The 72,089-nt window shown below is 32.4% G+C and overlaps 2 protein-coding genes across 2 annotated transcripts in view; one reads left to right on the top strand and one right to left on the bottom strand.

The window, feature by feature from the left end:
* The first annotated feature begins 33,716 nt into the window (after positions 1-33,716).
* LOC109537151 lies at positions 33,717-65,599 on the top strand. Its single transcript, XM_019903753.2, has 3 exons — positions 33,717-35,380; positions 56,077-56,160; positions 64,555-65,599. The coding sequence occupies exons 1-3, from the start codon at positions 33,736-33,738 to the stop codon at positions 64,674-64,676; spliced, it is 1,851 nt and encodes a 616-aa protein (XP_019759312.2). The 5' UTR covers positions 33,717-33,735; the 3' UTR covers positions 64,677-65,599.
* Positions 65,600-70,121: 4,522 nt separating this feature from the next.
* Positions 70,122-72,089, bottom strand: part of LOC109536993 (titin) — a 109,665-nt gene continuing 107,697 nt past the window's right edge. The window contains exons 43-45 of the mRNA XM_048666015.1: positions 71,838-71,965; positions 71,595-71,772; positions 70,122-71,053 (exon numbers count right to left, since the gene is read on the bottom strand). Coding sequence (XP_048521972.1) covers positions 70,860-71,053; positions 71,595-71,772; positions 71,838-71,965 — 500 coding nt within the window. The 3' untranslated portion in view covers positions 70,122-70,859. The remainder of the gene's footprint in view (positions 71,054-71,594; positions 71,773-71,837; positions 71,966-72,089) is intronic.

Genomic DNA, 72,089 nt, shown 5'->3' with positions numbered 1-72,089 from the left:
TCACTACAGCATCTATTTGAACCATTGTTTATGAGAGATACCTGTGGCATGAAGATCTTTTTTATTATTAACTTGAACCGGCCCGTTTTCATATCAAAGCTCGTTCTCTTACAAAGGTGAGCAATTTTCCATAGGCCACTATTATGTAACGAACAATGCCGGTTAATTACTAATCCTAAATGTTTGCTGGCTTCATTTTAATCGGCCGCTAATAACCATTTAAACGTCCAAAGAACTAATTCTGTTTGAATCCTAACACTAATGTATCATTATCTTTAATAGTGTATAATTTAAAATGACCATGAGATGATAGAAAATCAGTCTACAAATAGTTGGGAATAAACAGGAAATAAATATATAATATTGATTATACTACATAGGCCATTCAAAACTGCGCAGTGACTATTTATTTCAATTTGTGTAAATTCTCCTGTAACCCTAGACTAGTCGTGGTTTTTTCTGCTGTTAACTTTTCCGAACATAACTATTGCCCTTCAATGAGTTTAACGACTTCAGAAACGTGTAAGTAAGCGCCTTTTTCTTCCGGATGGTGATTCCATGTAGATCTTCATCAAGATTCGCATTGATTTCTTTATGTAACCAAGTAATCGGCAAGTAAACAACGTCGTTCTATGATGTTGCATCTTTTTTAACTGGATTCTTAATAGAACATGTGGTCTCGTTTTGGGCTTTAATAATTACCGCGCTTGTTTCGATTCGCAAATTTCAGACCAGTGATAGTATACTTCATACCGCTTTTCTAATGAATTCATTAAAATTGATCGAATCATTATTAGTGTTTAATATTATTAAAGTCAAATTTGATACGATCGTTTGGAGACTGATGAGATAAGATCTGTAGTCGTTCAAGGTGACGGGACCCAACATCAGATGCGTTTATTAATATAATTTTTTTTTGTAGAAATAAACATGTTCTTCATGGGAAGGTGATTATAACTGGCAAATAAATTACAACCTGTAATTATCCATTTCAAAGAGTTCCATAGAACAGTTACTAATTGATTAGGATTTATTAATTAAAAAAACCATATCCAATCTTCCACTTTTCGACTTTTGTATTTTTCGGTGCCGGCGCAAACATATCGGTATTAAAGTTGCGGGTAAAAGATTTACTAGTATGAAGTGGTTATGAACAGGAAAGCTGTGATGAAAAACCCAGAATAGCATATGAGAATAAATGTGTAATAAAAACACGAGTTTTTGCTTTTCGTTTTTGCGAACGACATCATTAGAATAATTGATGGTCTAGCTTAAAGAAACGAAAGAAATGTTATCTGAAATGGGCTCAATATGTGCATGAGGCAGGTGGTCCATATTGAGAGCAGCTCAGGCTTGAAAGGATTGATGATGGTAATGGGCAACATCACAATATAATAAAATTGAAAATTCTCTTTTTTCTTAAGTACCCACAAAGAAATATTTCTAATAATTAGTAACTCTATTTAAATTAATCACTAGTTTAATGTGGCAATTTGCTAAACCTTTCCGGCCAGTAATCAGCGATAATTTGTTGCAAGTATGTATTCTAATTTATCACCGTACTCTTCGCAACAAACTAAACACATTTGGCTCCATTATGCTGAAGGCATTAAGAAAACGTGAAGCAATTAAGGGTCACAATGAAATCGTCTGACATCGCTACATCTAACCGACATTACTCCTTTATCACCGTTCCTATAATAAACACTCAGAACATATTCTACCATAATTTACGATCTGGGTGTAACCCAGTGCACTTTCATAATTCTATTTAGCATAGTTCTTTGTGTCCACCTTATACAATATACTATTAGATAATGCGATCGTTCCAAGAAAGATTCCTGTCTGAAAGTTAATGTCTTGGAAACTTCTGTGGGTGTTACTATTTTGTATCTCGACTTTCGCAATGTGTCCCAATGTGAATCTGCATTATGCAATTTAATATCAATCGGTTTGTTAATGTGGAACACTGATTGTTGCTCTTATTGCTATTCGCCTTTGTGATCAATTTTTATTCGTCTGAAAACTTGTATAACAGGGTGTCTATCTCACTTGGAATACTGTTCTCATTTGATCTATTAATACAATTCATTGAGGAAATTGATTCTGATAAAAGGCAAAAGATCGCGAAGCAAAATCTTGCAGTCAATATGCGGCTTCAGTTATGGATACCAGATAACAAACGTATTCTTCGCTAACACCAACGCAATAAACCTTTGAGCTTTAATTGATTTAATTTTCAACCAAACCGTACTTTTCGTACTTAAATTAAGTTTCGGTAGTGTCTAGTGGTTTATACACCACTGAGTTCTGCTTTTGCTTTACTAATATTTTATTGATTTGTTTTTTACCATCATGCGATGTAACTTCGATTTTAAAATTTGCAGTTTCTTCTGCCCTTCCATATAATTTTTTTACTGGCTAAAACTCTAGCTAGTTTTAGTTTTTCTGAGCCTTAATTCGTTTTGTCTTTTGAAGCCTTTAGGACTCGGCTTTTTGTACTTCTTTCCTCACAATGCAACAATCTTTCTAACCAAACGCTTTTCAGTTACTCGTTTCTTTCGTTTCCGTTCAGCAATTACTTTGCTTTGCTGATTTATTTATGAAAATTCCAGCTACCTTCTGAAACCTATGAAATTATATTATATTACAGAAATTCTTCAATCTTTTGTATATCGGGATTCTTTGGCTTCGGAGCACTTATCTCATTCAGATGACACACTGCTACTCTCTGAGTACGATTTTTGTTAGTATTATTTTCTCAGTTATATCGGGTCGACTGTCTTCGATTCATGTGTTCTATTAAATTAGAAAGTCTAACAATCTTTTCCTTATCCTTTGCTATATCTTTAACTTTAACATGTTATTATTATCTTCAACTGAATAACCAGAAACTTTTTCAGGATTTTTTTCTAAAAGCAGTTGATGAAGAAGTTTACTTGTTTCCAGTGTACCTCCTACAAGTGGATTTTAAAGTAATAAATTCAATAGTTTGCACTTTGTCCGGTTTTGATTTCGTTTCTTAGGACCATTGACTTTTTTCATGTTTCCTATTATTTTTCTGGTTTCAAATTCGTTTTCTTTTGGTTGCTGACAGTATTTGAAGAACAGTCCTTAACCCTTTTCTCAACGAAATATGGTTTATTAATTTAATTAATGACTGATTTAGAGAAACCATTTCTCTGCAGCCCATATTCTGAACAATTTTCTGACAAGTTCTTTGGGTTTATTTTTACCAGCTACAATAATCTTTCTTTTCCGAAAATTAAATTTTCAATTATTCAGGCCTTATTTATTTTACTGACGGTAATTTTACTTTCCAATGCTATAGGGTCGATTTCCAAAGATTATTAAATAACATGCATTTTCTTCTTTTAGTTTCGCATTTCTTTAATTGTTAAACGTTAACGCTTTTCATTCATCCATCATTCCAGATCTTTAACTTTAACGCACAGTCAGTCACACACAGTTTTTTCAGTCGCATTTGGTGACTGAAACTGTCTTGTTTTTGTCTGCGACTGTGGCTAATAATTTGAGTGCTTTATCCAATATTTTTGAAAACATTTTAGCTTGCAGAGATACCTTTTTATTTCATTAGCTACAAGTTTACACACCATTTTAGACACATTTAACCAGTTTGTATACCTTTATTTGATTAATTTATTTACAAAATTACAGCATTTTTACACTTCTTTTCAATACTTCTTTTTACTGTTCGCCAGAAGGAATCTATTTTTCGATCGAACTTTTTTCTAATTTATTTATTCTCATCTGCATACTTAAATTGCGTGTAATTAGTTGTAAAATATTTTGCCACTCCAATGTCCGAAGCTATTACTGCCTGCTTTTCGGTGTTTCGAATTGATGTTTTGCAAGTTTTTAGGCATAATCACATATTTCTTTTCGCGCTTTTTTGTCTTCATTTCTATTTTTTCAATCTCAACCTCATTTCCAGCATTTGAATTGCAATTGCTCGTCGTTAGCATTTCCATCTTGCTTTCTTCCGCAGAGTAATAAATTGAAAAATGAACCCAAAAACAGATCTAAATGAATGCAACTGCCACCGTTTTACCAACTATCTATAAAGCAAGTCGATAACTCTTATTGCACATATATTTTCAAAGCAAGTAGTCCTAAGACATTTATTGAAACGAATTGCTTGCTCTCATCGGTATAATGTCTCAATAGATCGTAAAAGCGATACAAATAATTAGAGAAGTAATTGAAATCATTAATGTCACAAAGTATTACCAAGAAATTCGAGTACAAGTGGCTTCGTACTAATTGGAGAGCAAATAAGTTTGCGCGTTTGGCATTTCATACTGAAGAGAACATTCGCAGAAGAGGTGTTAACAAAGTCATCGGCAACAGTACAGACATTTTTCTATTTCAATTTTACCATTCTCATTTAAAAGATATATGTGGCAACTGGTTTTCGATCTATTGTAAATATTCATTGATTCGATGGTGCAGCCGTTCAACAACAGATAACAACTTCATTAGACTAATAGAACATGTTAATTTCAATCAGTGTAATATACCTTGTTACTAATAATGCATGTCAATTATGTACGAGTTGTGCCTTGGCGATTTTTGCTTCTTCATATATCTCTTAAGACGTTTTAATATTTCGTAGCACGACGATTATATCTATTATGATCTTAAGAAGTTGTTAAGACCCTCATTATTTTAGCAAACTTTACATGCTGAAGTGATGCTACGGCTATTTATGCCTATTAGGCTATTAATAATTTCCGAAGTTTCTTAGAAGTAGCGGATAAGCACATTCTTCTCATGGTAGTTTACTAATAAATAATTATTAAGGTATGCAATTTTTGCTTACCAAATGGGCGTGTTAGCTAAAGAAATTTTGTTTGAATGCCTTTGATGGCAACCAATCTGTATTTGGTTGAATGAAAATACGGTATTTATTCATAAAGCAAAATTGAATAGATAAACATACGATTTATTATTCCGCACTGTAGAAGATACTGACAAACCCTAATATAAAAATGATGGTTGCCACTTATGAAACAGCGATACCTATTTCCGTGTAACTGTGATTTTTGGTTTCAACAAAATTATATTTTTTAAATACAAATGACAACTTTAAAGAGAAATAATACAATTTTGAGCTTGTGTGCAGTCATTTGGCTTGAAAATAAACAATATCGAAATAACAGATTTTAATTGGCAAATCGGAACTTAAACGTTTCACCCCAAATTTTGGCGTTCGTAGAAATATTCGCGAGGACTTTTGCACAGCCAGTGGATTCATTGAATAAGTCAACAAACTTTTGAATAAACCGTCTATAAATTCTAAAAATTAATGTAATGAGCATTGTCCATAAATTCAGTATCGATTTACTGCATTAAATGGCAGAAATGTTTTTACTTTAAACTACAGCTTGTTTTCCATTTTTTGGAAGCTAGAAAGTCGTTAGAGATTTTAAGAATAAAAAAAATATCAATAACTGGAACCAAAAATAGCTTTGTGAGAGAAATAGTAAGTATTCTAATTTATGTAGCGAAAATATTGCCAATCGAAAGAGTTTCTGAGTTAATGAAATAAAAACCCAATTTTGGAAAGAAACAATATAAAGATGAATACATTTTCCATTTTAAAGAAAAATGTTTTAATTACAAAAAGTTTAAACTTAAAAACTTAAAACCAAATTACTAGAACATTCTGTTCAGAATGTAACAGTAACACAACACGTTCAGAAAATGCTGGCACCTGAGAATTCCGAAAAAATTGAGAAAGGAATTCTTCCAAAACTACTTTTCCGGATTTGTTCTTTATGTGTGGATTATCTGTGGATGGTATATATTTGTTGGCTTGTGAAAGATCTGTTAAAAAACAGTATCCTATGATATTTCACAGGATGTACCATTGGCATTTCCTTCCCCAAACAGTTTTTGCTGCACTTAATTTTCGAGGAAACCCGTTATTTGCTAATTCCTACAATCTTCTTTGTACAGGGACTTCACTCTCTGTTTATCTTCCCACATCTGCGGATATGCAAAAGTCGCGGAACCACTACAATAAACGTACTAATAAGTACTTGCTTTCATAGGCTAACTGGACGCTCAGAACCATGAGGTACATTTTTATGTTCTTTATGCTCCTATTCAAATAGTTCCTTATATCGAGCCACACGTGCTAAACAAAGAGTCTTACAGATTAGCTTTATAACGATCATAAACGGCTTTAGAGTCGTAAAATTGTGTATAATCTTTACGTTTCGCTAAGAGGCACGTTTTGCGTTATGGTACAGACAAAAATACACTGAGGAATTTTGCAATATCGAAGTACGGTTATGGGAGTCTGCAGAAGGGTTTTTAGCAGCCGTTAAATATCTTTAGTTACCGCTCAGATTAAGCTGGTATTAGAATTATAGGAGCATCGAGTCGAGGGCAATAAAATGATTGTACTATTGCTGTGGTACCATCAGCTAGCTGGAATTTCCCATAAAAACTGTATTTTATGAAGCATGATAGATTTTCTATAATAAAATAATGTTGGTATTAAAGATTACTTTTATTTGCATTGCTTCAGGAATGTACACATTTAATGGCGAGTAATTTACCACAAGATGGTTGTACTGTTTAAATTAGTTGGAACATAAATATTCTCATAAACATTTTTCGGCCTTTTGCATATCATCCATATACAGAAGCAAGGGAAAGTCTCAAAAGAACAACTCCAATTTAACGACGCTGTTTTAGAGGCAAGATTATGGAAAAGTCAGACCCAAAACTGAAATTTAAATGTAAAAATTTATGGAACTTGAAGCAAAGAAGAATATAAACAAACTAAACTTTTTGTTGAATTGAACCTAGTACATTTTGAAGAAAAAACTGATATAATACCAGTAAAGAAACCTAACATAATCTTACAGCCTTGAAAAAGAGGAAAAGCCAAGACTTGAAGCAAAAAAGAGCATTTAAAGCAAGTGAGAAATAAATTGACAAGATGACTCAAGAACGGCTTTAGGAGTCATATTTCAAACATTAGTAGTCGTTCCACAGAAAGTTTACTTCAATCGACATAATATAGAGGGTCTATTAAGAAATAAATATAAGCATGAATGTGAATAATTTGGTAGGCTTTGTACTGTTCGTCTGATCATAAAAATCGACTGTTATTACAGAGCTTTTTAAACCTTGTAAATTAGGTTTTTCGTTACCTCCTCCAGGGCTATTAAATTAATGACGAACAACGACTGGAATCCAATTTTTGTGGTGCTTAACAGCTTTCGAAATAATTGAAACTTCAAGTGCTGGTTTTTCTGCACGTCTTTAGCCAGCAATCAAATTGATCATCGCTACTAGGTTGGCAACTGCACCCTCATTAAATCACCAGTGCAGTATCCCGATTCCATTCAACGTCAGTCTGTAAACGCCGAAGAAGAAAAAATTTGCCTATCTGGCCGGTCGGCGAGAATCGACGACGTTTACAGTTGTAATTGGACGCTAATGAAGCCTCGTAAATTGCAACCTCGAAGAACCAATAATCAGATCCAAGCCATTTAAACTATAGGACGAGTAATTTGGTATTGCCTTAAGCTTTCCTCCAGTTCTAATTCAGCGCTTATTCTTCTCTGACTCTGAAGGTTGTAAAGTTTTCCACTCGGATTTTCGAGACCCAAGACAGCAGATTTTATGGATGTCTCTATATTTTTTTTGTCACTTTATGTCTAGCTTAGTAGTTTGTCTGTAAAACTATCTTTTTTACGGAGACTGTATTAGAATTTCTATTTATTTATGGGCGATGTTTTCTTTTCATGTCTTAACTTCCAATTGTTTTAAATAAATATATGTCCGCTGTAATTCCAACGTTTTGCACCTTTTATATCGTTATGACTCTGTATTTTTCTAATAGTTGATGTACATTTAGTGTCTTTACGGCATCACTATTTATCGAAGAGACTTCGTATGAACTACATTTTTTGAACTCAGCGCCCAGAACAAGTGCAATTAGGCATATCTTTCAACCGCAAGGGCAATTGGAATGCATCCCTTGTTCACATTGACTTATTTTTAGCAAATCGTTGATTTCAACCATTGGCCAACGGTTGGCATTTTTCCTTATAAAATTGAATTGTTCTATTCAGAAGATGCTTATATAATGCTCAATTTCGTGCTTTGTAGTCAACAATCTGCTTCAAGCGCGCGTTCCAAGTCATATTTGGCCACACTGTTTCTAACTTACTGATTTCGTTATTGATACTTTGTCGTTAGAAGATACCTATTTTTCTTTTCTATTATTGAGTTTTGTATTAACTGTGTTCAACACTGTAGACTAAAGAAAAACAGCACTCACCATAGAAAGTAGTTTAGGTTGAATGCTGTTGGTTTCTACGAATAATCAAAGAACTAGAGTGATATACTTTAATACCTAATGTGCTTGCAACTTTTCTAATTGCTACATAAGTTGATTAGAATATCGTTTGAGTTTTTCATCCAGCTGGTTGTTAAGGATTGAAGCAAATACATTACTAACATTGCCCAACCAACAACAATTTTACATTTTGTCGATAGAGCGAGATTTATGCGTTGTGTTTAAAAAACAATGAGTATAGTATATTCATGCAGTTTATCTGTGTTACAGGACCACCCTTGGTTCGCCGGTAAACCTGCAGGTTGCAAACTCGGGTTGTTTTCTCGGAACATTCGATTTGATGCACGACCAAACCGACTCAGTCGAATCGCTGCCTCGAGATGACTTATCGGCGACTATTTAGCTAACTTGTGTCGTTTTTACATTGTTGGAGATAAATGAGGTAGCCGTGTTCACATCATTAGACAGTTTAAGGTTTCGCTGGTACCTTGAGGCGATTCCTGCACATTTATCTCCCACATTGAAATCGAGAAGTACATGCATTGAATTTTTAATTGTTTTCAATTTTTGTTCTTCCACCTAGCTGATCAAGGTGAATTCGTGTTGAAAAGCGAAATTCTGAACGTTAGCCGATATTGTCGTCGGGTGTGAGTGAGTTTATGCGAAAAAACCCAAAACGCTCAACTAAACTATTTTCCTCACCAACAAGCACTCACCAAGAAGCAGAAAAATTGAACAAAAATTTTGGTCTTCTTTAGGACGAAATTATCTCTATTATCCCGATCAGGAGGAGTGACTATTAAATTATGTTACTTTTCCAAAAGCAATCCTAATCTGTTTACTATGGTTCAGATCTTCAGATCCCTTCCTATTCCAGTCCACCTATTGCTTCTCAATGGGGTCCCTAAGTTGTGTTTTAGATGTATTTTATATCACATAAGGTTAATTTTACTGGAAGGTGCAGAACAGAAGCCCATGTGGTGACTGCTCATTTCAGCAGATCGATAGTGGGTTTTGATACAGTTTACATCTTTTATACGCTTGAAACAGGAAGGCTTCATTTTCAATATGTCGGTTGAATCCGAATTCAACATAAAAATAATCATATATTTATGCCTTCATCAGCTATGCAATAAATGGTCATATAAACTCATGCCTGGATGGTATATTTCTAAACTTTGTTGCTGCTCAGTTAGTTTATATAAGGCAATGAGTACATGGTAATAAAAAGTAATACATATTTTGTAATAGTCCACCAACAACTTATAAGCGAAAAATACAATCTAGTTATAAATCATTTAACGAAGAAAGGCGCTTCAAGTCGTCAAAATAGTGTTTAAGCACTGAAACGCTCATCTATGAAAGTCTACAAAATGCAATGCTATTTCCAAAAGCGAAAAATCTCGCATTAAAAAAAATATTTCAAAAACTATTTCCTGCATGTAACGTTCGTTCCGATTTTGTATTAAACCCCATATATTGAAAGAAAATCCAGATAAGTAAATAGTTTATCTGAATAACATAAAAAAGATGAAATAAAAATTATATTCTTTCAGACAGTGTTTCAGGGAACTTCCTGTAAGTCCTTTTTTTACATAAAATTAAAACCAACTTATTCTTTTATTTTCATAGTTCGTGACCTTTGGGATCGTTTATTCGTTCGAACATTCAATTGAACTCCAATAAACAATAACGGAACATTATCCACGTCTAAATTGATTTTACGACACCTTGACAAAAGGATCACTATTGTTTCGGCACAAAAATCTGCCAGACTGAGTCGTAAAGCGCAATTTACAACTAGCAAAGAATGGAACTGACGTATGTTGCTTAAACCCAATGAAACCAAAGCACAGGCGTAAATCAAGTGCTTGATTCCTATGGTTATACGACTTTCTAAAATTATTGTAGCTATCAATAAGATTATTTAAAAATTAACATAGAAATACGATTTCCTAATAAAATTTCGCCTGCATTTTAAACTCGGGAATCAATTAAATATACATTTTTGGATCAACTGAAAGTTCCTTTATATGTAATTGTAAAAAGCCGTATTCAAAAAATGTACGTTCAACTGTAAAATGTCTAGAATAGCTTTGCATCCTGTATCCGTTTTCGGACTATTAGCATTTACCAATTACACGATCCATACCCAAATTAGTGCGGCAATATCTCAATAACTCCGAAGACAAAATTACAGTCTTCAGAGCCTACCTAAGGCCGCATTTTTACATTTACCGTCTCACGACGTTTATGATTATCGTTTGCTGTGTATAAATCACGTTCCACCCTGCAAATTTAAATGTTTTATTCTAGAAAAGACTGTCTGCACGATAATTAAAGAGTTTTAAATTCATATTTTAACGCCATAAATAACAATAAAACGTTTTGAGATGCGATTAAAACGAAAGCCCGAAATCTGGTTATTCCAGTGAGGAATATTTAGTGCGTAACTTCGATCTCGTAGGGGTACTATTCACAATTTTTAAACCGGATAGCTTTTAAATGTTTTCATTGAAAAAAATTGGCTAATTCAAGATGACTTTCGTACGATATTTTTTAAATAGCTTAACGGTCCTTTTTATCACGAACTTATAAGTTGGCAGACAATTTATCAAAGACGAGTGATAAGCAGTAAATGGATTAATTTTAATGTCTATAAACATTAAGTTATTAGACAGGGTGTTCCACTAAGAACGACAAGGTAGTTTGTGCATTGCTAGATGCATTCTAACATTATGTGTGCTATCTTTGAGGTTCTAAAATTTTTCATCATCATTTCATTTACTTGTTGCAGCAATTTTTCCTCTAGCCACTTTCTCTCTTAATATTTGGTAGTAATAAACGTGATTATGGGCCCTTTAATTTGGGAATATCGCCCCTTATTCTTCAATTGGGTTATCGGCCTCTTCAACTTGCATTTACTTTTATTTTGAAAGTGGACCCATCGATGTGCATAATTGCCAACGACACACCATCGTATACCAAAGAGGTCAATGAATTGCCTTCTGAAGGAATGCCCCGACATTTTCGGTCGTTGGTTGGCCTTATTTGGACACTTTCGGCCTTTTTTCAGTAAATCAAAGTCGTCCTAAGTTAAATATTGTATCGTTTATTACTTTCACCAATTTAATCTATCGCTTACATGGCGTTTTTCTTCCAATTCCATTCTATTGTTTTAAACAACTTCGACGTGCATAATTGACCATTTGTGCATATGATTGAATTTAATTACCAAAGGAAATTTATCTGTGTCTCGCTTAATTTGGTGTAAAGACTAAATAAATTATGCTGGAGTTAGACATTTTAGGAAGATCATCTGCACTTAATACTTAATAATAGTAAGGCAATTAAGTAGTTTTTCTGCTTCTTCTTCATAAATTGTCTTGTTGTTTCTAAAACATCTCGCTTGTTATTTTCAATAGAAGTGTTAAATTTCTTTCAAAAGTTCTAGACTATTTATGATCTACTAAACTCTACAAGGTAAGTTAAAAAAAGAGTATCAGAAAAAATGCTTCAGCCTTCACCAAGTAATAATTTCCGTCTTTAATTCTATATTATTACACTTTTATCATAATAGTTGAACAGATAATTCACCCGATAAAATTGGCAGAATGCGAAAACTGTTCGTAGCAGATGAACTAAGGCACGATCTGTAGGTATATGGGCAATTTGAGAAAAATGTGCACGTATGGTAAGGATAGGCGCATTCTTTAGTGTACGCCTTAGAAAAACACGTTGTAACACCATATAATTCAATTAAACATAATATAATGGATGAGAATGCGTGCCGGCTAGTAGAAAAATATTTTCCGTTCCGTTGCCGAAGATTCATTATGGGAGGAAAAATAGTCAATGATTAATTGGGAAGTGGGAATTAGTCTCAGGTAATACAAACCTACCGGTTGAATGATATATTACCGAATTGTACCGGGTGGGCTATTTGAGCTGTTAGGAAAACAATGCTCGAAAACTATTATGGGAGTTCATTAATATGCCTGGTTTTAATTGAAGGTTTTGGTCATCACGGAAAGAAAGAACCATTGCGTCCTTTTATATTAAAGTATTAATTATTTAGGCATTTGAGAAATTATCATTAATCTAATATGGAGTGTTCAAAGACTAAATCTAGAAGTTAATTCCTCAAGAAGATTCCACAAGAGATAAACGCTAATTCCTCTGTATCGTGGACATTCATTATATGAATGCTACAAATATGAGTAAGGTAGAGGCAATCGGAAAGTAAGTCATATGATCATCTTCAATAATTCTATTGCTTTCAAAAAGCCAAATTTTTTTGGTTTAGTGCACCCTAAAATTCTGTTAATTTAACTCTGTTATGAAGCCATTGAACTCCTGTTAATATTATTTCTCATTATTATAAGTTTACCTTTGAACATATTGTGCACAGTTTTTATTTCAATCTCAACTTCTCCAGTATCTAATTTAAAAAGGATTTAATAATAAAAAATTTAATGTATTCAATTAGAAAAGTTTCTTGTCATTCTTCTGGAAAACGTTGCGTGTATTTTTCGATACTCAAACTTTTCGAACAATTTTTCAGGTAATACAAAAATTAGGCATTTGGAAAAAGCAATAATGAATCATACTTATCGGGTAAAATAAAGACAATATTAGACTTCTACCTCAATATTATCATAAAAATGCTTGCATGTTTTAAAATTATTATTTAGTATTTGTGGCAAATAGAATTTTATTTGCATTCATCCACCGCAGAGTCAAGAAAATAAAAGGTTTAGTTATTACGATGAACAAAAATTATAGGTATTTTGCGCGATTGTACAAATAGAATTAACTACTTCAATAGTGGGTCCTATCAAGTGAATATTGAAAATTATAAGCGCGCACGAAAAAACGCTGCAATAGCCTTAAAGGCAAAATGTACAAATTAAASTTATTCAAGAATGTTATGCARTGATGAAAATACTAAAGATTATACAGGGTGACCSGCTTTTTTGATCAATCTCTTGCTAAGTCACTTTKTTATTCCGAAAACCCGTACTTGTTTTGTCCATTTTTGGCAMACAAATACAAGTTTGCATGCCTTATCTTCTGCTTGAGCTATGGAATAACTCCTAAATATAACTGCTAATCAAGTTCCACTGCATTATTAGGGTCTMAAACCAGAGAAAAACTAATCGAATATTTTGTTGCTTCCGCCAATCCATTGTTTGCTTCAAGCTACCTATCATACCTTTTTCGTATGCTCGGAGTTAATTTTCCTAGTTGTTCTTTGGTAACATTTCCACATTCCATATTCAAGCGCGCAGTTCTTCTACTCACTGTGGTCTTGATTTACAAACTTTCAGCTTTAATAATGGCCCAAAGGAGAAATTCGAGTGGCGCCAAGTCCGGGGAGCTCGGCGGTCATTCCGTAAAATACTTGTTTGGCTTTAACAATCGATTTTGTGAATTTCGAAAACTGAACCAGTTGTATTAGTATCAAGAATTCATTGACATACATTTATTTTTTGTTTATACTGAGTGTGTGAATTTACTGTCAATTGCTGAGTTTCGGTTTTTGAGATCAAACCGCCGACCCCTGGGTTTACTCTGTTTATTTGTTGGTTTTACGATTTGGTTTTACTTTTAGTCGTCCATTCGATTATAGTATGTTGACAATGGCTCTTTTGCCTTAGGGATAAGCTCTAAAGTGAGTCACACTGTATAAATGAGATTCAACACAAAAAACCTGTTGAATACATTTAGCCTCTGAAACAACCAGTACTTTTTTTCTCATTTCATCACCAATAAGTGTAATGAGTCTAGGATCTCTTTGATTTCCCCATAACATAATTTAATCATCCTCATTCTAGTTATTATCGTCAATGCTGGACAAGATTGCGTGTGTTCACTCACTAATAATTTCAATAATGCAGTACAAAAACTCTCAATAGCCAACCTGTAGTACTTGTTGAAAGGGAAGACCGGGCATTACTCGCTTTTCTGTTCGCGCCCAGCGGGCAGTATGACACATAATTTTCCGAGCCATCGATATAGCCTCATAAATTACGAATAATAATAATCTCGGCATACCCACGGGACAAAGCAGAATCGAATGGATGCTGATCCCTGGGAATATTCTCTATTTTGGAAACCAAACGCTCTTTTCTCGCATAACGATTAAACTGACTGTGGCGACTAATATTTAATACGAGACATTCGTTAATTTATTAAATACAACATCTATAAAATCACAAGACTCGAAAGATTCACTTCATCTACTAGATCAGGAATGGGCAACCTTTGACATGTTGAGGGCCAAACTTTAGCGTGCAAATACGTTCGCGGGCCGCGTTTAACAGTTCTTAGTGCATTTCAAAGTAGTGATAATATTTTTTCCGATAGATATTAGACATGAAATAATACGCCAATGTTATTATAGTACAATTTATTCAAATAACAAAATGAAATTTAAAAAAATGGTACATTATTATTAAATCGTTAAATTTGCAATTGCTACAAACTACGAAAGTTAAATACACCGAAATCAATTAGACACTTGAGCTTGCAATTGGGAAACTAATTCATCGATATTTGGATTAATTCCACTGATACAAAGACGTAGAGAAGTTTCCAAATTATCGCCAGTCAGTCTTGTACGATGTGTTGATTTATTAACTTTTATCAATGAAAATAACTGTTCGCGTTTATAAGTACTGCCAAACGCACAAATCAATCTTCTTGCCAATGTTTTGCCTCACTGCCACTGTGTGTATAAATACCTAATGTAATATTTTTTCAATTGGGTTTTTTCAAAAATGTCTCGCGGGCCGGATCATATCTTACAGCGGGCCGGTTGTTGCCCATACCTGTACAAGATGTTTCATCATTTTCCAGTTTCATCTTATATTTAAGATTTGTGAAGGCAGCGCTGATACTGCAAAAGCTTGAACACTTCTAAGACCTTGCAAGAAATTTTCAAATATGTCTCCTTAGTTTTTGATTGTTATTAATAATTTCATAATTTGAAAGTTTTGCTAGTTGTTTCACACACACACAACCACGTGTAGTAAGATTGTGTACAAAATATTCACATTTGGACATGGAAGTTAGTATTGGTCAAACTGTACCTTTCCTTATGGGCATCGACAATTTCCAATGTTACTTAAATCTGAAACTGATGAGTATTTTGGGATCCTAGTCCGTCGTGAAAAAAATGTGCTTAAAACTCTCCCGTTTCAAGCAATGGCTGCAAAAGCCTAATTCTTTTCCTTGAACGTGTCCAAAAATTATTTGTTGTTCGCAAATTCAACTCAAATATATCAGGTTTAGACCGAGAGTAAATTTGCTAGCAAATCTTAATCCATAAAATCGCCATACCAGAGTAAGAATATAAGTGCCACCAAAGAGGATCGTAAATCAAATGACACTGGAAACAATAATTAAACGTGTAATGGATAATAATAATAATATGCAAGCGTGGGGGTACTGAGCTGATAAATGGTTTCCACGATGGGAAAGAGACATCACGCATGCCACTCCTAAAATATTTATTAAAGGAAGGGTCTGAATTTTTTCCAGTATCATTGACGTAATTTATAAGAAGAAGGAAATGTGTGCGGCACGATGTTAAACAAAACATTGTTGAAATCACGACATGTAATTAGACAGAGCTAATAGAGTGGGAAATAATTGCACTATTATCGAACATTTTACTAGTTGAATAGACAACTATGAAACAATATTTCCATCCTCAATCTTCCATTTACTGCACTGCAAATAATGAACCGACTGCCGAATCGAATTTCATTTGACGTTAAAACCGAAAGAATTAASAAAYTTAAWTATTCTTTCGGTGAAAATCAATTTTCCGCAATTTAAAAGTTGGTCATTGTCAAGGTGCTTATCAAGCACAAACTGTSYATCTGCTAAAAYAATCATCAAAGAAAATCACTCTGTGTGTTCATTCGCATTAGTTCATTCTACATTAGAAATTACACGTAGTTAACTTGAATATACTTTTTATGCTTGAAATTAACTGAGAACTTTTGTAAATCCTTAACTGCCTCATACAAGGGTAGGAGGCAAGTGGTCATAAAAATGTGTAAAAACACTTTACTCAATTACAGGTTTTATAGTTTTCCAAGTGCTATAAACTTTCGTCCTTCAGAAGTTGCCTCTTTTAAAAGACGAAAAAATTTAAGATTTATGTCTGGCTGCAGCGTTTTCTTCTGAAGTAACAATGGCCATTTTCGAGTGCTATAACCTTTAACGATTAGTACTGAATTACTATTGGGCGGTAAAGTTTTTACGTTTGGTTGCGAAGGTCCACAATTAAATATAGTTATTTGCGTGATTAATGGGTCTTCGTAAGGCGGAGGTTGAGAGCAGCAAAATTTTTGCATTTGAAAAGAATAGCACCAAATAATTTACTTGAAACGTAAAAAAGGTAAAAAATGCCGAAACCTGTAAACACTTTGAGAGTCTGGAAATTGGCCCAAAACATACTTCAGTTGTTTTCAATGAAGACGAAACTGTTAAACTCTTACAGGAAATTGAACTGAATGAAATTAAAAATGAACTTATTGCAGAAAAATCCTGAGGATTTTTTCATTCCTCCATCGACATAGCCAACGCGTATTAAGTGTGAGACGACGACAATCAAAAGCTGTATTGGTCTACTTTAAATATTAACGTTTAGTATTAATAAAATAACTTTATTAACTTATATAACCAATAGCAATATTCTATTGAATATTCAATGTTAACTGAAATTTTATCATCGTAATGAAAATAAATCCATCATCGTAATGAAAAATAAAAAAAGCTACAAATAAAAATAATTTTACCCTTTAATTACTTGCTTAAAAGGTTAAACAGTTAATCTCTTAGTTATTCAATATTCAAACAAAAATCAATTGCTCAGCTTAGCATTCCTGAGTTGTTCTAACTGTGACAGCGGACGTTTCGAAAAGAAAACACCGTGAATAGAGGCGAGGTTAAGGTTTAAATAATTCCTTTGAAATTTCTATTGCTCACTTTTGAATAGAGTTTCAAACGGGAAGATCGAATCTTAGAATGTATATTATTTTCATGAAATAAGCAACCAGATACCATCTTAGAAACATCGTGGAAACCAATGTATCTTTTCAAAGGCCAAAAATAGCCGTTATCTTGTCCAAAGAAAATGTACATACATATATGTGAATATTGTACAGAACAATGAATTGTGTTAAATGAATCAACAGCTGATATTTAAATATTATCTGGGTTTTTGGTGTCAAATATTTTTTTGTGTAAAATCGGTTCGTTTTTTTTCAAACACGGCTCTTGCAAAAAAGGTGAACATTTTAAACCTGCAGATTGCAGTTAAACAAGATCAGTTGCAAATTTCGAAGATTCGAATAAATACTGGCTAACAAGCTTCAGACAAGCAAACCAGGATTCCAATGCACATGACAAATGAAAATTTTACTCAAGTAGAAACAATTAAAGTCGGAACCGAAAACGAAAGCTAATGACATGCTTTGTTTATACATGATATTCATGTTCTAATACTTTATTACTCACGCGACGTTCAATTAAAGATAATGAGAAATTTTTGACGAAAAAAAGGAAATTATTGGTATCATTTGGATGAAGTGCAATAACATTTTTTATTGAATTTAATTGAAAGCTCGTTGAAAGCCTTTATAGGTCTAATCCAAATGATGTGCATCTTAAGCTGCAACTAATTTTTAATCAGCTTTATATAATATCTTAAAAGTCGTAGGGCTTAATCCAATTTTAAATATTTAAATTAATATATTTTGAGAATGTTTGATTGTCTGTAATCATAACATGGGCATCCTGTAATACTTTTATGTCTGTTGAAACATTCATTTTATCCGAAACAAAATACGCATTGCAATGTTGAAAAAGTGCGACTTCAGCTTAAAGAAATTTATTCAGAATTTACCTTGCACTTTTCTCAAGAAAATTTATTATCAGTTTAATTAACTTCGCTTGTCCCTTGTACATCATAAAGCAGCGCTTTGCTGATCCTGCCTATATCATTGAATAACTCCAAGACACACACATATAAATAACGCAATATGAAAAGAGCTTAACTAAACAAAATGTACATACGAACCATTTAGCATGTCTGCTTTCAGACATTGAACTTGCCTACTACAAAAGGCCATTATATAAATTATATATTATTGTTTTCCTCGTATTGCACCCGCCATAACTTTGCAATGTTAACAGTGGAGGTTGCATTCTTTGTGCAATGAAGATCAGGAAGTGTACAGTTTTTCTTTGAATACATATACAGCCGCTTACATATAGACACTTGTTGTGTTGTAATTTAAACACTGAAAGTATATTTGCCATATCTTTACAGTTTTCCATTAAGTAATGGAATGCAGTGGTTCAGTTTTTTTTGTTCATGCTATATGGAAAAACCAGTTTTTTTGGTTACTTACAAATTAGCAACTTTTCTTGTTGGCTCGAAAAGCCGTTCATAACAGTGGCTTTTTATAGTTTCAAATAACGAACAGGAATATAAATAAATTGCTTTGTTGAAAAGTAATCTTAAAAAAATTTTTGGCCGCCGATATCTTACACTTCTATCTTAAGGCGGCTTTATGGAGCTGGACTGGAAATTGGCTGCTGGTTTTGAATTGAACCGAATTGAGCCGAATAAGGACGGTTTTAATGAAGAACTTTTTTCTTTACTGATACAAAATCTATACTGAGTGTGACCTATATTGCTCTAGGTTTGACACCCATTGGTTAAACAATACTTAACAAGTGGCTGATTCAATACGGATTACATAACATACAATGAAATATCAAAATATTTTTATATTTTATTATGCACGTTTCTTCAGAAGGCAAAAAATTGTATGTAGAAACGTCCAAAGTTAAAGTAATACATTTTTTAGAAAACTGTTAATTTCTTCATAAATCAAACAATTGAAAGTGTTAAGTTTTATCATGTTAACGCCTCTGTGAGCAACAAATAAACATATCTTGAAGTTTTCTCTAATCCACTTATTTAATTTTTAATTAAAATACTGTGGAAATGAGCGGAGCATTGGCATATTCAATCGTCGCAAATATCGTCGTTTGCATAAATAGAATAATACATTTTAATTGTTTCCTTCGGTAAAATAATTATTTGTCGTTTTAACTGTTTTCCGTGAAACATGCATGCAAATTCAATCTAATACCGTTATCGTAATTCTATTTGAGTTTTTGAAGGTTTGCAGTCATAATTCACATATTTTACTAGCAGATAAATGTCCTATGGGGACAGTTTATTGGTTGTAAATCTTCAGTCATTCGAATTTTTTCCACAAGAAATAATGACATTATTGCTCTTGTGGGCGGTTAAATGGAAATATTTTCCGATGCCGATTTATGCAAACTTTTTTCAATTTGAAGATTGACGCGACTATTTTCGAATGATGCTATCTAAGGATTTATTCATTAGTATTAAAATAATTTTTTAAAGTAATCGCAAAAATTGCTCTTCCAGTCATTGTTTATTTTTGAATGCTGTGTTATTTTTAAGGAAAGTTTACACTGTTTGCCTTTTGGTCGTTCTGCAAAGAAGCAAGTTGATGTGAAAAAATCATGAAAAAAAACTGCTTCAGAAATGTCTAAAATCTGAATCAGGCGCATTTAAAGGGAACGAAGCACAAAGTGATATCCACCAGAAAAAAATATAAAAATAAATATAATGACACATTTGACTATCAACAGACAATAATTGGGGCGATTGATTCCGACGATCTGCTTGATATAGAATAATCTAATGATGAGCAACAACTTTTTAAAAAAAAAACGAAAATATTTTTTTGTAGCAAACCTTTATATCAGTGAAATAACTCGATTATTAAACGTACTTGGAAATGAGTAAGCCTTGTAGAAAAGTGATACTAAAATCTACAAACCAAAGAAAAAACTTGCAGATGAAGTGGCTTGATTACATCGAGAAAACGTAGGTAAAACCTAACATCAAACTTGAGTAGCAAAAAGTTGGGAGGAACTTCAGTCTAGAGACGACCTACCAAGACCCAGAACTAAACGAATTGTTGCGTAACGAAACTAAACTAGTTGAGCGCGATTAAAACGGAAATTGAGAAACACCTGAATATTTGATGAAATCCTAAAATAAAAAATATATAAGAACAAAAACTAGACCACAATCTGACTTAAATGGAGAACATTTGAACATATCCAAGCCTTTAAAGATAATTGAAAATACGCTAATGATGAATGATCAAATGTTATCAAGTCTTTTTATTGCAAATACACCAAAGATAATTTGTAATAAACTGATAAAAAACGGACCGCTGTCAGTTTCATTTGTGCTTTCATATACTATTTTAGTTTGAAACCAGCAGGTACCATACAGCAGCCTGCCTTAAGGTAATTACCTCATCAATATTCAAGTCTTCAGTATTAACAACAATTAAATTTTGAATTGGCTAATGCATTATCTCAAACAATTGATTGCTGAAACATTTCGCATTAGTCAAGATACGGCTTGCAATCACTTCTTTAAGTTTGTTCGTTAATTTGTTTAAAAGCGAGGTGTGTAAAGCAAACATTCCATTTGGATAGTATGTGCCATATTATTTAGGTCAGTTCAGATAGGAAAATGGCATTTTTTGCAACTCAACATGTGCCCCGCTATTGTAAATTCAAATTTGCGTCGAATAGATCAATCTTAGTGTCAGCTTTGTTTCATGCGTATTCAAAAGATAAAGTGTCAAGTAAATTTTAATTGCGAAACTCAATTACAAAATACACTGTTGTGCCTTTGAATAATATTTCAGACAGTAGTGCCAAGTTATGAAACAGCTAATATTGAATTTATTTCGACATCGAATAAACCTAATCATATTATCCAACACTTTACAGTCATTGATAACGTTTTCTAGAGCGAGGAAATCAAATGAGACTTATTAATCTCATATACACTTTCTAAATTTCAAACTTAACACCACATGATTAGATTTTGACTTATGCACAATATGAATTTCTAGTCTTTTCAAGATTCCCGACTTCATTTACCTTGATATCGCCTGTCCTTTTATGGCACGAAAAACTACAAGCTTATAAGCTCCGATTCCTCAGACGGCCTACTTTCGATTTTATGAACAACCTAATAAGCAATTATGTAACATTGTTCTTCAGATCGTTCTCGCTTTCGTTGGGCTTTAAACTCTTTCAAAATTCCGACTATTGTTTGATTATCAAATCTCGCAATCATCTTGATAATCAGACGATTCTTCACTCGCGAATCAAATCATTTATTAAACAGTATGACTATACACAATTTGTAGTTGACTACTGAATGAGATGAATCGTTTGGGTTTGAACTATCGAAAAAAATAACCTTTTCGATCAAAGCTTCAGATAGGATGTATAATGTTATTAAAAAACTGATCATTTTTTTTACATTTAAATAATTTAATCTGGGTTTATAAGGGATATTAATTGTAGATAATAATCGCCGGTTATTTAATATTACATTAAATTTAGCTTACAGGATGTGTTCTTCACATAACATCAAATCTTGTAGGATCCTCTTCAGAAAATTATGATATTCTAATTTGACATTGATGTTAAAAGCCTGCATTAATAGATGTTATGAATTTTTATTCATGGGTTTCGAAATTAATCTAAGAAGTCGGTTCCAAAGTATGTATACGCTTTGTGCCTGTTCAAAATTCTCAAGGCAATAGAACAAAGAATAAATGGCTGCACAATTATCAATAAAAATGCAGAAAAAATTGAAGCAAAGCATTTCTCTGTTGCCAACCAGAAAGATGGAGGCTATTCGAAGCAAATGGTATCTCTCAAACTCTTCATTATCTCGCTGCTTTTTAAGTCTGGTTCTTTTCACTACTCCTTTAAAGACAAATTAAATATGTTTTTTTTCTTGTTCGCAATCTACCAGTCACAGGTTATAAATGTTCACTTAATCTTCAATCGAGTTACTTCTTATTTACTTCAAAAGAATTAAGTGCACAATCTGCAAAAGTTATACAGGGTGTTGTTATGTAAAAATAGAAGTGTTTTATCCATTAATTCTGTTAAAAAAAATGTTGTAAGAAAATGGATTATAGGAGCTGATAACGTTTTATCAAGCCTGTTGAACAAATTTCCCTTTTTTAAGCCAAATGAAGTCTCAATATTTTAAAGCAATTTATTACGAACAAATTTCTGAAGCGACTAAATATCAACATTGAGGATTATTAACGGTACAATATATGCGGAAAATCCTGATTATCTTCGAAGAAGACCTATGGAAGGCCCAGATTTTCGATTAACGAGTTTCGATTATCAAGTGAACTAGTAAAGATTGAGGAAACATTTTAATTTAAAACTGTACATAAAGCAGTATTCCATTCAGACGTTGAGTGAAAAATAGGGTCATCAATTTGATTGCAGGAAATTGCAGGAATGCTATTCAGGAAGATCAATTTATAAATGTGCGATATTCAACGAATTGTTTGGATTTACTGACCCTATTACCCAACGTTATTACCTTGGGAGTTTTTCCAATTTTCTATTAAATATAATTAGTCACAGTACATTTCTAGTAAATTTTTAATGGAATTCTAACTAATCATACTCATATAAGCTGACAATGTATGTTTTTCCAATATAGAACATTTATTTCAATTTGATATGAACAATGAAAACTTTGTTATTTTCTAACAAACGCAAACATTTCTAATGCTTCTACATTCTTCAAATTATTCATAAACTACCTCTGTTAAAGTGAACAGATTGCAGGTTTCTTCAGTGCATTTTAGTAACAATTTTGACTTCAGGATTAGGAAGACACATTGAATTGCCGTAATAAAAAATAGTGGAATAGGAAATTTCAAATTGTTCTTCCATATACATAAGTCGCGTGCAAATTTGTCGAATGCCTGTTGGACTAGAAATACATAAAATGGCCAATTCTGGAGTAAATACGTCGGGAATTTCTCTCACAGAACTACCGCACAATTTACATTTATTAGAGCTTGATCTGAAAGCCCTGCTTATTTAGTTGCGTTGTGATGCCATATGTGAGCTTTAAACAGCACAAAGTTGCTTGCTGATGGTAATGATAATGCTAAAGATTACAGGAAACAAATAGCCTGTCTCATTTTAATTCGCTGAAGTTTTTAACAAGCAGTTTTTTATTCTTTCAGTTATTTCGTTTTTCTGGAAGCACATACATAAGATTCTTGCGTCACATTTCGCTACATAAGGAAACGTGCTGAATGATTAGCATAAAAAAGAGCCTACAAATTGAATTTGGATTATAATAAATTTATCAAGAATTACTAGTGTATTTAAATCTTTAATCAACTCATTCTCTATTGCAGTTTAAACAATGTCTCTAATAAAACAATAATGACCAATGTTCTCGATAAGAAGTTATTTAAATATATTTCAAGTACATTATTTTATAATAGAAATTAATTACACATTTTTTTAATAGAAATTCTGAAAAATAATTATAACGTTCACTGTCATAATCAAAATATATATTTTGCACTACAAATTAATTCGCATTTAAAAACGGTGAGAAAATGTAAAGTTCATGTAACTGTTTTTAAGTAAATATAACTGGATAATTTGAAATGTAAAGTATGTTTTCTATAAATATAGCAGTAAGGTTATTTACGATGTAATAACGATCTTAGTTTCGTTGAGAAATAAAGGAATAATTTGGTCTTATTTTGTAGAAATCACAGGAGTTGCACAAAATTTGTTGATTGCATCGGATATAAATATAATCGACGAATTACTTACTAATTGGCAGCTCGATTTGCATTATTGTATACTAATTTGAGTGCTTTAAAACACGACTTCTTAAGCAATAAAATATGTGAAACTTTACTATTAATTGTGGGAAGACAATTGACTTATGCAATTTACAATTGTTTCTTTAAATTAGCCATTTTGCAATTTTACTGGTGTATTGTTTACCATTTTGTATTCATGGCGTTATACTAATTATTCCATTGTAAACCGCTTTTATGGATGGGAAATAGAATTTCAATAAATAACTAAAAAGTACACAAGAGCCTAGAAAATACTCTTAACGTGGTTCTCATCAATAACACGCCTATGTGGACCTGGAGATACTGAAAAGATATCTCGCAGTAAAAAATCTCATTTCAAGATTTATTTTAGCATTAATTGCCATAAATTCGGAGCTCAAAAGGCGTTTGTTGTACGCGCTTGTTTGTCCAAGAAAAACATTTCCAACATTGCACATCCTGTACGATGCGTCTGCAGATATTTTCGAATTCCAAATGAGATATGACATTACATAATGAAGTTATGAACTCATTGTTCATTGTTTGTCATCGAAGGTTAATAACACTTTGCGTTTAAAGATAATTTTAAATGCAATGTCAACCAACTAAAAGCCATTTGTAATGCCTTTTGGGTTTTTCGCGTGACGGGATGCTTGGGCACGACCATCATCGAAGAAATACCGTAATTTAGGCATACTCAGTATCACTTGTTAATTGAATTGAAAATTATTGTTTTGTCGTAGACAGTCAAATGTGGAATGTGGCCATTTAGCAGTAGGTGTGGATAATGTGGCTGGATCAATCGATCGAATAGTATGTATTAAAATTTGAAAATAATAAAGTGTGAAGGGGTTCCCCATTTGAAGTGTTGCAATACCCGTGCAAGGCACTTAATTAATTATACTTTCATGACGCAGTGGATTTTGCGAAATTGATTATCATAATCTGAAAATTGAAGAACAAAATGTGAGAGGTTTCAATTTTCAGGCTGTCATTGATAGGATCAAACAGAATATCAAATTAAATCATTTATGCATAGTTAGTTAAGGCAAAAGGAGCTAGATGAAGCTAGCTAATTTATCATTGGCAATACTTTTATGAATAAATTACGAATTCCCAAAGAGACAAACTGGTTTGAACAGCCATTGCGCATTAAAAGTAACTCAAAACTTCTCGTTTCCAATGAAAAGCAGTTCAACTCTCGTTTTCCAGTTTGAATGAAAGCACGGCTTTAGTGCCACTAAAATGTATTACTAATGGTTTACTCCGGTGGAAAAATCCCATACGAATGGACACTAATGATCAATTCTTATTCGTTAAATGATCCATCTCATAAATTCTGTAGGGCCAGTGAATTGATGTATATGCTGCGCAAAGGCAGAATCTTAAGAGATTTGCTTTGAGGAAAATCAAATATAATCGTACGATGTGTATATGGAAAACAGACAATCATACGTAATGCGTGAGAATATACAGTTGCGTGTCTATGCGTTGCTATAAAATAATGGAAAGGAAGTTTACAGATTTAACATCTTTTCCCAAACAAGAGAAAATTCGCTTTTACTTACATGTAGGAAATACGAGTTCACATGACTTGGCATACAAAGGCTTAAATACTTTCCAGAGCAATTTAATGATTAATTTATATTGAAGAAGTTTATCTAGTGGTTACTTTCTAATTATACAATATTATTCCGATTTATTACTCAAAATCTTCCTATATCCATATTAAATACATCTGACATTCTTTTGATTGCAAAATGGTGTTTGAGAGCTTTTTAAATTTTAATACAAAATAAATTTTGGTAATTTCAACCGGTTGAAAATGTATTAATTATTGCAATAAATATAATTTAATATGTAAAATACATTTGATGATGATAATTGATTTTTCACAATTCCAGCATATATTGTATCCAGTGTTGATCGTCCCTGAATATTTCAAGGATTCTTGCAAAAAGTATCTACTTTATCAGAATATAATAAGGAGATTATTTAAATTAGTCCATATTAGGCAAATACTGTTAATGCTTCGGCTCTGGGAAGATTTGCTAATATTTATCTCTTTTGACTTAACAATCTTTGTTAAGCCAAGTCTCAGTTATGAAACCGTTTTGATTAAGCAAGCCTCGTCCAAGATGAATATGCGTTACTGACTGGCTTAATTTGGATCTGCTGACAATGTTGAAAAAGTTTTTGAGTTTCAACTTTGAATATTAATACGAAAAAAAAAAACTTTATCGGTTGTTTGCAAAAGCAAAAGAACGAAAGGTGAGTGTCAACCAAACGCAAATAATTTCTACTAACTAGCTAGTCAAAAGAACAGAAATTTGAATATCAAACATGAACATTAAAAAAAACACACCATTTTCAACTACGTCCGTAAAATCAGCGAAAGCTCAAAATCCATTCATTAGGTACATAGGCGAACAATAAAGTAAGAATCCCCCATAATATCGTATCTACGTTATGCTTGGTACTGTGTAGTTTTAAGCTTTTCTCAGTTGTGCAGAATAATATCGCCTAACAGGTTTTTATTGCAAGCAGCCGGGATCAAAAGCTCCCAATTATAAAAATGCAGTAGTTTAATATATTCCGATCACATCCACTTGTAAACCATGATTTACCCATACAAACACCATCATTGCCGGTAAATAAATATCTGAAAATCAAGATGCATTTAAAATTCCTTAAAAGAATACGCATCAACGTAGCAATTGTATTGTTAACTGGTCGGCCATATTGATTGCTTAATTATCAGGCTCCACATCTCGTTTTCAATTTTATTTAAATTTATTGGTCTACCTCAAGTTAAACGTTTTATAAGACCTTAATCGCAATGTAGGGATATTTTTTATTTGTAAAACAAATAATTTACTGGCCGATTTTATTGGGTACATGCTGTTTAAGTCGTCCTCACGTTATTACCCTGGCCTGGGCTGAATAAAGAATTGCAAATTTATAAGGCTCGTTTAATTTCTCATATAAATACAATGTATTTATTATTGCTGCTTTGTTAAGTATGGATTGGTTGGATCAAACTGTATAATTGGGTAGTAAATTTTATAACATTGCGGCGAATAAAAATTTATTACGGGAAAATCGATATTTGCTCGAAACGTGGAAGTGATGAGAACTAGACATAATGAAACATAATTATTTACATTTAACATAGTTATTTATTTAATATAACTTCTCATGTGGAATTTTATTTACTTTAATAATGCCTGTTTCGCAATTAATGAGCTAAAAACACGTTACGTCAAGTATTCGTTTCCAAATTTTGACGCACTTCCTTCCCATTTATTTACTTAAAAATAAAAATATTCAAGTATTTATTTTACTTTGAATTAAGTATCTGAATTTCTATTAACACAATTTTTTATTATCTTCTATCCATAAACATTTTAATTAGCAATTTGAGTTTTGCTAAACAACACGAAACAATGCAGAACAAATTGGACAATAAATTACGTAATTAACGTTGTCAAAAATATTATTTAAGCGTTTCTGCATGACATGAATCACGCACGACACTGCTTTATACAAAGAAAACTTTTATTTCAAATTAGTCGTTTCCTTTCTATGTATTCTCCCTCAAATTGAACGATAAAAACCTTCCCCCATAAAACAATTTGCATCATCTGGTTTGTTAGCATTTCAATGTGCACTTAAAGAGTGTTTGATTAGGATAAGAAACGCAACAGTATAATAAACAGTCGTACACACTGCTCATATTTATTTATTTGCTTTTCTGAAAAAGGTTTATTGTATTCCAGGTAATATACGATCCGAGATAAGGATCTGAATGCTTATGGTGTGAGAACCTTCTATGATATGAACAAATTTGAATATAAATTATATGAAAACGGTGAAATGAATTTGAATATTAGCCACCTTGTATGAATGAAATGTAATGTATAAATAGACACTTTACCATCCCAATTATTGTTCTTAAATTCGTAATTTATTATATATAATATAGATATCAATTAATATATACTTTTTGAAGTTTTATTCCTCGAATTTCAGCAGCTATTGAGTTACCTCGTCCGCAAAACTCAGTCACAAGTTTGGTTTCAACTTCTGTAGACGTTCTAGTACAGATTAGGTACAGTATTAAAAAAAGTTACTACGACACTTCTGAGGCTTTATAAAATACGTCTGTTCTTTTGAACTACTCATGTTTCGTTTATTCGCATTTATATAAACTGCACTTCAACTGACTCTACTGCAAGTTATTTTTTCAATTCTTTTCAAAGTAAAAAAAATACTTGCAAGTTCTATTGTTAGAAAAACCGATCGCAATTTTTTGTCTAGCGTCCCGATTATTCATTAGTTATTGTTTATGATGCAAACGTTTAGCAGAAGTACATTGTGCTGTCCGATACGTCTTTCTACAACAACGGATCTATTAATTTCGTTTACAGTAATTGATTATTTCTGCGAACGGTTTTAAGTAAAACAACTTGTTTTATTTTATACTTCTCATATTGAAGTTATCCCATTATCGATTCGCTTATTCTCTTTTTATTCTAGTTCTCAACAGACAATAATTAAAAATATGATGCGCTATAACAAACGATAAAGGGACATCGAACGAGAAAATGAAATTGATCAATGTAGTGTGAAGTTGCTGGCTGGCTGGCTGGCCTTTGACAGAAATGCTGTTAGATTTACTGCGTGAGCGAAACTAATTGAATGAACAAGAAAAAAACTTGCGTGTTTGTAAGTTATGGGTAAAATCGATTAAATTATATTCGGATTAATGGACACCAAGGAAAAATATTTGGTGGAAAATCTTGTAATGGTTTGACGATTAATATGAGGAACCGCAACAAGTTCTCAGATTTTTCTCACAAACTAGAAACTTGCAAAACATTCCTATTTGAAATTTATTATTATTATTACTGAGCATTCTGAGCTTCTTCAGGATTTAGAAAATTATGTGCCCCCTACTATGCTACCACATTGTCCAATGCAGTTAAAGCAGCTTATCAAACTGCCATAAAGCATTGAAACTACCAACTACTAAAAAATATTTATTGTTGTTGCAAAAGTATAATATGTCTTTGCGCACATCTGGTTACCATAAGGCGTAATAAATATTGGTATCGTTTCAGTCGATTTGCCATTTAATGCATACTTTAACAGGTTTTCTATGTGTAAATATATATCTTATAATCCCCAGTAAGAAGATTGTAACGGATACTCATCAACTCTATAACGCCGGTTTTTGCTATAATCTATGGTGGAATTGAAGACACAAGCGCTGCGAAATGTGCAGAATTAACACCTACTGTTTGGCTGCTGATTGAAAATATCAAAAAATGTTTGCGACTTTCAAAAACCAGCGAAACGGATATGAATATGTGTGATCTGTTAGACGATAAACGGTTCCCAATTGAAAATCCACACAAATGATATAAAACTAATCAAAACCACTTTAGTTTATATCCGAAACTTGGTTGCCAGATGTTTTGGCCTCCAATAACATTTTAAAAATAATTTTTTTATTGATCTTCAAACCCAGCGCTATTCCAAATGGAGCAATCAAAACACTTTTATGTGTTTGGAAAGTTCACCTATTAAGAGACCTAATGGGATTTACTTGTAACTATCCATACTAAATAATGTGGATACATGTGGATTAATATTTAATTATTCATTTAGTAGAGTCTACAAGTGTTATTCTAAGTAAGTATTGAATTTAACCGTATTAATAAAGCAATTACTTAAAGATGCATTGACACTTGCATTTAAGTGCAATTAGGTGTTTGTTCGAGAGGTATATTCACACTTATGTATATTTCAGATAACTGTTTGGATCACTTGGATCTTTTGTTAATTGTAATGTTACAGTTCAATGCATTGCAAATGTTCTTAAGTGCCGCTAAGTATTTTAGTATTACAATGTAAGTTAATTTTTCTCTTGTCAGTTGTTCTATTTTGATTATAAACGTTTTTTATGATTCTTTATCGATCTACTTTCTTTCGGTAGATATAAAGGGTTTAGATGAGGTCTGCGATTGGCACGTTGACTATTAATTAGCGACTTGCATTTCTGATTGATTTCTATGTGCATTTGGATAATTGTAAAGTTTTTTCTACTCTAAGTACCTGTTTAATTTATTTTCTTGTTATCATGTTCATGACATATTTTCTTGCTTGAATGGTCTCGTAAGGTTTCTGATAATTTTTTTACCAAACATGTTCTATGAAAGCGAAGTCAAGTCCACTTTTTGGCGATTGACCTGTTTATTTTAGGGTAGAATTTTTTTCACCGGATGTTTTCAGAAATTACGTCCAAACCATGTCGATAACATTGTGAGAATCGGGTTGTTCATTCTTATTTATACCGAACAGGGGTTTGCAAAAATCCACCAAAGCTTCCGTTATTTTCTCGTTTCAAAAGACCAGTTTCACTTCCTATATTTAATAACCAGAATCTAGTTGAGTTGCTTTAAAGAAGTTGAGTAGTTTTTTAAAAAGCGAGTGATGCCCGAAGAATATCGTCTTAAAGATCATCAGGAAATCAGAAGTTCTGGTCAAATGAGATTTTTATTAGATATTTTATTCATTTGACGTTAACGAGGAAAAAAACCAAAAAACAAACGCTCTTCTCTCCTCCCTAACCCCTAATTATTGAAAATTTTCCAAGCAAGTTTGTTCACGTGTTTTAATTTGCTTCCTTTGTTACAGTGTTTCTAATGGAACATTGACTAACCATTAGTGTTCCTTACAATTTGAAACTGTAAAAAAACAAAGCCAATGATTCCAATTAGAGCACGCGATATTCTTCTAATCCATAATCACATAATTAACAGGTTACACAAATTGTATTGTGTTGTCAGTTTAATAAAGTTTTTAAAAACCAAACATTCGTTTTTTAATACCTCAATTAGACTGTTTAAGGTTGATGAACCTAATTATTTCATCTAATATAATCTAAAAGGCATTTATGTTCGAAATCACGGAAGTAACATATGTATGTTCAGTCTCATACATTTATGACCTTCGAAAAATTATCTGCAGTGTGTTACAGCATGAGTGTGATTTTTTACTATAGGTAGTGTAATCAAATTTATTACATATATGATTAATAGAAACTTATTTATTTGCAATTTACCCACGTTTCAATGTGCCAATGAACCTGAAGACAAACAATACAAAAAAACGATTAAAGCTTGAAAACTACAATGTGTATTTCTCGTTGATCGGCTCTACATTATAACCAATTTCCTCAAATTAACTAACATTATTCAAATAAGGAAGCCTTTTTTCCCGTAAAGTTTAATTAATTGATTATTAGCATTTTAAAGGCGGAGTACCGTCTCTGAAACTGAAACCATAATAACTCCATTAGTGGCAGAATAATTACATTGTGTCAAACTCGTGATGGGGGCATCAATTTAATGTACTTGTAATAGTTTAAAAGTTTATTTAAATACAAAGGTGGGTGAAGATGGTATGCTCAATTTGCTATGGCAAAAGTATTATGGTAGGTTGTGATCGTCTGGAGCGTAATAATGAGTCTCCATTGACTAATACTTGGTATATTAATGAAGTATTATGAAATCGTTTTGTTGGTATATTTGGTTTTCAATGTAATTTTAATGCACTCATTTTTTAGTCCCAGTTGTTTTCTAATTGTTTACAATTTAGTGAAAACGCGATTTAATTGCTATTTCTTATAATCTATTTCTTAATTACATTTTATATTAGTTTTTTTCGAGTCTAATCGTTCATACGAATACAAGTAGGACTGAACCAAACGAAAATAGGATTTAAAATTGTACTAAATAATTTGTTGCAAAACTTAATATATCTACTGTTGTCGCTTTGGACTCACTAAAATAAACGCCTTTTTTTTCGTATTGGAAAATGTATCTGCCTCTAATGTTTTTCAGAAATTTTATCGAAACTTGCAGACTCCGAAAGGTTGGATTCTGTGCACCATAAATTACTAAAACAGACGCCATATCTTAAAGTTTGAAATTTAAAAGTCAATTTGTATTAAATGAAAAAAGTAACAAAAAAATAAAAAAAGTGAATATGTAATACTATTGTATTACTCTGGTCAATAAATTACTAAATTACTAAAATAAAATAAATAGAAGCGAATCTTCTAAACGGCATGAATAGGGTTTTCGAATTTCCGTTATAGTTTAATTTCCATTAAATTTTCGTCTTGTACAGGACGGTATATCGTTCCTAAGAATACCGAAGAACTGTTTTAAGTAGATACTACAAAAATACTTAAATAAAAACCGCAATTAACTGGTGGTTTTAATTCGTCGATTTTGCCAAAGTGTTCTCTTGTAATTATATTAAAACTTTTCTACAATGATTTGATTTTGTATAATATATAATTTTTTTCAAGGAAATTCGAAACACTTTTGTATAAAAACTACGACGATTTTTCTGCTACTATACACCTTACGACGGTTTTAAATCTCTTTGCGAGAAGATAATGTAAAGTACTAGTAGTAAAATAATTTTTATGTGTTATACAAAAGAGCTATCGACCCATACCGGGCTCACTGCCTTGAACTACAATGTTTTATGTGGAAAGTATACAAAATATGACAAAGCATAAATAATAAAATGACAATATGCTAAAGTATTTATTCTATTTATTAAATTTAATTATCTCCACATTATTACCCTTGTTAAGAAGCAACTAAAATTAAGAGTTGTTTTATTTTAAGTTTTACACGTTTTTTAAGCTTGTTTGGTGTCGAAAGGAATATCGAAGTTTGTGTTTGATGGTTTTCTCGAAAACGAAACGACATACAAAAAAAACTCAAGGACCCAAAAATTTTTGATCGTCTTTTGTAGTACTTCGGATATTGCAAGCTAAACGTTTTTGGATAATTTTGAGAAGTTATTATTATTCACACATTCTCGAGCACTAATTAAAAAGTTTCCGTATGCTTCATTTGCGACGTTTTCCTGGATGTTTTAGCGTGATAAGTCTCCTAAAGTGAATTGAGGAAAAAATGTCGACAATATATATCTGAATGGTATGGACCATAAAACCTAAATTCTGAAAAGGGAGAACTAAAACCGGAAGTTTAAACAAGGCAGCAAAAAAGGGAATAGCAAACTCATCAATCAAAACGATCGAGAACAACAAAACAACGGAAAGAAAAGTAGAGATCTGCCTGATAACATACAGTTGAAACTCCATTTGGCAGCACTCGATAAAACAAATTAAGCCATTTGCTTTAAACAGTAGTAATTATTTTAGATGTCATACATACTGGAAATAACTCGACTGTTTAGTGCTGCGGATTTAAACATGTGTTTTTTTTAACCTTCTACATCGGGTTCGCTTCTGGTCTTTTGGTTCACACCAGATTAATTATGAATTTTAATAAGAGCAAACTGTAAACCCATTTGAGCTTTTTTCATGCAAGAATCCATTTTAATTAAAGTTTAAAACATGTCGTTGCCGAAACAAGAAACAGCGAAGTTTCGTTTGAAATTCGGCGAAAAGCCGAATGTACAAAAAATGCCCGCCAAAAATTCACGAGTACCATCAAAGGTACGGCTCTTCAGCGCGGTATCTCTTCAGCAGACCAGCTTCAACCAAGCAGTATGGCTCGAGCCGTCATCCAACTCGCGGCAATCGCGACATGCGTTGTCCTTTCACTGACTGCGGAAGATCGACAAGCACGTTCCGGTGATCTAGATCGAGGGCCTCCTTTGATAACAGATGTCCATGAAAGTGATTTTTTTGTCGATGAACGGGATAGTGTTGGTGAAGAATCGGACATTGGCAAATTGAACTTAGAGCCTCAAAGGGCTGCTCACAATGCTGGGCCTTTGCAATTTTCGGAAAATGTCCAAGAGCCACTTCTCGTCTATGCTAGTTCAGTGAAAATCCCAAGAGATGCAGAGCCGAGATTTGGCAATAATAATTTCAGTGGGAATAACTTTGAGTCGGCAGAGAATGCGGGTGCAGGTGCACAATTAGCAGACGATGTTGATCGCTGGTTTTTGCAGAACTTGCGGTTCAAGCTACCCTTTAAGGAAAATGCTAGTCCACCGTCTATGGTAGATCAAGAGAAAACTGACCTTGTCCAGCAAGGTAGGTTAGTGGGTTCTGGGACGCCTGAAATCACCTTTGATGATGCCGATGAAGATGCCATGGCTTTAAAGAGACGGTTAGAAATGAGTACAGAATTTTTCCTAGTTCCTTCAAGCAGCACACCTTCAACTTCAACTTCCCAATCAAAACCCCAGAACACAGTGACTGTGGGAGAAACTGAAAGAATTGCGGGGGTGTTTAGGAACGAAGTCTGGGTAGTGCCTGTTTTGGCTCTTTCAGCCATTACCATGGTGCTAATAGTTGGGTTCGAAATATTTGTATTGTGCAAAGCATGGCGAACGACGCCTAGTCGAAGGCATCTTTTCTTGGGACAGATGTTGCTACTGGGACTTTTTTCTTGTGCCGGATTAGCTTCTGTATTTGCAGCATCCCCAACACAATTTACCTGTGCGCTAATGCGATTTGGCACAGGGGTGGCCTATGCCATAGTTTTCGCTTCACTTTTAGTTAAATGTGTATTTCTCATTAGTCTTAATGGGGGTGTCTATTTACCAGCACCCTATCAAGGACTTCTACTGCTTTTTGCAATTCTTATTCAGGTGGCCATAGGAGTTCAGTGGCTATTAACTAGCCCTCCACTAGTTGATGCTGTTACAGTGGATCGAGTTATCCATCCAAATAGAAATAGACTATTAGTAACGGCGGCTGACATTTCTTCTACGCAAGTGATCCCATTATGCCGTACACCATACACGGACATGTTACTTTCCTTGATTTATGTGATCTTTCTCATCATTTTCGTGACGGTTTTGGCAGTAAAATCGCGAGGAATCAGAGACAATTATCGGGAAGCCACCTACATTGGACTTTCGGTAGGTTGCAGCATACCAATGTGGTTAATATGGACTATTAGTGGCCTAGTGGTAAGCGAAAGACATAGAGACGCTTGTATAGCTTTCGGAATCGTGATCATGTCAATCATGGTATTTCTTATCATGTTCATGCCCAAGGGCAGGCAACTTGCCGCTATGGGCAAAGAAGGAGTTTACATCGAAGACAGGGAGGATCGATTTAGTTCACTGAGCAGAGCGGGATCCGGATACTCTCCTTCATTTTTCCATTTCAAACCAATCAAGTATGGAATGAATCATGCCACCAAACATCAGCCTATTGCAACTTTAAGAGCTGGAGGTAAGATCTTTAAGAACTTTCATTTTTTTCCAATTTTTAACTTATTTGTGGAGCTGATTGGCGAGATTAAGGTTTCAGCTTAGATCTGTCCTTAATTGTTTAAGGTTTTTTGAATGAGGTTTTCAATTTTGTATGTGATTCTTTTCAGTTTCAGTTCCTACAGGTTTTGAACAATATTCTATTACACACGTACATAGTTTGTTCATTTAATGTTTTTTCCATTTCATCATTTCATCATTTCTTCGTTTAATAGATTTAAAATAACAAATATGACAAAACGGATTTTATACTTTATTAACAAAAATTGCGTTCTACTAATATTAAAGAGAGAATGGTCTGGTCATGGTTTAGTCATGTTAAAAGTAAGACCAATAAAGTTTTAATAATTTTAATTTGTGAGCTAATTGATTTATTATTGCAATATTGAGTCTTTTAGCTTAAATTTGTTTCGAAATGTTTCAGATATTTATGTATGTTTTCGTTTATTTTTAGTTTCAGATGCTACATAACTTTTAGGAAATATTTTATTACACCTACATACATTCTTTATATTAATGTTTTTATTGGTAATTGATAGCCATTTCATTATTTTTGATTTAATAGCTCCACAATGACCCACGACATGACAACTCGCCAAATATGATAATCGTGATTTTTATAGCTTATTATCAAAAATTGAGTTCTGAGCTTTATTATAGAGAGTAGGTGCCTTTCCATGGTTTAGTTATGTTAAAACTAAAGTTTCGATTAACGTTTAAACAATTTTAATTATTTCTTTAAATTATTTTGACTTAATTTGCATTTATTTAATCGAATTATTGACTCCCATTTTATGATAATAATGGAAGATGGGAAATAATGCAACGTTTGGTGTGAATACTATGTTGAAGTTTCAACATTTTCCTTATTATTTTTTAGGCCGTGTTTGTATATTCACGTTTTTAATATTAGTTTTACCTTGACAAACTGATTAATTTACAATCGAACCACTCAATAAGCGATTTGCTGCACCATTTTTATTAGTTTTGTAGAAATATCTTTCGATCAAGATTCACTTTTAAAAAATTTGGCTTAGCAATATTTCACCTTAGGTGAAATAAATTAAAAAATTGCTACTAAAATTTATGGCTACAATGAGAAAATGGTGGCAAATGTTGATAATAAGTCGATTAACCCCATAACAAAATAGTCCAATCTAATCCAAACCGTTGGAGAAAACGCATTGTAACTGCATTATAATAGTTCGTTTTCAGATTAGCCTACATTCCAATTTGCACCAATTAAAATAATTAATTTCATGTTATAATAGATTCTTAATAAATGTATTTTTTATTGGTTTTCAACGCGTAAAGAAAACAAGTATTGTTTAGGCACTTTTCGCTCTCTAAAACCAAATGAGCATAAAACATTCACTTGTAAAGTGGTTTTTTTACTACCTAATCAACATTACAAACAACACTAATGAAGCACAATAACACATCTTGAAGCATTTCTTCATTTTCATAAGCAATCATTCTTGAATATCATTACTATGGGTTGTAAATGGTATCAGTAACACTGCACACCTAATGCATTTACCAATATCCATTTGTTAAGTTAACGGTATAATTTAAAAATCAAACAGAATACATAGTAAACATGTTTTTTTTATGACGTTTCCGTCGAAAATATTTGCTGCGACTAAATATTGAAATTAAACATTTTAATGGTCATCGCCTGGAGAAAACGCTACAGTTTATTGCCTGAGCTAAACATTTAATTGTTAATTTCTAAGATAATGTTTGGGAAATTGACAATAAAAACCTGCACTATTAAATATCACCAAAAAGCCGAATCGATTAGTCTCGATTCGCTAAGCAAGCTACTACCGCACTATTTAGATCTGTGCTATAATGTGAAAGAAAAAAAAAACAAAAAATGTTCTTTTATTATAGTGGTGTCTGCGTTCTTTGGCTGGGAACAAATTTGTACTAATTTCTATATTGGGTTATCGATTCGATTTGGTTCAGACACGTAATTTGAAAATTTACCTTTGTGCCTTTGTATTTATTTACTTATTGGATTTTACGGTGGGGTTTTGAATTTTGGTTAATTATTTTTAACAGTTATGAGTAACTACTTGGGCTTTGCTCTGTGAAGAAAATTGTGCACCTATTTTATAAGAGTTACTGTTTTACATGTCACCTTGAAATTGCTTAATAGTGCTGAATTAAAAAAAAAAGTTAATCAAATATTAATCCCCGCAGGAACCGCAACGATTGCAGCGTTTTCTTATCTAGAATTATTAAAATATGTATCCTAGATGCAGAAGAAGAATCTATAAAGTTTATTTTAAATAGTGAAAATGTTTTGTCAATTCAAACAATTTTCTTGCTGCTTGCTGTAATAATTCATGTTTACATTGTCAGGGAAAGGATTTGTACATGCAATTATGTAGGACAGTCAGTCAAGGAATTAACAATAAGTATACCTATTAGCAATTGTTTCAAAAGTGGTTTGGTACGGTTAAATAAAATTAATTTCATAAACGCATTGGAGGTCAGCATCTTATTCTAAATTTTCACAGCAAAATGAATGGAAAAAATAAAAACTAAATATTCATAAAATGTTTAGCAACAACGACATGTTGAAATATATTTTCAAACAACGGAACATTTTCATTAGAATACGTACACGTTCAAAATAATGATGTTGCTTTTAAGGTGTAGGACAAGGAAACACAAATGATTGAGATATGAAAATCTGTGTTTTAAGGCCGACCTATTTTTTAGTTTGAATCTTTTAGAAAATGGAAAATTATTATATTTTTAAGTTATTTATGGATTCTTTATGCCTATTTAATCAACAAATATGTCGAAGACGACAATAATGAAACTGAAGGAACTGACAGTACGGACGACAGCGGTCGAATTAAATATAATGATGATGATGATGACAAAGATATAAAATTTAAAGTTATAATCTGATGTTAAATTTCTTTTTGACGCCGTGAATATGGCAATTTTTCTATGAGATCCTCTTGCTTTTATGACCTATTTCAACCCGCAGCTTATTCAAGGATATTATAATACTAGATAATATTTACAACTCAGGCAGTTATAGCTTGATATCATTGACCTAATCAAATGCGCCCGCTAATATTCTTAGTTAAGCAACCATATTTACATATTACAAGTTTACTCAAAAAGGACATGCTCATTTCCCACTCGCAGCACGTAAAATGAAAAGCAGCATTTTTTTTTGCTTTAATCAGACTATAATTTACTGCAATTTCGATGCGGCTGTCTTGAGATGTAAAATTAGAGAGAGAGTTAGTACCAATTTTGCCGCTAAAATTATTTGCCATTTGTCAGTGCCTTCCTTATTTGCCTTCATTTATTTTTATTGATGCATACTCCACCACAACGGATTATGAACAGTAGTAAAGAAATTATGACCATATTGGCGCTGCCTCTCTTTCTCAATAAAATTGAGCTAAGCAAATTGCGATAAAAAATATAAATATTTTATCTATTTTTCAGGGAGGCTTAAATTGCTTCTTTGGCATTCAAACATTAATTGATTAATAAAATCATACAGGTTCAATCGCTTGTGATTGATTAACTGGTCTTCCAACGAAAGCAAATCCCAGATACATGAATTAATTCATTAAATAATTCCACTATTAATTACTATTTATTAATTGCCGGCTTACAATTTGAATAATATCTCATTCAAAAGAGACAAACATTATTAATGGTATTATTTAAGCATAATTTGAATAACATATATGTAAATGCTAATATAACTCTTAGTTTTTGCGTATTATTTTGCTTATGAAATGTTACAAAATAGCTTGGTTTTGAGCCAATTAGTGATTCATAAAATACAGGATTATGCAAAATACTTAATAATATATTATCGAAATAAATTTGCCTATTATTAATTCAAACGAGTGCAGAAGAAATTTGGGAATATTTTTCGAATAGTCCAGGTGAATGTATTGAAGCTGCAAATTTCGTTGTTTTATGTGAAAATTTAATATGTCAATACTTCAAGCTTGTAATGGTGTTGCAATTTCATCCCATTAAATACTCTACTTCTAAATCTTCTTGAAAATTCAGTTTTTCTTTCATTTAATCAGAACAATATTTTCCAAATATAGTTGCTCATTTTCTTCGCTAATTTACTTAGTCGAACACTTTTACGTTTTACTTCTTCTTTCTAGCGGGCCGGCATTTAAAGCATTTGGTGGAGCTTCTTCATCTTCATTGATTCTATTGCAACGAAATCGTCATAGTATATTTTATGCATAGAGCTACTGGCTGTGGGCTCTTACTTACAATTTTTCCAAGTCTGCTATTCGATTTTGGAACTAAGAGCCCTGGATAATATTTTTAGTTGCTTCTTTATCCATATCTTGCATTTACTCGTTAGATCATAAACAATGTCAAATATTACTACTGGTAAATTATAAATTGCTTTTTTATTGGCAATGCACTATTTGCTTTCTCATTAACTTTTAATTTTTATATCGTTAATTTTTGGCTAGACTCTGTTTTTGAAAAACAATTGTTTGGAAAATTCTGAATTTTTAGAATGATATCTGTGGCTTTTTCAATTTAAACTTGTAATTGCCTTCCGCTGTTTCAATATGCGTTTTACGTCTAAAAGCCTGAATATTATACGATTGAAAAGATTAAAAATACTGTAAATACAGAGCTCTCTATCCGGGTTTAGTAGTACCATTCAAAGTTCCGACTTCACTTTCTTCTTCTGCTGGTTTCATATATTACAAGTTAGTTTCGCAAGTATTCAGACTTGCAATCATCTACATATGTCAATTATATGTGTATTTTTAATTCAACCATGAACGTTTTTATTTATTGGCTCTGGACGATGATCGTTATTGTTTATTTTCAATTCACTTTTCTTTTTTACATCAATCCATTACCCGCTCGGATTTTCCAGTTGCGACTAAGACTTATCCAACTAAGGGGTTTTAAGTACAACTTCCAGCAGTTATTGAATTTTGTATGGCCTTGCAAAGCGACATTATCTGCTTAACAGCATTAACTCCATTAATCTAACAAAATTTCTTTCACTCTACTTTAGATTGAAATCGGTCGGATGAAAATTACACAGATACTACTTGTTATAACGTTGCCAATACATTATGTAGTTGGAAAGCAATATAATACAGCCGTACTTAGAGTGGCCGTACGCCTTTGGCCATGAAAACAAATTACTTAAATACTTAACGTTTTGTTTATCAAGTGCAGATTTACCGTGGGGTCGGGCACTTAAGGTAAATTATGAAAATTGAAGCTTCGGAAAAATGTGCAAGGGTAAGTATTACTTGAGAGTTACTTTATGGCTATTTGATTTCAGCGCAAATTTGCCAAAGTATTAAACCCTGCCGTTATCTCGAGCATCTTTGCTAATTAGTGGGAGAGTGAGCGCGTATGTCAAAGCCTAGAGACGAGCAGCGATATTGTTTATAATATCGTAAATTAATCACCTTTTATGAAAAAGGATTTTAGTGGATAGCTAGGCAAAAGCGTTTTTTGAGCTTTTCAGACCAAAAGTACTAATGTAATCAAAGAAATTGTGTTAACGGAAATAAGTATCTGTTTTCATTTTTTTCAGCATTAAAGGCCGATTTAAATTCTGACAATTTTGTAAATATAATTAAAGATTAGTTTCATTGCAAGCCACTTAAATCATATTTCAAAAATACTCATAAGTGCACCTGTCTGTACTTGTGTGTAAATCTTTGACCATGAAAACAAATAACTCAAATACATTAACATGATACAATGCTCGCGCTCTGTTTATCAAGCAATATAAAATATGTATGCGACTATGCATTATCTGAAGATTTACTTTATGTCTGCAGCAGATAAAAACCAAGGATTTAGTTCTGCTTTTTATTGTTTTGGGTTGGGCGTTCATCAATTTATTCGTCTGTTTCTTCTTCATGTTCTGCGTCATCAATGCGCGTCTAGAACCATGCGATTTTTTACATGCTGAAAGTTAATGCAATGCTTTGGATTAGGCCATGTCAATATTAAGCTTCATGTTTAATAAAATCATTAGGTAGCATTTAGTAGAACAATTTTTTCAATCTATTGGTGCTAGCAGTCTAGCATTTAATTGGCAAACTGCGTTTCAATTCTTTCAGTCTATCACTTTCAATTTTTCGTGCATTATGAACATTAAAAGTACCGTTTCTGCCACCATATGTTCAATCTTGTCAGCAATAGCTTATTTGCAGGTCTTTTCATTTATTGTTTTGCACATGGTTAAATGCCGTCGCTGAATAAACTTAAACCGCAAAAGTGGAACAGTAGGTATAGGTAACAGTAAAATACCCAAACCAGTAGGGTATACCAGTTCCGAGAAAGTATCACCCAAGTGGCATAAGATTTTATTTTATAAACCTTGGTTCGTATCTTAAGTGCGGTCATATCTTTGGCTGATTTAAAATCTGCCTGTATTCACAGAATTAATGAGGAAAGCCCAAGGTTTCGAATAATTAACAGGAAATGTGTTTCTTTTAGGATGCAGAAGAAGGAATTGTTAAAACTGAAAAGTCATTTAACGGTAACATACCTACATAGGCATAAAATAAATACCACGAAAAGAGCCTTAATGAGGAAGACCTATTTTTCAAGTAATCTGCTTGTACATTTTTTTATTTGCCTTTTCGTATTTAGCAAGTGTTTCCTCTAGCAGGAAAGCATCAGTTCATCTATATTGAATCTGTTTTACAGTTAGTCTAAGTTTATCTGATGAGAACTACATCAGCTACAGATAATGATTTGTATGTATAAAAGGACATTTAAAAAACTTTGATCATTAAAATACCTGAAAGCAATATTTGCTGAGTTGATGCTGTTAGAAATTTATTTAAATGAGATTAATATAACTCATAAATACCATTAAACCTAATTACTACGACTTTTATATGGGATAATTTAACGCATCTGGTACAAAGGATATTTTCATACGAATTAAGGCGGATTTATTTGAAGAAGTTTTCTCATTAACGTAATGATTGATGAGAAAGATAATATTTTGGAATTGGTGAGAGTTCCCAGCCTACTTTACTATAAAACTGTCTAAATTAACTGCCAAAATGTTGATGTATGAAATTTAATTTCTAACTTGTTCTGATGAAGCTAACAGCTGAGACAGTTTCTCTAAGTAATTGAGTTTTTCATAAGATGATTAATAGTCAATAGTTAACTTCGAATAAATCAAAACACTAATCATATAATGAAATTTGGTGCGAAAATCATTGCTACAAAATTGCGTTGCTTTCATCTTTATTATAAATGAAAATGTTATTTTTGCATTCAAGTTCTCTACCCAGTATGAAATGTATTCTGTAAAACTATATGTCGTATTTCATGGCCAATGGGTTCAGGTGCGTACATCGTATTACTGATAACAATACCCATCCAGTTCAGTCGTTTGTAAAAGGAATCGTTAGTCGGAATTATTATAATATTTAATACAAGAAGCACTTTCATTAAATGTTCTTGTATAAGTTATAATTTAATATATAAAATAATTATATTAAGTAGTTATTGTAGCGCACAGATGCTTGCTTAATGCTGCTCAAGCATGTGAAAATTTGAGAGATAGAACAAATATTTATATGTATACTATTTCAACATTTTCCAAAATTTCCCAACATTTCCTGTTAGAGCGAAATATTTATTTTTCCGTATTCGGTTTCGATTTTCGAAGGAGTTTCGAAGTATTTTTAATTGCTTTATTGACATATTTCCTGTTAAACATTTAATAAGATTCGATTAATTGAATTTTCAATGTTCCGCGAATGTCCGTTTGAAAATTTATATTTTAATGATATTTAACTGAAGGTTTTCCAAGTAAAATAAGTGCACTTTCAGGTTTCTAAAACAGGAAATAACATTCTTAGACGTCGATCAAACATTAACTGGTCGCTGCAACAAAAAAACCATTTCTGGTTTTAATTTCTCCCGGAAAAATCTGTTGTTGCAAGTTAGGCAATAAAAAAATTTTTCACCTTTACATCCTTGTTTATAAAACCAAAATATTCGCTTAAAGGTTCCGGCATTCCAAATATTTGATATTTCTTTTTGGGTCATGAATATCGTGCATGTCGTATGAGTTTGACATGTCACAACAGCTGTTATACGAGTCTTTTGAACAAAAACTTGCTGTGCTTATTACTAACACCCAAACCGTCATCTTTTCCCAATTAATAACAGGGTTTGGTATACTTTAATGGAATTCTTCATGCTAAGCTATTAGTAAGCGAATTGAAAGGTATGGCTATTTTTTTTAGTTCTGCACACCTATAATTTTTTACCTCAAGAATAACTGGTTTCAATCAATTTATTTAGTACTTTGTTGGACAGTTTTCATTTTTATATGTATAATCTCCCACTTGACTATCTGGGTATTCAAAAACCTTTCAAAAAATTATAAGGGATAATAATAATCATAATAATAACGCCAGAAAATCTATGTCCATCTCCCTGGTATATCATTGATACTTACTTACACGGCTTTAAAATACCGGAGTGACATTAAAATCGAGTAAAATGTCGTAATCATAAATAGAGAAATACTATACGCTTTTGCTGAGCTACTCGTATTTTATTGCTATTATTTTTATTCACATATACGTTTATTGCTTCTAAAGTATAACGTAGACAATTTGTCTGACGGGTCACACATGAGATGTCTGATTTACTGCACATGGAGCTCGATTCCAAAATTTAAAGCACTTTCACAAGAATTACATATTCGTGATTAAAGAAAGTCGGCTGGATCTTGTCGAACAGCTTTTCGCAATTGTCGGTCTTGAGAGGAAAATATAAATTGATTCAAGGAAGCCGCGGAAGAAGACTAATCTTACGCGAACTCAATTTTGTGAATGCTTACAAGTATTGAAACCAAATCGTCACCTTTGATTTTGATACACGAATAAAATACATTAGAGCATGGAAAAATAGTCTCAATCAATTTTTGGTTCGGTTTTTAAAACAAAATCTGGATAAAATTAGTAAACTAACCATTCGCTTTACCCATAATTTTCCATAAAAAGGAGACATTGTTATACATCGGTTCCTACTTGTTTAAGTTACGCGTCTAAACTGCATTTGCATTTGTATAATTTGCCTAATAATTAACATTTCCTTTCTTTTTCTGCAACAGTTCTTTTAATATTCAATTGGCATCTTAGGTGGAAAACTTTAATTGTTAATTCTAACGTGTTAGCACAATTCTGAATACAACGGAATGCCATTTTAATTAATTAAATATATCCAGCACGTGTAAAGTGAAGCAGGCAGGCAAAGTCCGTAATTTTAACAGTACTGAAATTCTTTAATAATGTAAATTGCTCCTTCAGTATAATATATCATGGTACAACATGCTACTGCCAATTGGAGAGATACGCCAGGCATGTGCTGCCTAGTTCGCTTACAGCTTAGTCAGCTTAATTGTTCTTTTAGAAAATTATTCTTCGTTTTATTTTGGAGAACTTCACCCCAATTAAGTGTGTGTGCAAATAAGCATTTCACTTCGAGCTGTCGATATGTTGAGTTTAATTAACTAGAAAAATACTAAAGTAGCATTACTTGTAGAGTTATTGCTCTTTAAGCAGAAAAGTGAGGCAGTTTACGAAAGTTTTGATGAAACATTAATCAGCCCATAAATCCTTCGAGCCTTAAACATCAGAGGCGTTATCCAAATAATCTATTATTTTATTCAGTCATAATTGAAGCAACTTTTTTAAGAAAACAAATATTACTAAGTCGTCTACTTGCATAATTCCATGCAACATATTAAAGCTATGGGACATTTATTTTTATTATCAAATATTAAATATCTGTATACATTTTATTCCTTAGTTAGCAGCTCTAGACACTTCTTTTGTCAATCCGTTCTCTTATGCCGCATTGAAATGAGCATATTTTTTCAAATGTGTTCTAATTCATCGTACTTATTCATAACAGTCAAACTCATCTTTTATTTAGCTATTTTTAACAGATTTTGTTGTAAGCAACAATGTTCTTAGAAGGAATATAGTTCAAGGAAAACGTAACAAAGACTGTGAGAAAATGTCGCGTTCAGTAGTTGCCACGAATCTTTAATTATCTTTTCAATGTGCACAGATTGAAATTCGGAAAAAACTGAGCGTAACATACTTTCCACTTTTAACCCCCATGCAAAAATGTGAACGTTTTAGTAACAAACATTATTTTAATTTACTTATAATGACTTAGAAGGTTTATAATGTTAAGCTCTGAGCTGATGCCACTGGTGCTACGTTGAACATTTTTGTAGTAACCAATATTCGTTTTCTATCTTGAGGCAATATCTCTAAATTTTATGAAAACGGATTAAAATCTCTAATTTGTAAAAAAACATCCAAAGAGCTTCACCGCAGATCTTAATCTTGTCCTATCAATTCTTACATTGTTGATTGTAGAGCAGATGTGCTTTGGAAGAATTCTTGAATGAATGAATACCACGTGCAGAGGAAATTAAAATAATTATTGCTCGTATATTTGTTAATTCCCTGGGTTTATTACAGGATTGCAAAAGAATTGACCATGTTATTGGAGCGCTTCAACATGCGTTAAGAGTGCGATCATTTCCTACATCAGAAGTACTTTTAAACGAAGTTATAAAAATTCAACTGCTGCCCTGCATTTATATATAGCACATAATTAACAAAAGGCAGATTCTGAGGTCTTTACGTAATATAATCGAAGATCATTTTAAAATTTTATTTGGTTGAATTATTGCTTTTGAATAGGAGACTGAACATATTTTTTGAATGTAACCGCTGTGCTTTCAGCTTGCTGTTTAGTTCAATACATTGTATTATTCACTTTGATTTCATAGGCTCTTGTTCTGTTTTCGTGATTAAGTAATGGAAGCATTTCTAATTCAAAGCGCCAAGTTTCGGGTGCAATAAAAATGAAACTGTTTTTAGTGAACCGGCTATATCAACTTTGCTAACCGCTGTGAATCAAAAAGTGCAAATATTGTCTTAATTAATTTTCCCATAACTTTAACCACCGCAAAGCTTTAGAAATCATCACACCGTCGACTAGCTATTTTTACGCTAAAACCACACAGATCAGTTTGGCAATAGTAGACAGTTTCTTTCTGTTTATCAATTGCAGCTTTATCCATTTATCAAAAAAAACGAATCATTCGGTTCATGATTTAATAAAAACAATCCTGAAGCATAATCAATGGACAGTGCACAAGCCTGTTCCAAAACCACACTAGTTAAATATGAAAGCATTTGTTAGCTTACCTCCAGCAGAAAAAGAATGAAATGAAAAGCAAGAAATACACATGTTTTCATGAGCATTTTTCAGTCTCTCAACTGCAGTGAAGTGAAGACAAAAAACGATCCACTCATCTAACAATACCTAGCTGGAGTCTTCCGCCTATAACTAAATTAACTTCTGCTACTTAAAGGCATACATCAGTAGTACAAGAAAGATTGCATAACATTTGAATATTTAAATTAGGATACATTGTTCTGTTAGCCACAATTACCCGAGCACCAGTTCTAATGAAGTTCAAGTCGCGTATACATGAAGAAAACATTTGTCACGGTCTAGGAACCTTTTGGAAGGATGTCCATAAAACCTTGATTTTTATCAAGGTTCTAGCACTTTTTAAACGTTAGTGTATGCATACGCAATTGGAGGCTTTCTCGGGATAAATTGCGCAGCACATTACTTATAGAACTTTAGTTCAGCAAAGCGCTGTAAGTGCAACTCATTTAAATTTAATCAATAGGAGCTAAGAGTCATTAAAGTTGAGTTTACTTCAACTATTTAGAATAATAATAAAGCGTGTGAATGCAAAGACGGAATATTTAACTGGACTGTTTCTATTTAGTTTTTCTAATTTTGGTGTTTAATTGCTTACAATAATAAGCTTCTTTAATGTTATAGCAGAAACGACGTTGAACGTAAATGTCTGACTGTTTAGTTTCGAAAATTTGTTAAACCTTTGAGATCCAAAACAATCGCAGATTTTAGCAAAATTCATGACCTTTGTTGAGCGGTTATGATTTTTAACGGACGATATCAATGTAATTATAGATTTAAACACTCTGTATATGGCTATGGAAGGGCTTCTTAGGTCGCAAACTGTGCATTGGCTCGAAAAACACACATGTGGAAGGTTGATTTTTTGCCCAAAAAATTGTATGACTGTGGATGGTTTTTCAGAAAATACTCAAATCGTTCAAATTCGATACATGTACATTCCAAAGAAGCGAAGAATGGAAAAAGGAGCTAATTGTAAAACACGATTTGGAGCAAAATCAAACTTCTACATTGCTTATATTTAACTAAAATAGTACATATACCATAAAAGCTAAACTATTTTTTTAGAAACATATATGTTTTAGGGTAGTAGATTACGATCGACTCTGCAACGAAACAATTTGCCCTTTCGACAATAAATTTGCATTGTTTTTCTAAAATATAAGCACTGAGAATCTGCCAATTCAATTTTCTAAATTTTAATGTTCTCAAAATGTAATTTTTATATTTGTTTTTATTTTAGGCTTTTATAACGGAGCAGGTACACACATGTCATCTACAACCCCAATATTTTACATAACTTAACTAAATTTGATAGTTAGTTTCGAATCACTGCAATTGAGTTAATGCGAAGTGAAACGCTAAACAATGTAAACAGCAATTAGCACTTCAAAAGCAAATAATGCTGCTAACACGAAATCAGTGAAAGCGCAAATTTTAAATGCATTTTGAAAAATTGCACCCAAACAGTGCATTATACTCATATATCAGGAAATAGTGAGTATAATGCACTATTTGGATGTCATTTTTCAAAATGCATTTAAATTTTGCGCTTTCACTGATTTCGTGTTAACAGCAGGGGTCTGGAAAGTGTACCGAACAGCTTAATTACAAGTGAAGAAAACCCGTTTTTAAACATTTTTAGTTTTTCGCATCGGAGTCAAGCAAAAATTATATTTATGCTCTAATTCCAATTGCCTATCGAATCGAGTATACCAGACATACCAATATATATTATTTGTCCTTTTCGAAAGCATTATAAATTTCGAGGAGATATTTCCTTTCAACTCATTTTACTACTTGTCTTTTTGTAAGCTTTAGTTAACCATAATTTTCCTTTTTCTACTTATCGCTACGAGATATGTATATGTTTTCGAGTTTGTTAGTTAGTTAAATTGATGTATTGTGGTAAGTTCTAAGGAAACAACCATGTTCGTTCGACGAGAAAACGGTTTACATCTCGATACCCACTCGGTTACATTTTCAATTTATGTACTGTTACATATAACAGTGTCACTAAATGGCCAATGCGGGTTTTTACTGTTTCTCTGACGTAAATTATGACCATCGGCCAGTCTGATGTATGAATGTGGTTTAAGATATTGCGTGGTTTGGTTTCCATGCAGGGTGGAACAAGCAGATTTTTTATTGCAAAACATATTGAATAACATTACGTAGAAATAACATCAGAATCAAAAGATTACAAGTACATACTTAAAATCGCTGGAACGCATTCTACAATATAGACAGATTAGGTATATCAACAAATATTATGTTGAGTAATGTGATTGTTGCTGTAAAAACTGATGCAACTTGTCTGAATTATTTGTCCTCTTTAACTTATTTATTTGTTTTTTGGGCAGAAACAGAAATAACCGGACTTCGTCAATTAAAAGCTCATTAATAGCCTGTATACTGTTCCATATTTCAGGCAGCATTACATTAGCGATTACAATAAACGCCTAGGGAGGAATAATGTGTAAATGTATATGTATTGCTATAGTTTATATACATACAAATATATGAACAGCTTAGAGCACATTTTGTCTCAGCTCAAATGAGATTTTTAAAATACCTTCCATTGATTGATTAAATAAGAAAAGAATAATTTCCGTATCCTATTAACCTTTGACTCTACGGTTCTATATATTTGCAGATGCAGAGTAAACTTTCTACGTGACTCGAACAAACAACAGAATATCATTCAAAATCTTAGTAGACATATCAATTCACTAATTTTTTTTAAACCCCAATAGACATATACATACATATCGACTCAACATATGATTTATGTGTTTATTAAGTATCGAACCGTCACTATGTTATTATGAACTATTAACAATCAACGATTTTTCAATTTCCGTTACAGTTTGAACTACACTAAAAATTGAAAATTTATGGACTATAAAACTAAATGGTCCATTATCTGTTTACTCACTAAACTATCTCCAATTAGGAGCTCAATTTTACATCATAATTATTGGTTTTTCGCTCTGAAGACGCGAATTGTTTATTACGTATCTCGCGATTTGTAATTTAGCTTATTTACCCAACGACTGATTTAATTCACACGCAACTTGGTACCTGTAATGAAGCTGATAGCTCAGGTATTAATTTTTAAACAGTAGTTTAAGTTTTAGTAGTTACGGAAGTTTTACATTTACCTTCAGACTTGTTTTTCTGATACTAAATTATGGTTGCCCTACTTCCTCTTTCAAGAAAATATGCTGGTGCAGCAAACTCCTTCACTGTGAGACATTTTCTATTTATACTCATAGGGTCTAGTTTTTTAAATAGTTATAAGCATATTTTATTTTTTTATTTCTGTTTTAACGGCATTCCGAATTATTTACATTTAAAATCCATAATTTTTTTGCCATTTGAACTTTTTCGTTACACTAATTTTATATTATATAGAACCGTTAGTTCAATTTAGCGGTTTTTAAATATAGCCACTGGCCGATAGAAATATGAAATTATATCTAGGTAAGTACCTACTTATTTTCAACATACGTAACTGTAAAGGTTATTAATTCAGTAATTAGCTTGTAAGTGGCATGGGGAACTAAATATTAATAAAAATAATCAGAAGCCCAGCACGGTACTATTTATTTTGAAGAAGAGGTTTGACCTTTGGAAAAGCTTCATCGGTTAGAAGCATTTGAATGTTTTCTATGCAAGTTTACTTACGCTTAAAAATCAGCTTTAGTTCCTATTATGTCTCAAGAAGAAGTTTTAAAATGCTTCAGGAAACAGCATTAAAATGTATTAGCGATTAATTAAATTAAACAAATTGAAAAATCCCGTGCATATTAAACAAATTGATCTTATGAAGAAAAAGTGTGGAATATAGGCCAGCTGGTGCAATTAGTACAAAAACGCATAGTCTACCCATGCAACCAAAACTCTATTTAATTAACATGAATAATAGAAATATCTTACAAACAATAATTGATCCTACTAACAATGCATCATTTTAAAATGTGGATTAGAATAATGTATTCATAATCATACGAAGACGGTTTTTTACGAGAAAATAATTTTAGACTTCGCCGAATGAGCAATTTTCAGGAAAAATAACGGAAAAAGTTCTTCTAAAGACGTCATCCGCTTTTATTATGGCTTTTAGTGGCTCCTGCAGCCTGTATATAATGACCGGAGACAATCTTTTGCTTGAGGCATGTCAACAAGAAATAATTCAATTATTTTCAGCAAGATCCTCTGAAGGTAAACCGTGCATGATGCAACAAGTGTGTCGAGGCATTGACCTTAGAAAAAAATGGTATCATGCACTGAATGTAAAAAAAACGATAAATACCAGTCTTTATTTTGCCTTTGAAATTATCAATGAATCGCAATTATTCTAGTGTCGCTCATTCGCATCGATACCTGAAGCAAAACCAAGTGAAAGTAAATGCTGATTGTAGAATAGAAACCATAACTAATCAATTATCGTGCGCGAAATATCAATAATCACTTTCAATTAAAACACGCTCAACTTGACATTGATTTTCGTTAAGTTAAATTACCATGTAATTATCGAGTAGTACAGGAAACTTATTTGGTTAAATAGTCGCATTTGCCGACAATGACACACTTAGATCAGAATTTATTAAACAGAATGTTAATGATTTAGTGTGAAAATCAGATTAAGTTTATGGAAGTTTCTCTGTTCAATTACTTGCTTGATTTGATTTAGTTTAAAAATATTATATTGCGTTATTGTGAAAAGTAGATTTATTATTATTAGCTTGTAAATCAAATTTTTTAGCGTACATTGAACATTGGTCAATTTAACTGACATAAAAATATTTCAAAGCTACCTGCTAAGGCTACTGTTTTTCTAATACCCAATTTCAGCAAATAACACCATGTGCAGACAATTCCTGACCTAGTGATCTAAAACAAAATAATCAATGTCATGTAAAATTAACTCGAAAATTATCGCATTATTCTTTTTTGCGGGTCATGCCACATTACACAGTTTTATTGGTTTTTTACAGCGACCTATTTGAAATAATTACGTATTTAGAGCAAAAAGTTAATGCGTTGTTCTGCTTCTAGACGTAACTAACGAAAATACCACAATTTTTGATTGTTTATTAGTAAAAAAGAAGGACGATTATTTAACAAGTAAACTTTACCGATTACTGGAGCTTATTTATTTTTTACAGTTCTGTGACCAGGCTTATTCAAAAATATTGTACAATTTATTTGGTTAAAGCACCATTAGTTCGACTTTAATATGCAGTTGTTTTTTTCACAATTTTTTGCTTGTGTACTATAAATAACAATTTTAGAAACAAACGTTCTATGTCAATGTTTAGTCGCGCATGCATCAATCTATTTTCCACATAACCAACTTTGATGACTACAAAACATTTCGAATTGAAAAACTAATTGACGTATATTTATTGTTCCCAGATGCATTTTTCAATGCTACGAACAAGTCCGATAAAAGCAATCCATCTTGCTATTGTCCTATCAGACTGTGACATTACTTATGCATTCACAGGTGTGGCCAAGATACGAAATTATTTTTGTTTTGTTTAATTTTAATAATAAAATTGATGTATTGTCTATTGTATGCTAATCGTTAGACATTTAAAAGTGTAGTAAGCATGTAGTTAATTGTGCATTTTTAGAACATTCGAATATCATTTAGAAGCCGAGTTTAGTTTTGAATATGGATTTCACCTTTGTATAATGTATATTGGATTTAATCTATTTTTGTGTTACTACTTTAACCAAAGATATTACATGTATGATATTTCAAGAATGTAAATATTTAAAGCTGCAAAGCAAAAAAGCTGTCTGATCAGTCTGACGACAGACTAACCATTAAAAAAATTGAATTAGGTTCTTATAGTTTTTAATTGGACAGAGACATTTTCATGACAAGAATCAATTTTCTAAGAATCTTTTACGTTTTATCTAAAAAACATATTACTTTTTAGTAAGAGCTATTGTAGCACTTTATCTGTCCACATTTATTATTTACTGAATGTTTTGGGGTAAACTATGTCGCATGAGTGCAAAATACCTTAAATTATTTTATGTACTTCATAAAAATAGCCCCTCGTAATATAGCTGTACAATTCGAACATGGACGAGTGCATTTGTCTATACTCGTCGTTACGAGCAGAAGTGAGAGCCCCATATCTATCGCCATGGATACGACTTCACCTTTCTCATTCCTGATCGATATACGAGAGTTGATCGATTCTAACGTTAATGCTAAAGCATTAAAACAAACTTAGACGATCAAGCGTGATTTTATAGGAAGAAAGTGCTCGTTTCCTAACTGTAGCTGGTTTTTCTTAAAATTTACATCACTGACTGCCTTGTTTGACTGCCCACTATATGTTACCTAAGAAGTTAATTGTTCTCCTACTGATACTATGCAAACGAGTTGTACTTTATTCTACGAACGTATGACTGACAAATGACTCGTAATTGAGATCATTGCATAAATCATATGAAAAAAAATGGACTTCGATAATTAATCCTTGTTTCAGTTACAAGACAATGAAAGAATGAATGTTATTCATAGCTGCTTGTAAAGTCGCATTTGCATAACAAGACATCGAATGCCAGTCAATTATCGTAATAGAAATAATTTCATGCCCTTTTCGAAACGGAAAGATAATCAGTTTATGTGTTGTTGAACCCTAGATAATTGTCTTGGACGTACCGTATCAAATTGGAGCGCGTGTGACAAGTTTCCTAAGCAATGATCAGTTTTTGCACCTACACACACTATATTATAGTTCAGAAGGATAGAGGAAAATCCAAGTAGAATTAATACACACATCAGATAGTCTGACAAGCATTTGGCAAACTCATAACATTCTATTAGTAAACCTATTACACATATTCCGGCAGAATTTAATTCCAAATAAGTTTTTCTTATCCCAGATATTTCACGTGTCATGAGACGTTACATAATGGCAGGGTTTATGGTTTTTTCCACGGAAGCGTTTCTGCTGAAACTTTTTGCTCATCTCTGATTTATCATTATGTTTAGTCCTTGACTTTAATATAGGCCATTATTAACTTAATTTCCTGGTTCAGGCCAGATGCGTGGTTTCAGGCTTTCAGTTAAATTAAATGTGTTCCTTGTTAAGACTGATAGCACAAAAAATGCCATGTACCTACACTACCACTAGTACTACACGGATTCTTAGACTTAATTTGCTTGGTGCGAAGTTAATTATCTTAATTGAGTGTTTATATATTTGCATCTTAATTGTGCCTTTACCTAATTAACATTTTACAATGTTGAAGACGTCTATTGAAGTGTAGCCTTTATTGCTTAGACAGTGGAAGAAAAGTTATTGCAGAGATAGAACGAGAGACAACTAGAAAATATAGAGAGCTTTCTAAAAGGAAATCCTAGTCGGGATTCATTTGAAAGATACACTTTTATCGAAATTGAGCTGCTGTTTCTGAAGATAGAATTTAATTGAATTTTAGTTGAATAATGACGATTCTACTTTCCTTCTGACTCAAAATAATCAATTAGATGGAAAATAATGCTGAAAAGGGCCTTCATCCTTTTGTAACACCAAAAATGTGATGAATCAATGCCATTGAGGTTCTTTTCGGAATTTTTTTTCATCTTTGACTTTAGCAAAATAAGCTGGTTTCTTTTTCATTGTGCTTTAATACCAAATTAGGAGTATTGTGAAAGCTCTGCATTTTTCTGGAGCGCCACGCTTTCATAAAACATGGGCTAGTTGAATACGAGAACAAAAATCAACTGAAACACTAAACGGAATGCAACAGATCGAAAACGATGAACTAACTGAAAAACATCGTAGTAAATTAACATAATAAATGAAATTCATGGAAATAATTATGCACTTGAGTGATTTCACTAAGAAAATCACTAGTCGCTGTACTTAAATCACTTTCCATTAATGACAATTATTGTTGATCAATATCTAGTCCAAGTGGCTACATTATTATAATTGACGTGCAACTTTTTTTCGAAGAAAGTGAGTCAATTTCGTCCGAAACCGACAAGAGAAATCATTTTTCTGCCTGATTACTGGCTGTTGCCGCCACGAAATTACGACTTGAACAATGATTGAAGTAATGATATTTTAGACTGATGTATGTAATTATGGTGAACGTGCTCTTAACGAGCCGTGCATATTAATTTTTTTTAATGCAAAAGTGTGCCTATTGGGGCTATTATAAAATTTGCAAGTAAATTGCTAATTAATAAAATAAACTGGATTGAGGTGTGCTTCTTTTCTCTGTAAGGAAACTCATCGGTTAATGGTTGGTTTCTTTTAAATTTTTTCATTAAATATCTAATCAGATTTTGAATACCCAATTGTAATTATCAACATGCTTTCCATATTTTGACCAACATCTCAGTGTCTCGTTATGACTAAAACTCCTTAGGTCATCGGAAAACGGTATAAAATAATCAACCAGCATACAGTATAAAAATTACGTACAGTTAAATATTTTCATAGTCAATTTATCCGAGACGAGATCGGAATTGAACGGGATTTTTCTTCGCGCCATTTTTTAACCAGTTGATTTTCTTAGTTGCTGTTAATTAAGAAGCTTTCTGGCCTGACATGATCAGAATTAAAGATATTTCCTCGTACTCGTTTTATAGGCATTCCAAATGTAATAAATCAAGTTGACAGTTCTTGGCTTTCATCACCAGGTGTGTTTAATCGATCGAAGAGGTTTTTATTGGTCTTGGCAGTGTAGAGTATCTGAAACTCCGTATATTTATGGCTAACGTCTTAATGTGTAGGAAATCTAGGTGCATTTATAGAGTTAGCCTAAAACAGATAATTGCCATTATATGTATATTAATGCAATCGCTCATTAGATTTTCTTTATTTAACATCAATTGGAGACAGTCTGTAATTGGTAAACGTGTATTGTCTGCTTCATTTTACATGGCTGCTTCAATACAGAAGTGTCTAGACATTAATCGATTCGAAAGATCGAAATGTGGCAGCCATATTATGCAAATTCTAATGATTATTCACTTAACCCTTTGAAACTGAGTGTCTAGGTATATTATATGTTAAAACACACAAAGACGCTTTAGTAAAATTATTTTCAAGAGTAATTTGCTTTATTGCTCATTTAAAAATGTGAACGTATGCAACCCCAGTATTTGGCTTCATTGTATCATTTTAATTACTTGGATCTCATTAAGTGTTTAGTAGCGAATGAAGCTGTTAAGTAGTAAGTAAGCAGCCATAGCCGCTTGATTAACAAGTTTCATTTGGTGTTCTGTACCTCATTGTAGTAGATTTGGTTTCACTGTAAATATACATTCATGCACATCACCCTGTATATATTCGACTTTTTCAGATTTGGCTGTGTGTCCGGCACCTCCAAGTTACACTCGCCTTTTCCAGTATCCACCCGGGTACTACTCCACACGGTACTTACCAGGTGTGTACAGTACTGATTCCTGTAGAAGTTGCTGCATGATTTGCTGATCAATAATCCCAATGTTTAGCATGTGTTTTTCAGTTTTCGTTCGTTATCATTATCACCAGTTATGATATTGGATCTGTATTCTAATAGTTTTGCTTTTCATTTCGTTTCTAATCTTTAGATAAGTTTTTGTCGTTTGTTTTGCTGCTCTGAGATTTCTGTGTCGATTGCAGAAATAAAGTTCTACTATAAACATCACACAACAACAATCATTTTCGTCTAAGAAACGGTTCAAGTTCATCTAAAACTGATTTTTACCTGCGCTTCGAAGTAGGAAAAATCTGTTAGTCGATTAAACCTTGAAAATGGAGTGCAATTAGAATATTAGTCATTGGAAATTTGTCTGTTGTCTACTAGATGCATGCCACACTCAAACATTACAAAACAAATTAGAAATATGATTTTATTTGCATCATGTCTGCCTATGTATGTATGTTGCAGGTCAAATCTACTTTTGCAAATCCATTGGTGTATCTTCAAACTCGACTTGATTAAGTTCATTTTTGGTTAACGCACTTGAAACATAAACTCGCATAATTTAGTAGTAACTGTAAAACTTTGCAGTTTGGTATTGAGATTCATATAACCACCACTTTTAATATGCAGTCGAGCTGTAACCAGCTGAACAATTAATATTCAAAACGAAGCTGCGGAAGCATTGATACTTGTCTACCCTTTAATTAGTATTCAAAGCAATTTTTTTGCAATTATTACCTGTTTCCCTAGACAAATTTTCTTTAACAATGAAAAATGTCTACTGGTAATTCAAATATTTCTTGAGCCGAGCGCAGTAGCTTGAATAGTCAGCCACCTTCAGTTTATAAATAAATAATGAATAAAACAAAAAAAAATGTGGCTAATTGTTAAGAAAAAGCATGTATTATTTCCGCAGTTTTGACTGTTAATTGGTTTTAAGACATATTTAATGAACATTAGCGCTAATTTCACCATGTCAACAATTGACCTTTTCAATTTGTAAGGAGCAACTTGTTTTATGTATGTATATGTTCATGCACAATAAAATGCTTACTTAACACAAGGTTGAGGCTTTGTTCCAGTAATTAGACGGTTCAAATTATAACTAATTTTTGTTTCAATGTTTATTCTGTTGCGTCTGAAATACGTTTTTGTCTGTTTATAAAATACATCACAATTTTGTGTGGAAGGTACTGATTTTTCTAAAAAAAAACCCTAATAAAGGGTTTATACCTAACCCTGTTCTACACCAGCTGTTCAAAAAATGTACTTCCAGCATACATTAGTTGCCACATTAAAAGAGTAGAGGATCGAGGAACAAAATGGTTTCAAAAATACACTTTTCTTAAAAATTCTATTATTAACTCACAAGGTAGTATTTAGCGTACCCCACTTATTTACCAGCGCATAAAAATAACGTCTAAGGCATTTAAAAGTAAATTTGCTCAGTCACCCACACCAATTCTAGCCTAGTTATCCAAATTTCTTCGTCGAATTCAATCAACTCATTTAAAATGGTTTAAATTTCTTTTTGTTTAATTGAAACGCAGACAATCGAGAAGTACGAAATCGTTTCTTCCTTCCGCTTCTGAATCATCTTACAACGTTTTTTCGCCTGTTAAAATATACATTATAAACGATAAAACGTTTATGTCGCGACTTTTTCTGTTGAGCTCTACTTCACCTGACTAAACAACATGATAATATTAATATTAATAAAATTGATAATAAACATAATTTTTCTATGCTTAAAACTGGGAAATAGTGAAAAATATATTTAAAAACCACCAACAAATCAATTAGCACCATAATAGCGTTCTGAGCCTCCGTCCTTGCTGTTAAATACGAAACGCCATAATTAAATGAAATACGCCAAAGGCTTCACTTCTATGCATAACTTTATTAATTTACCTCTCAACTTATCTCCGCATCCATCACTGGATTGTTCTTTAGATGTGCCGTCAGAATCCCCACAAAAGCGTCAAATAACTTATTAAAATGTTTAGTGGCCTCGTCTTTTTGTTCGCTTTTTGCATTTTGTCTAAGGCCGCAGACAGTCTGAACTAACCAATACTAATTATGTACAGTTGGGGGGTGGAATTTGTTGCCTTTTTGTAATGGGCAACGACTTTAAAAGCTCTTTAGATATGGAATTTTTACATTAGGAGGAGGTGGATGTTTATTAATCTTCGTCTGGTGGGAAAAATCTGCGTTCACATAAATAATTGCATAAGGAAGTTGGATATAGGAAGTGTTCAAATTTACTTTTTCTATGTGAATGTGTTTTGGGTTTCGAGTTACAGTAGATACTTGCGCTTCAACTTAACGCAAGCACACGGTTAAGATTATAAAACCGATATCAAACAATTACTTTTTTTACTTAGAAAATTAGGTGTTTTAGCTAATATATCGTCGATGACCTTGTTGGATAAATTGTCATAAAACAATTATTAAATCTTTGAACATTTTCCATTTACTGTCATTAATTCACAGTAAATTTTTCAAAAGAAAAAGTCACCAAAAGATGAAAACGGAGAGTTCAAAGCTTTTAAGGATTCTTGAATGCACGATAATTGAGATGATGCTTGACTTGGAATAATAAAATCAGTATAAAAAATATGTCCAGCAGCGAACTCCTTCAAATTAGCATTAAACTAGTCGTTTTATATGGTCTCAATATCATCTCGGTTAATACGCATCAAATAAACTATTTTATTATCAGATAATACGTTGAATTAAATCCACAGCTCGTCGCATAAAACAAAACACGTAGTTAAATTTCCATTTAACTATACGTTAACTTAAATATAGATCCATAAACATCAAGAATAAGTTTAAATAAAACATTGAAGACTGCTACCGGTAAATTAATGCGTTGTGGATACGCATTTAGTCGGACAGTGTGTAATTACTGCATTCGAAACGGCCGAAGAACAAATATGTATATGTATTCAAGAGAAGATTGATACCTTGAGTTGAAGAAAAGAAGAGGGAATCACGACTAGTAATAACTCAGATTGTCGTTGTTGTTTTTTTCGAAGGCAATTGCAAAGTTCGCTCGTAAATCTCTTGGATTCACAATCGAAAAAAATGCACTTGGATGTATGGGCGGTTAATTGGGTAATAAGATGTTTGCCTTTCGATGCACTGTTTTTCTACTAATAATTTCAAAGAAAATTTCAAATTTCAAAAAATAACACGTTACAGGCATTAAGCACGTGGCCGCTTTTGCTTTCCAGTCAGTGTTCAAATAAGAACAATAAAAGAATTGGGAAAAATTTGATGTTTCCATCAGAAAGGATCAGTTGGGTCACGCTTGATCCTTTGAAAAAATGTTTAATTTCAATCATTGACTATTCGACTCAATTTTCTTCAGCTTTATTGGCAATTTGTGTCAAGTGCGGTAACCACGATCTCATTTTTAGAATTGAATAGTTTTTTTCAACTTATAGCATCTATTTGAGTAAAGTTGTTAATATTTATTATATGAAACTAATGGGTCTTTCGGGTTTTTAGGCCGTTCCCCTTTTAAAAAGAAATTCCTCCATTTCCTCTTTTAAAAAGCAATTCTACCCAACGACGGCCTAAAAACCCGAAAATCCCATTCGTTTGAAGGAATGGCCTCGAAAGTCTATCTCTTTTGATTTATTATATGGTTGTATTGATATTAGTTTTAGGATCAATTTTATAGGTTCAAATTTAATAGTGAAAAATCGATACATAACAAGTAAATTACCTTCCGAGATCCTCAAATGTATAGCAATTCGAAGCGGAATTACTCAAGGCAAAAGAAAATTGAGGATTGAACTCATTGAACTGAATGGGAAACGCAGGATTGAAAATAATCCTGGAATTAGTAAAAAAGTAGAAACAAACCAGCTGATAAATCAAGTGAATCATTGCAGCAGGAAAAGTTATTAGGAAAAGTTCCAAGAATACATCATAACCACAAGCTTAGTTGTAGACAGCTGCGAAAGCCATAACAAAATCAAACAGTATAAAAATAACATATTATTCTCTATAAATGCATAAAAGAACCGTCCCGATTGATGCTACTGTTAACATTCGTAGCATATACCAAAACGACTTAATTACTAATAGAGATATTATTACCTAAGTTTTAATGTCCCATTATACTAATATCCATCGAGCATCCTACTAATTATCAAATTCCTTTATTAAACGTTTATTGGTTAACGCTAATGCCTGAAATGTTATTGGTACTTAGGTATTTATCTTCACTATTAATAGCAAGAACGTCTCAAAGACTATTACCTGTCGAAGATGAGGACTGCGTCAATCGCAGAAGTTATTATGTTTAGATTAGCTACAAGTCGGCAAACATGGTTTCACTAGGTAGAGGAAAATTTTCTAATTAATAATGGTTGCAACTGGAACTAAGAAAAAAATAATGCACCCAAAATTTATCTTGAAATTGATAAAAAGCAGTATCCTATAAATGTGAATAGCATTATCTTGAATATTCATATTAAATAAGTGCTTGTATGCACTCTTTTTTCGAAGGCTGATACAGTTTTCAAGAGCGATGAACTTTTTCATACATAAAAGGCATTCATTATAATTCGATAATATAATAATTCGATCAAAACGTCAAGTAAATTTGATCATTCACCAGCCTGGCTTTTCTACGATGTTATTTTCCTTTACGGAAAATTGCAATTAAACTTCCTATCAAACAGTTCGGTCTATTCAATTAATCTCAAAGAAACGTGAGTATATTTTATTGCCCAACCAAATCAAGACCGTGTTGAACTAGCAAAATAATTTATACACATATATCCTATCATCTGTTCGCCATTCGGTAACGTGATATACTAATATGTTGAAAATGTATGTAAATTTTATTCATTATCTTAATTAGTAATTTCGCTTCAAGCGTTATCATGTGCTATACTATGCAATTATCAACATTCTGCATTCTGCACGAAATCGCATTTAATTGGTGATTTAAATCTAAGGAAATTTCTAAAAATATTTCTTCTGTAATTTTTTTATGCTTTATGCTTCCTATGCTTCTGCATAAACCCAAATACCTATACCAGCTCCGCCCATAATACCGTTAATTATAGCAGGAATCCAGTCTTTCCTAAATAATGCTGCACGATTTTATGGAATTTTAATATAACAGTTAATAAACCATAGTTTATTATAATTGCTAATGATTTTCATGACTTCCTACAAATTTTTTTGTGAGTTTCAGCAGATTAAAATGATAGTTTAAGTCAGTAGGGTACATTAGTTATTCGTTATTCATTGGATAAACATTGTTAAATTGGTAAACAATGTTACTGGTACAAAAACAGCGTGATGTATAAATTTCAGAGCTAGATAGAGAATTAGGACCTGAGTTTTTCGTCTCAATATTAGTTAAATGCAATCTATCCTTTCATTTGAGTATTTGATTTACTGTTTTTTATTATCAAAGAAAACTATTAAAATCCAGTGACCAACAAAAGTAAGTTACGAAATCTCAATACTTCTAAGCAGGGCTTGAAACTTTGCCTGCAAGTAAATTAAGCAGATTATTTGTTTCGCATCAAATCAATTTTCCATTCAAATCTGAATTAGTTGCTGCGGATTGATTTTACAAATTTCAAAGAAAAAAAACGGCATTAAATTGAATATGCCCAGTTGCTTAAAGCAGGTTTCGTTTCGTGAACTTGAAGGAGTCAGTTTGCAACAGGTTGACTCATTTTGTGAAATCTTCCTTAAAAAAACAATAACCAAATGAGCAAAAACTTTATTTTTTTGCTTCAGGTTATTAAAATATCGACCGGTTTTAAGCCTAGATGACTATTACTTTTAAAAATACCGTTGCCATAATGCAGTTACATAAATTCATAAGAAATGAAAAACATTGACTAACGGATTTCCGATAATAAGAGAAAACTAATAACTTCGATTTGGCAGTAACAGAGCTTTAGAAATAGCGACACTAGATTGATTTTCCATTATCGCTTTGAATGCCAGTTGGTTGAAAATAAATTACGGATAATGAATAGCAGATTAATTTATGGTTTTTGTGAATTCTGCAGACTGGCGATTTACCGATTGCTTCGGGTCTGTTAACTGAGTTTAGAAATGTATAAAGAAACATTAATTAACGTTTTAACGAAAATATTGCCAGCGTTTCAGGTTTAAAGTAAGTAGGTACACACATATTGAATCATGTGAGTTTTTACCTTCGGGATTTTTATATATTTTTTTCCTAGATAAATAAGATAAATTGATCAAAATATCGGTGTCCAGCTTTATTTTCCATATAGTATGAAAATTGCCGTTACAACATACACCTTTCTTGCTTGTTTAGGTTTGTCTCGACAGAAGAAAGGCTTCTCAACTTGACATTGAGAATAGCAGTTCTGAAGAGTCAAGCCAGATTGAAGATATGTGATTATTGAAACATCCAAAGCACCAAGCTAACAATTTTGATTTGCGAGCTTGATTTATTCTTACATAAATAAGGCTCGCTTTCAAAAACTTTTTTGGTGTAATGCGAATCTCAAAAAGTATATACGAGGCGAAAGATTTCATTTTGAACAGTTAGTCAAAATCTAAAGACACTATAATTGAGCCGGCATTCGTTTGTCGGCTTGGCCCCCAAACTCAAAAGCGTGTTATTCCATAGGCGGGTCTTAAAAGCGCAATTTACCAGCTAATGAAGATTGAAGTTTACAAAGTTTTTTTATTTGCACAAGAAACTTTACGCAATTTTTTATTTATGATTTAAATTTTGTGAACCAGTTCAAAAGTTATGAAGTTCTACATAAATGCTTGAAATCTTCATAAGTTCGAGAGTTTCTCACATAAATAATTCCCACAATAAATGTAATTTGAAACGTTTGGTTGAATACGCAAGCATTGCATGCACTCCTTTTCCTTCGTCTTTCTTTTCGATCCAAAATACCCAATTAAGTATCATGTTTTACAATTCATATTTGAAAGCAGTTATCCACCTAAAGCGCTGAATAAGCAAGTACATGACAAAATTAATTTATTTCATTCGAACAATTCGCCCCGAACGATAAATTCGAATGACTTATTGCGCATCCTGGCCAACTCGGTTGGTGTATTAAATAAACGTTAACCTTAACTGTATGTCAGACCAGATTGCACAATTTCTGTACCCCCATAAAAGGTCCTAAATGTATCGTGAGCACTTTAACACCAACACAACACTCTTAACACCGTTTATATAATGATGTCTTTTAACAGCTAACCGATTATACGAAACCTACACGTGTAATTATTGTAGTATATTGCACTGGATTATGTTGTATTGAAGTGAAGATTATGCGATCCAGCCTGAACCACCCAAGGATTGTCTTGGTTAACACAATGCCAAATATATCGCTATACCGCAATATTGGTTGTACACACAAAAGAGGGAACTTTCCAGAACCGATAGTTATAACTGACAATATAATCGACAGGAATTTCAAAAACAGATTTGCTAAATTTTGTTTTCTTGAAAATAATTGGTAGTTAAATGGACAATGGAACTATTGAATTCAAGTAATTACTCGCATATAGACTTTTTGATTATGACGAATATTTTTAAATATTCAGACAGCAAACTTGGATATCTCCTTCAAGCACATGTCTTTCGATGATTAGGAGAAATATAATGTTACTTTGCTACTTTCCGGCGATTTTTACTGACCACCCGCGCCAGGAATCATTAAAGATTAACTTAGGAAAATAAGGTTTTTATTTTTCTAATTCATGGAATGTTAATGTGGTTGGAGATTTCTGACCTATTTTCAAATAATACTTTCTCAATGTGAAAATCGCGAAAAATTATGGACGGGACGAACGACACACCAAACAGCTTTAGCTTCGAACAGAACTATTGGCGTTTAAATATCCATATTTATTCACATGTTTTCGGATTCCTCAATGAATTGTTTTTTTATATATACTGCCATTAGCAGAATTGCTGAAGTAAAGTAATTTTCTAATCACCAGCCAATTGCTGTTTGCATTAATTGGAAAATGAAGCCAAATTGAAGACCCGATGCAATAAATATTTCTAAGTGAAAGCAATATTTATTAAATTCCATCAAAACATTGCAGCTTAAATAAGTATTTATAACATGCAATAAATGACATTAGCAAATTGCCAATGCTGTTGAAAGTCTGAAATTGCTAATTTAGTATTAAAAGAAATCTATCTTCAATTGCAGTAACCGATTGAATAATTTCACCACAACCCTCCAAAATGCAAAATAAGCAAGTAATAAATACAAAATTAAATACAGCAAGTATAATTGCTCATTTGCTGGCATCATTTTGCAATTGTTTCCGCGCTCCTTCCTCATTTTGACTGATAAAATATATTTCCTTTTTCAGGTGGTCTCTACTTGAGACCTGACGATGGTAATTTGTACACGACACTGGAGCCAACCCTGAGCAGCAATCCCAATGTGTACTTTCAAAGAGGAAACGGCCTGCATCCTGGCATGATGTATTGAATTCGTAATGGGAGATTACCCAGAAGTCGCCTTTGAAGAAGAGGCAAAAGTGCAACGGCATACATTACAAATGTAAATGATTCATATTGTAAATCGCGACATAAGCTTTTGAAAACCATTTGGAAGAGTTAAGGATGATCATTATCTGTATTAAGTATTTTCTGAAAAGTTTCAAGTCGCACCACAGGAAACAGATACTTTCATGTGATTTGTCCTGTTTAAGACTTGGGTAATATTCATAAATTGGCCCAACATTTCACCCATCACTATTTATTATATTTTTTTACCATTCGTGAGCGGTATTAATTGTAGGATGCTCGGAAAAGCAAACGTTTATAATGACAAAAACGAAACCTAAGTACAAGTACTTATACGTTTGCCATATTCAGTAGATTTTAGTAAAATTAGCTCTTCATACTGTAGTTACTTTTTCTATTGGGCCGCTTTCTTTCGAGAACCGAAAGTCACAACGTAAAAGTTACAAGTAGAAATAATGTAGAATTACTATAAGGAGTGTAGTTTTAGTTGAGAATCATTATGATCTCTGTGATCAACCATAACAGTTTAGTGTTTAGTTGTAAATATGCAAACTTGTTCAGGTTATAACACTGTAAACAAGGCAAATATTTACGTAGTTAGCATTATTGCGATTTTATTTAATTTCCTTTCCAGTCCGTAATTATCATGTAGCGATTAAACAAATAGCCATTTTTTATGTAAAATAATAACTGATGCAATAAAACTGACTGATCGGTTTTCACCATATCTAGAGCATAGCTATCCAATGAGTATTATCTGAACTATTTTTAATTTAATTAGGTTTAGCTGCCTTTTTGTAAATTTTATTTTACAGCAGTAATAAACGTAATACATTATTTAGACATTATGAATGATTCCATAATAAATTTTTGCATCTAATCACAGCTAAGTACTTAATTACTTATCCCACCTACGTTAAGACTCGTATACATTTATAATATGCGTTTGAAAGTGTAACGAAAACAACTTCTTAAATGATGTTAACGACTATAATTTTATTAAAAATGGCTTTGTTGATGGTTGTAGTATGCGTATGCCAGATGATAACGCCAAATAAATCTTCAATGGTTATTAATGAATTGATGTGTCAAGTTATAATTCCAACAATTTGCGACCGTGCAAAAATCATATTATTTTCTCTTACCGATAAGGAAATTGTCGCATGTAAAAGAAAATCTGGTTTCCCATTTGCATTTGTTAGTAAAAGTCGGTCATATTTAAATGCGGGCACCATTTTAGTCAGGTTTAAGTAAACCAAGCTTAACTTTGTATGCACTATTTGGATGATCAGCGTTGAATTGTAAGGTCTGCATGCTTGGGGCTGATTCCACCTTGTCTTTCAGATATCACCATACCATGCGGTCCTGGTAAAAACATTTCCCACTAAATAGTAAGCGCTTCGACAATTCGGATAAATTAAAATCGTTATTTTTATTTAAATAGTTAATCTTCTACTTAGTAAAGTTGGATTATTGCATTTTTTTAAACGTTGGGCTTTGCTAATTTGCAATTTTCCTATGCTTGCTTAAAACGTTACATTCAAACGCACTGTTAATTTCCTGCAACTGAAAATAATTTTTCTATTTCGAAACTTTACATCGAGAACGTGCTACAATTAAAAATATATTTCATTTAACTAGTTTTGCATTAAATGCAAAATTATTTTTTTTATATAGGGACAAGACTGCGTAGTAAGAAGATACCTTAACGAGTTATTTTGAGTTAGAACTGTTGAAATTGTGCAGTCAATCAACTGAATTATTTTAACTATTGATCGAAATGACGCAAAATTGGAAATAATTTTGTTTATTATTTTTCACATTTTTTATCTTAAATATAAGTGCCATACTTCGCATGATTACTTCACGGATGACTCGGGATTTCAAGCATCATTTGTTAGAATCTTACAAACCCCCTGTGGAGTACAAGAACTCACTAAGAAAAGTTTGTTTTAATAGACAGTTTGTCAGTTCTTCTATGGATTATGTGGTAAATTTTAACGTTTCTGAGGCTTTTGATCTTGGTGTCGACGTTGAACTTTAAGTGAAAGATGATGACAAATTTGGCCCTCAATCATACGAATGAGTTTGAATATTAGTCATTTTTATAATTAAGGTAGGTATATTAGGTATATTGAAACACAGTTATTTGATTACACAAGCTCTAAATTCTTAAGTTCGGATAAAAGCAGCTATGTATTTGCAAATGTACGAAATGGCAACATAAGATTTCAATGTTTTAAGTCAATTAATCCTGTATCCTAAAAAGCATAGAAGTACCAAACTAATTTTCTTTGGAACGTTTTGCAATTGAAGAATAATTGAAAAGCACTTGAGAACAAACGCGGAGACAATGACATTGAAGGCAAGCCTGATCCAAAAAATGCCAAAAAAATAAAACTAGATCTGAAGCTACTTTCCTACCGTCCCTAAATAATCCAAAAACCCATTGGAAAACAAAAATATTGATCTTTAAAGTTATCCACCCAGATAAACATTTACTCGAAAATAGAAACTTTTATTGTAATAAAGCAAATAGCAATACTTATATTTTATAATAATCTCCTAGCAGGATACAGATCAGTAAAATAAAGTAAGTCAGTATACAATGGTCTAGCAAGGTCTGTCATCGTGGTACCAGCACAGGAATTGTTTATTGAATTAATTAAAAAATTAATCACCGTTCACATACACTATCATTAAGACATCATCTATCTCAATTGCCTTAATGGTCCAATAGCAGCAACAGTCGTCGTACTTGGACTGCTTCGAGTTTTGTTTGCTTAAGTTCTGTTGCAGGATTTATGAAGCTGACAATTGAGGTAAATGCATATATTTTACGGTATAAAAATTGCGTGTCTTCGCATATTAATACCAGTTAAATATTTGAGCGTTTTTCGTTTCCGTAAGAAAGTGCGATATAGAGCAATTTATTCCTATTCATTTTTCCTTACTGTTCAATCCCCGTTATAATTGCCACAGTCTATTTATAGTAAATCTATCACGGCATAAATGCATAAAACTTAGCGTCTAATCATTTGCAGTAAATGAAAAACAGCCGTTTAGTTGTGCAGTTGCGAAAATTATAAATGGCACTTCAACACAGCAGTTTCTAATTAATACTAAAAGGAAGTTTTAATTATTGTAAACACTAATTTTATCTTGCTTAACATTCCGGAACCAATAGGAAATCATTTATGTCGGTCAGTTAAGTGCAATGCAAAAGTTCATTATTTCCAATTATACCGGGTGCTGGAATAGAACACTGTATAATCTAAACAGATAAGTCTGTTTTTTTCTTGAGAAGTTAAGAAAAAGTTGAGCTCAATAACCCGTGCATACATTTTCAATAAATATTAGATTTCTTTAGAACCTGTGTTATAAATCAAGGAAATAATAAGTTGATAACGTGTAAGTTAACTGTTGTTGTTTTTAAGATAAGCCTTATCAATGGTTTTAATTATAAATCTGGTTAACTTAGAATTTTTGCAAATGGAGCCGCAAAAACGCAGATAAATTTCATTAAAACGCATTTACCCATTTTAAACAAGGACTTTTGGTGCACTTCATAGTTAGCGTCATTTGTGTACAATCGTATGATAATAAGTTTTATGCGGCAGAGATTGGGCTCGAGACTCGTACTAATTCTCAAATTGATCAAATAAATGCAATATACAGTTTTAACTGAATTTTTATACTTTGTTAAGTTTCATGGACTTCCCTTGTCTACTTTCAAAAATTGGACCATAATCGGGAAAATTTTGGATTTTTAAAAACATTTTGATAAGTTTGCGCTATGTAAAGACAACACATGAAAAACAGATTTCGTTTCTGTCGATTAAAAGCGCGACTCAGAATCAATAGGTAAATAATTCCTTTTTCACCGATTTTTTAAATTCTGGATTGAATAAATTGATTGAAACATTTATTGTTGTCACCGACTGCAATAGTGTTTCTGCAGTTCATTTATATTTGAAATTGTTTAATAGTATCAAACTAACTTTTTGCGTATTTGGCAAACATGTCGATGTCAAATTTAAAGCACAAAGAGGCAATTTTATAATCAGAACAGCTTTTCAACTATCATACGTCTCACCTTCAAGTTATTGTAATTCCCACTTATTGGCCAATAAAAATTCATAATTCATTCCATCAATAAAATCAATAATGTTATGAAATCGGAGAAACAAAAAAGAACAATTTTGGACCTGCTTCTGAACGTTTTAAATAATTTGATACCAAAAGGTTGTCGCAAACAAGATCAAACATTAAATGTATTTTAAAAACATCACAAAATGGTGAATAATACCCTTAGAAACTATATTTATCAATGAGCCACTATACGAATTGGTGCGGCTTTTTTAATGGCAATTTGGCGTTTGGATCAAAAAAGCAACATTTTATGTAGCCGAAAATTTGTGAAATATTTTCATGCAGTTAATGTCTGACATTGTTAAGTGGCAAGAAAACAGAAATAATTTAAAAATAAATCGTACCATTCTCCCGATATTTAAAAAAGATCAATTTTTTCTTCCTTTGATTCAAAGAATATCGCAGTACCCTGTTGATCATGAGCTTATGAGACACCCTGTATATTTGCAGACAAAAACGCTGAGTGTGCACTATTTTATTGTATTTTAATCCTCCCTTCAAAATGGATAAATCTGCTATATTTGATAAAGATAAAGTGCTAAAAATAATTTGTTTACCTTTATTGGCCGAAACTTGTAAAATGCTTCTTCTAAAGTGCTTTTTATTCGAATGAATCAAAAAGTGCCATTTTGCGAACAGAAGCGATGATCAAAAAGAAGCACTTTTCTTTAGCGTTCATTTGTTTTACTTTTACGATTTTTTTTTATTTATATATTTATCACGACATTTTTCGCCCTTGTATCGAAAACTACTATTGTGGAGGTATGTTATTATCCGTACTAGCATCAAAAAAACTTTTTCCTAGGAAAATGTTTTCTAATTTCGAACAGCTTGATGTTGATGGCTGTGACATATCGAACTCAAGTTCCTCAACAGACTTTCTACAGTGTTTAAACTTTTGACCAAGTATTTGTATCGAAAGAACGATTCAATTACTCAAGTACCCCAGAATATCTACTTGTATTTACTTGTATCGAATCATCCCTAATGGTAGAAGCTGTTGAGAGTGCAAACTCTTCCATCTGAGTTATATATGTTTGTTATTTATTTGAAAAGTAGCGAAGTGTAATAGTGAAACGGAGCTTAAAATCACACTTCCACAAGAACCATCAAAAGTAGTTGTTTGTACAGGGATTATTTATATTAGGTGAGTAGATACTTAACATCTTGATAAACGAGAAAATGATCGGACTTAGTTTTATACATCTTCAAATGTTAGCAGACACTTCCCTTGCTTCTAAATGAAAATCGTGAGAATCGTTGAATTTAAAAATTTATTAAGATAACTCAAAATAATAAAGCAACAGCGTTTTCTTGAACATAGCAAAAACTTCGAGTCTAATTAATAATATGCACCTATATTTAGTCTCTCTGATGTTGATGCTCTTGCCAAGTTCAAGAAAACATATCGATTTCTATTATGAACAATAAAAAATAAACAAATAGAACTGGAGAAATAAATAATAAAACTAACAATATCTCAAACCTGGTATCTGGCTGAATTAAACATTTTCTACATAATAGTCGTTTAAATATTCGTTATTTTCTTAAAATTATCTATAAATTGGCATATTAGAGCGAGGCACAAAACTCGCTGTTTTTCTCATTATCGTTATCACAGTGTCTCTAAGATTTTAGGCCTGGTGTTAAAGTTATGCTATTTTAAGAAATACTAAGTTTTGTTCGCTCACAACTCGCATTTTGCCTATGAAAGCATAATTTTAACATTCGGCCGTTTTGTCGGACATATTCAATTTACAACTCATATATGTGTTAATCATGCTAAATATATAACGCATGCTAATTATTGGATAAAACATGTAGAAGTCAATATCAAGAAAAAATATATAGATATGACTCACAAAAATTGTGTATAAATATCGGGAATTGTATTATAAACTAGATTTTATAACGACAAATAAATTCACTCAGATGTACACACTCAAACATTTTACTTTCTACATCCATTCGTATTATTAGTTCATTTTTAGTCTTATTTAAACAATTTGGTGGCGTAGCACCAAATTCTGAAGAAATACTCATCCTTTCTTAATAATTTGCCTTTGGCATACGATTTAATATCAGCATCCATGCTATTTTCTCGAAGCCAAGATGTGGTCGTCTCTGAACTTCTAGAAGTTGGCTCTCTTTCGGAGGTAACTTCACGGAAATCATCTTGATCAGCGTCTAGAGTAATACAGAATTCGTGACAGTTTTATCGGTATGAGGAATATTGAGCAGGATTGATAAGTTTCAAGTGTGACACTTTAGTCAAAAGTCTTCGTGATATTTTCCAAATTTCTTTTTGAAATGTGCATAGTTATTCACACTTCAAAGGTACGTGCACAGGCACTTATTACCTCAATATCAAGCTTAACAGGCAGCTTGTAGGCACTTGTTTCGACCTTAATACGAATATTGTTTGTTGTTATTTATTTTTATATTGGTTGTTTATGTTTAGTCTGCTTTTATGATCTGAATAGTCTATTAATTCAACTATTTCACCGTTCAACGAAACGAAAACTGAACCTTTCACTGCTAATATGCACTGAAATATGCATTAATAATATATTATTAAAAATAATGTTTTGCTAAATTTATCTCGTAAAGAAATGACAATTTTGTTTGAATCACCGTACATGAGCAAATAATTCGGTCAAACTCATTGTTTTAAATCGAAAATTGTCAAGCGAAATCCTAGCAGCTTAATAAACGAGCTTTCACTTACCACCAGAAGGTAATACTTTGAAAGGTTCATCTGATTCCAGAGGTCCACTTAAACCGATTTCATTTCTGGCGAAAATTCGAATCAAATATTCGTGGTCTTCTTGAAGGTCCCTGATAGTGAATTTCTGTACACCCTTCGGAGTTTTGCCGATTTCCATCCACATGGTCTTCTTAGTATCCTAAGAATTAATGGGTTTTAGTAATAGATCATTTCTCCATTGGTGTAATCTTCATGTATAATTACTTTAATGGCAATATTGTATCCAAGTAATGGAGCGCCACCATCAGATTCGGGTATTCCCCATTCCACAACAATAGCGTTGGGTCCAATGGTGCGAATTTCTAGTGGAGGAGTGGGTGGTGATGGTACAGCTGGGGATAGTGAGAAAATTGGTGTTAATTTGACTTCTGTTTCCCAAGAAATTTGAGACACGAGTGTGTAGTTAAAAAAGTTCACGGTCATAAATTTAAAAAAATTTCCATTGAAAATTTCCAA

The sequence above is a fragment of the Dendroctonus ponderosae genome, unplaced genomic scaffold, assembly GCF_020466585.1.
Source record: "Dendroctonus ponderosae isolate FM_Combo_2020 unplaced genomic scaffold, Dpon_F_20191213v2 Dpon_F_20191213_4, whole genome shotgun sequence".
Taxonomy (NCBI): Eukaryota; Metazoa; Arthropoda; class Insecta; order Coleoptera; family Curculionidae; genus Dendroctonus; species Dendroctonus ponderosae.
Note: the sequence above shows the minus strand (reverse complement) of the source record. Positions and strands in the feature narration are given on the sequence as shown.

Excerpts from the sequence above, each read along its gene's own strand:
- LOC109537151 (XM_019903753.2), top strand. The coding sequence starts at position 33,736 with ATGGCTCGAGCCGTCATCCAACTCGCGGCAATCGCGACATGCGTTGTC. Across the intron at positions 35,381-56,076 it reads TGCAACTTTAAGAGCTGGAG|ATTTGGCTGTGTGTCCGGCA; the intron begins GTAAGATCTTTA and ends CGACTTTTTCAG. Across the intron at positions 56,161-64,554 it reads CTCCACACGGTACTTACCAG|GTGGTCTCTACTTGAGACCT; the intron begins GTGTGTACAGTA and ends TTCCTTTTTCAG.